This window comes from Clupea harengus, chromosome 22 (genome assembly GCF_900700415.2).
Source record: "Clupea harengus chromosome 22, Ch_v2.0.2, whole genome shotgun sequence".
Taxonomy (NCBI): Eukaryota; Metazoa; Chordata; class Actinopteri; order Clupeiformes; family Clupeidae; genus Clupea; species Clupea harengus.
Genome location: NC_045173.1, coordinates 23368422 through 23425767, shown reverse-complemented (window position 1 = coordinate 23425767; position 57346 = coordinate 23368422). Strand labels below are relative to the sequence as shown.

The 57346-nt window shown below is 41.6% G+C and overlaps 1 protein-coding gene and 1 long non-coding RNA gene across 2 annotated transcripts; both read right to left on the bottom strand.

The window, feature by feature from the left end:
- Positions 1-891: 891 nt before the first annotated feature.
- On the bottom strand, positions 892-32711 carry tmtopsa (teleost multiple tissue opsin a). Its single transcript, XM_012826312.2, has 4 exons — positions 32036-32711; positions 25148-25476; positions 9618-9851; positions 892-1932 (listed from the first exon to the last, which is right to left on the bottom strand). The coding sequence occupies exons 1-4, from the start codon at positions 32403-32405 to the stop codon at positions 1681-1683; spliced, it is 1185 nt and encodes a 394-aa protein (XP_012681766.2). The 5' UTR covers positions 32406-32711; the 3' UTR covers positions 892-1680.
- Positions 32712-54889: 22178 nt separating this feature from the next.
- LOC116218359 lies at positions 54890-55336 on the bottom strand. Its single transcript, XR_004162801.2, has 3 exons — positions 55239-55336; positions 55097-55160; positions 54890-55013 (listed from the first exon to the last, which is right to left on the bottom strand). It is a non-coding gene; the product is annotated as an uncharacterized LOC116218359 (long non-coding RNA).
- Positions 55337-57346: the final 2010 nt, after the last annotated feature.

The following is a 57346-nucleotide window of genomic DNA, read 5'->3' as shown; positions in this document are numbered from 1 at the left end:
TATGCAGGATTTTCTTGGGTTAGTTAGTGGTGTTGACACTTCCAGCTTCCAGCGATTTTTCAAAAACACGAAGACATTACTTTGTAACTCAATGACGGCGAATATCTGAGACTCTTCTCAGCGAAAGGGCTTTCAGACGCCAGCCCAGAGCTGTGGTCAAGGAGAGCCAGGCCATCACTTGATATCTTCAGCCAACTAAACACTTTAGGCAGTCTGAGTGGTTTATTAATGAAGAGGCATTTGACGACGACAACAACAACAACAAACAGCTCATGCTGCTGTGGAAAGCAATGATGATCTTAACATGCATTTATGAGTATCCCATTAGACATGTTGGTTTGATGGAATTAGAGTTCTTAAGGTTAGTAGCTAGAAGGGGTAAAACGACTGTATAGGGTGTCTGTGACAGCCAAATGTGATGTTTGGCCTCTTTTAACCATAGATTTTTAATTCAATTCAATTCAATTCAACTTTATTTCGCCATGTATACAGATACTAGGAATTTTTTTTGGTATTCTCCATGCAGGCTATAGTATCACCAAACTATCTCCTGCACGAGATCTCCACGGCCGCTACACAAGCGCCATCGGAATAAAAACATACTGTAGCTGACAGGGTTAAAAGAGACAACTTTCAGATCTGTGTGCTATGATAGAGAATATAGGCATTCTGGCACGTAATAACTCCCCTTCACTGAAACCTGTTTTGCCATTCTGAATTGGACCATCAGAATACTCAATACTCTGTATAGGAGTAGGACGGGTAAACTAGGAATAATAAACAAATATGATGATCTTGATCCATAATGAAAGTATCAGAGGAAGGTGGGGAATTGTGTATTGCGGACAACTTAAAAAAAATGAAGTAAATAAATGATGAAAGTATCCAGCAATGGAAATGATCATGACGGACATAATGTTTCTTTGAACTATATTATGAAGCGTTATGGATGACCTAAATTAGTTAAAAGTCCAATGTCATTTTCATACAACCACACATGTTTTTTTCCTGTTTTGTTGTGAGCTAGTGTAACTAGTACATTCTAAACTTTAATATGCTCAGCTGTCCAAAAGTAAGTAATAGCAATCAGGAATCCTTACCAACAACAGAAAAGGTTTTTTGAAAACATTTCAAACTGGGATCATTCATAGACAACTTGAAAGAGTTGCATTATTCTGACACAATCTACGATGAGTGGGTTGTTTCATTGGTGTTAAAACCATTTTTTCCTCCAAAACCTATTTTCCAGGTACATAATGAGAAAATATGGAAAGTATTTTCCCACAACTCACTTCTCTTTGTGTTTTCAATTATTCTAAACATACAGTAGAAATGCGATAGCATTTTAAAAATGTCCTATTGTCTTCAGAAAGCCTTGCTACATGAAGTCACAATAGATGTACAAAAATATTTTCCTTTGAAACATAATATTTGATGTCATTTCCGGAACATTTGAACATTTTCAGGAGAGTCACATGAATTTGTGCCAAACCATGTACATGACAACAGGACTATTACCAAACAGCCATCTCAAGTCTGTCACATATGCAAACTGCAAAAATCACAAATAAATACAAAACAGAATAATCCAAAGGTGGCTTTCTCTCTATCCGATGATGTAGTTCGAGTTGTCCCGTGTTCTGTGAATGTCGAGAACGAAAGGAGCCCTTTTCTGCCATGTCATTCAGTGTAGTGAGCAACGAGGGCTACTTTGGCTGGTTTGCCGGTGTCTGAGGAAGGTGGCCCCCCAAGCCGGTTGGGCAGAGGCGTGGTGGTGGCAGGGTCCGTGGATGCCACCACGATGGTGACATTATTGTCATTTGTGCGGCGCAGGACTCTCATGCTCTGCTTGTTGACCCGGGACGTGCTCTTGATGCTGGAACCACGTTCAGGCGCTCCCCCTTTCAGCAAGGCACGGAAACACCGGTAGAACTGGTGGACACGTACAGACAGACACACACACACACACGCATATATGCATATAAGTATTTTGGCATAAATAGATGGATGTACATATTACAATCATATATAAAATGCATATACAGACACATGGAAAACTAAATGCAGACGGGTCTACTCATGCAATCATCCAAACTTCCACACGCAACTGGAAAGACAAACACAGAAATACATGAACTCACACAGAGGAACATACATAAACACACACAGAGGAACATACAAAGACAACATGTGAAGAGGTGTATTAGTCAAAAGGCATCTAAAAAGCAGCAACATTAACCTTAATTGGTATGGTTAGGACTGTACCATTCAGAAATGAAAGCTTTGTTTATTCAATTTCAGTTAGTCTGTTTGTTGTTTTTATTAAATGGTTAGCAGGCTCATATCTGTGTAGATTCATCATCGACAACGTACAGCTCAAGAGGGGACTCAGACTAATTCAATGCAATATATTAAATCATCTTTCCTTAGGCTAAAGAAAAATGATGTTATCTGCACAGACATATAGAACGATATGAGGAGTCAATCATTATTTGTTCAGTTTAATTCTATGGGGAGGTAATCACTTGTTCTTGCCCAAGAGGAGCCATTGTAGAGCTTCCCTTTCAGCACACATTAGTGAGGTCAATAACCAATGACTGGAAATCACTGTCTGAGAAAGGATTCATTTTCTGCACTTTCGCTCAGGGCAGATAAAGCCCGCATAATTAAATTCAGTGGTGACAAAGTTGCTGAGGTGCATATTTAAAACCAATAAATGCCTTGTGGCTGTAGAAATGGCAATGAATTGGCCATTGCATAACTATTATTATTATTATTATTAATAATAATAATAATAATAATAATAATAATTATCCATTCATAATTTGTGCTCATAGGTTAGCTCTTATCTAACATGCTCTGGCAAAAAGGTGCACTCAACATAATTATAATTATTTGTTCAACCCACACATTCACTATCTTTTCAAATGTGTACTAAAGGAAATGATGTAGCTAGCGCACACACATTCCAACATACATGCACACACGGGCATACAGTATATACAACTGCCGATGTGTAAACAGTACAGCCTGGATGGCTTTTCATGCAAATATTTTATGAACAACCTCATTTTATAGCACTTTAGCGTGGTGCATTAGCATGGCGTAGTCAGCAAACCATTATCTCTCCAACACTGCTGGCATTTTTTATTTGGAAATAGCATTTTTATAGCATTTTTAAATAAGCCTACGGTTCAAACCCTGGGGAAAAACCACATACACCCTTTACACAGTGGAATGCACTGAATGACCAGACTAGAAGAAATTACTTCAATAAGTTAACATCCCAGGGGCTGACATTACGTGGCATAAGCTTATTACTCGTCTGACAAACCAGCTTATTTGTCCAAATTATAAAATGTATATAATGGTATAACAGGAACACACACTGAAGCATTATTACTGCCTTTTGTTTATAGGCACAATTCAGTCAAAAAAGCAAAGGGCTATGAACTTTTCAGCCTACACATATTCTGCCCTTCACTTAGGTCTATTGTTTGTGCGCCACGAAGGCAGTTACACGCCTTGGGCAGAGCAAACCCCAAACCTGAGCATTTCTTATGTAAACATCGTTTACGCGTCTTGACTGGACATGCTTTTCCAGATACATGCCTCTGAGGCCTGTTGTAGGTACATTTTTGTGTTTTACACCTTAAGGTGCAAATTGGTTGGAAATATATACTCTTCCTTTGTGTCCCTGAGGTGTTAATGAGGAGTGCAATATGCATTTTGGTGCATACACAAATTCCTTTTTCTAATGAGGAACATGAGAGACATATTATCAGGACTATGGGGACCTCCCTTAGGCAGACATAAGCCACAATGTAATATACCTGGCCTAAACAGTACCAGGAAAGGATGCTGATATACAAAATTGACACCATGTGTGAGTCATCGAGTCATCACTTTTCCTAGTCTTGATAGAAACCTGCCAAAACTAGTTTGGTCATATGACTGTTAGCCAGGTGTCTTTCACTGAAAATATGGGGACTGTATGTGTGACATGAGTTGAGTTTGTAATAAGAAGGGGCTTTGCCCCACAGAGCTTTGGATTTGTTGCTTGACCTTTGTGGTGCTTGTAACTTTCCCCGGTGCCGTGAATAAAGCTGCAGTCTTACACTGTGTTTTTACCACACTGTAGTAATTCACTACAAGGCAAAACGCCATATTGCCTTTTATGTTACGTTATATTTATAATTCTACATGTACAAATAAAGTTACAAAAGGACAATATTTGTGTGTCTATTAAAAGACCATAAAATTATGTTTTATTAGCAAATGTAATAAAAGGGAACATATTGGGCCTACATTATATTACACTGTTAAATAGCAAAGGTTTAGAGCACATGATCTTGTGACCAGGCCTGGTAAATGATTAATTCAATTGTAATGAAACTTAGACATATCAATTAAATATAGAAAAGCGCTCGCCGAGAGCCAAGAGCCAAGAAGGCTTACTTAGGTGTACTGGATGCACAGCGAGTTTTACTTCACCATGCAGCCATCATTTTCACAACATTTGTGCAGAGGTCTGGACACAAAACTTTCAAGCCACAGTAATCATTCACATTCTCTGCCGGTCCTCATCAAAATAATAAGGGTTCTGTATGTCCTTGCATCTGGTTTGTTTCAGAGGATGGCTGGTATGATGCACATATCTTAAGTCATTTTGATAACTTGATAACTACTGAGTGTTTAAAAATATGCTATGCAACGTGATCTTAAGTGTGCAAAATCAAAATGTGATAAAATGTTTGCTTCGTAAAATGTTTATTTTGCACTGATGTTTTATGAAATAGAATCTTTATCTTGGCCATTATACTTATCCCATCAAGGACTCAAAGGCAAGGATACCATGCCATCAAAACAAGAAGACCAAGCACACACCATTTTTTTTGATTATGTCGAGGCAGTGAATATTAGCATGATCAGTGCATGGTGCCAGAAAGACATCACATCCCTTGAGAAAACGTAGTGTACTTAGTATACTCAACTTCATTCATGTATACTTATAGTCTACACTACATTTCCTCAAGAAAAGTAGGCATATTCTAGAATTTCCCATTCTATGGAAGCCAAACATAATCCCCACGCAGTAACAAAAGGACATGACAGGTGAGGTCTACCCAAGCACACCCTGCGGGGTAAAGATATCAGAGTTAAACTCAACAGGAGAAAGGGAAGTTTCTCCACACAATGACATGCCAACTGTGCACTCAGAAAAGAACAGAAAGTGCTGAGGTCAGTGCCGGACGGCAACTGTTTCAATGGCTACTTCCTGGGAAACGAAGCACGCGTTAAACAGAGCCCACAGTCTGACCCTGTGGATATAGCCATTAATATCTGTCAGACATTAGGACATTAGCCCTATATTAGGAGGCTGCTCTGTATAGGGGGTCATTCAGATGTAAATGAGAAGAAAATGGCCATTTTTCAGCATGGCTTCTTCCATATCAGGCAGGGAACAGACGCATGCACCAACAAAAGTCCTTTAAAATGTGATTAACACAGAAAGCGTACTACTTTCTATGACCCAGCCTCATTGTCAGCCAGGAACAAGTGTTGTAAGTTTTTGATAATTGACAGCACCAACATGGAGCGAGGGGTCTGTATCATGGCAATGGTGAATTCATTGTGAAAGACATGATATGAAATGAGATTCTTCTTTGTGATTCATGCCTCGGATAAAAGGAGAACTGAGAAGAAATTGGCATTTATCACTTTTATGCAACATAAACAGGGGCTTGCCTGCTTGTCTGCAGCCCCTCCCCCCCCCCTCCCCCTCCCTGTCCTGTGGCCACTATATAATAATTCCCAACCACAGGGAGTGGTAGATAGTGCCTCTATGAAACCGATCCGAGAAGAGACCTTTCAGAAACAAGAAACCTTTATCTTTTTCTATTTAAAATTGTATGCGATTATAGAAGAAAACATATTCAACCTTCAACGTCCGATGTTCTAAGTACATTTTTTTCATTTCATTTCTTCGGTTTCTGATTCTTTCGTAAGATCTTTATTGCACATCATTATCATTGTACATCACAAAAAGCTCAGTGTGCTCTGCTTGCCATTCCTTGGGAGAGTAAGTCATAACAAGAAGCAATCCAGTGTACTTACCCATAATCCCAATACTTCCTGTGGGATTCAGTATCCTGGTGTTCATGACATCTTCAGTGGACACTGAATGCTATTCGTATCTGTACAGCATTTTTAGTCTTCAACTCGCCTCAACTCACAGTTTCCATAGTTACGGGCTGGGAGGAATTGAAGACTGAAAATGACATACAGGAATATCGGTCTTCAGCATCTGAACTAGTAACAGAATTTCCTGAAATTTCAAAACGCTTGTTTGGGGGGAAGATGAGTGCTTATTTTGGAACAGAATTCCATGAATAACCAATTAATTCATTTTAGTTTATTTACTGAACCTTGTCATGAAAATAAGGGCAAATTAACCATTACATTAGATAGTTTGCTGTAATTTCAGACAATTTAAATACAGCTGCATGCATAGCTAAACATTTATTTTTCACACTGATCTTTCTACTAATCTCAAACACCATTAATTGCCTTTAATTACATCCCTCTTAATTGTTGCATGTAATCCTCAATTACTGGCCACAGAGTTCACCAGAACTCACCTAAGGGTGTGAGTAGCAACACAGAAAGAGTGAGAAGCACTCTGACCACTGTCTAGTGTTTCCTCCAATCTGTGGAGTAGACTCTGGACTTAGCCAAACGACGAGACGACACAGAGGAGTCGATGAGGTCTTCTAACAGCTCTGTACTTATCATCTATCTCAACCATTCCAACAAGGGGCACAATCACTTGCGGTGTTTAACACATCAAAACAAGTAGATAATGAATCAAGGGCAGGATTAAAGACCTTCTCCGCCCCTTCCCCCATCATTAACTAGTGAAACGTTGGGGGAGGCGAAAGGCTCCTGTGGGAATGATACGAAAAGAACTATAATTACTGTGTGCAGATTAACAAATTCACCACATCTTTTATTAGAAAGGATATCTGTGTCTACATTTCTGCAGGGAATAGCCGTAACACAAGCAGGTCTAGATAAAGTTGGGGGAAGAACAAAAACTCAAAAATGTTTTTGACAGCACATAGGTTGGAATACAAATAAAACCAAGGGTCTAATGTGTAGTCGTGGGTAGTACACACAATAAGGGGTCTGCTAGACAGGAAACAACAATTGACAAACCTGAAAATACTGGCACAGAGGTCAGTGAGAGGCAACCCTGAACTGTCTAAAAGTTGTGTGACCACTCACTGACTCTTTGGAAACTTTGTCAGAGCGACCTAATTGCCCAGAGTTCATAAAGGCAAACAAAATCCAACTCACATTTGTAATACAGAAATACACACACACAGAGAAAGAGAGAGAGAGAGAGAGAGAGAGAGAGAGAGAGAGAGAGAGAGAGAAGTGTGCGAGACACAGACTTCTGCTGTCTGAGAGGGAAAAAATGCCTAGGCTCAAGACACATATGTGTGAAATACACTTTCCTCGAGCATGAAGTTCTGGGTGAGGTCTTGGCCCCTTGGTCTTGTCCCTTGGTCCTCATTTGGATCTCTACAGGGGTCTATACTGCTGTCAGATGGTCAGTACGTGACATCTGACAGATCTCACACAAGGAAATAAAACTCTCTGCTGTCAGCCCAGGAGATGCGAAACCATAGAAACAATGATTTAGTGAATAGTCCTTGGGCATAAGACAGTATTGTTTCAAAGAATCCACAGTAGAACCACACAAATAGAAGGCAGTGATTTGGCCTTCCCTGGCCAACATACTTACCTTACAGAATGTTAATTTCTTCTGATGTTGTTATTTTGAGTTGATTTGAATTCTCTTGCTATCACTTTTGGTATCTGCTGCCAAACAGATGTCGTAGTGCATGCCAGACAAGAGACAGGAGGTATGGTCTGGCCCATAATCTCTCCAGAATCACATTGGGGAGATAGATTCCATTTACCTTCATCACACCAACTGTCCCTTATCTGATAAGGCAGTATTTTTGCATCCCAGTCCAGGCCAGGCTTTTGGCTCACACAACAGCATTCAACATTCAGCGCACACATACACACACACATACACACACACACACACACACACACACACACACACGCACACACACACACACACATCCAAACCAATGATGTGGCAATGTGATTATGTAGGCTGTGATAATGTAGGCTGAGTCAGACAACAACCCTATACAACAACTTCATATAAAAAAATAATCAGAATCTCTGTCTATTTACGTATACTGGGATATGTTTTTCTTAAAAGTCCATAAACTTCTGAGAGCAAATTGCCACGGCTCTGCTTTCTTCACCACTGCCTAACATTGTGATTTTTGGAGTTTGCGTCCCTTGTTCCATAGACCAACACGTTGAGACCGCCATCAACAGCTGAGACCAGGCAGGCCATTGAGGAGCTGTACCAGCGGACCCATGAGGGGCTGGAAAAGAGCCAGCGACACCAGCGACGCCAGCTACAAGAGCTTCTGGAACAGTTCACCGACATCTTCACTGCCACAGACTGCACATGCACCAGCCTAGTCTAACACGACATCAACACCGGAGTTGTATACGACGATACCCGGCTCAAGATCCTATCCTTGCCCGGGTCCAGGCCTGAGTGGGGGCAGGCCAGCAACAGCCCTGGACAGCCATCTCAGCTGGAGTGGGTGGCCGTGGAAGTGCTGGGCCCTTTTCCTATCACCGACCAGAAGAACCGCATTGTCTTGGTGGCCGTGGACTTTTTCACAAAGTGAAAGGCCAGAGACGTATGCGAAGTGCACCCCTGCAGCCACCCTCATGTTGGGGACAGAGCTGTGAACCCCGGTGGAGCCAGAGGTGGGCAGTGAGCCTGGGCTGGAGTATTACATTTACATTTTACATTTAGCAGACGCTTTTATCCAAAGCGACTTACATATGTGCGACTTACAATGTATACACATTTTACATTTACACTGATGGCACACTGCACATCAGGAGGAATTAGGGGTTCAGTGTCTTGCTCAAGGACACTTCGACAGGGAATCGAACTAGCAACCTTCTGATTACTAAACGACTTCTCTACCACTGTACCACTGTCGCCTATTAACACAACCTCCAGGCGAGGCTGCGTGAGGTGCACAAGTTGGCCAGGCTTGGCCAGGCAATAAGAGTTTGTGTGTGCAAGCACTCTCTAATGGTGAGCTTATTGAGTTAGGGAGCACGCGAGTCTTTCCCTCCCCCTGTGGGTACCTTCATGTTCCAAAAGAAACGGAAAATCCCCGACAACCCAAACAAGCATGGGATGTTATTTACAGCTGCTGAGAACACTGATGACACATGAAGACTTGATGAGCACAACGAATGAGATTATTCATATAAGGGTGCAGCTGTTTGCCACCAGTAAGTTATGTCCTAGACTCCCCAAACAACAATAATGCAGCTTAATTGTGACCAGTGTGTGTCTGTGTGTCTGTGTGTGTCTGTGTGTGTGTGTGTGTGTGTGTGTGTGTGTGTGTGTGTGTGTGTGTGTGTGTGTGTGTGTCCGTGTAACTTGGCCGTGTCTGAGGTAGTCTCTCGGCATCTCGGCATCTCCTGCTTACCTGCTTGTTCATGAATATGTAGATGACGGGGTTGATGACGGTGCTGGTCTTGGCAAGGACGGAGGGAGTGATGCTGGCCTCAGGCGTGACCAGGCCCGGGGGACCGAAGGTGGCCAGCAGGGCCATGATGCCATAGGGCAGCCAGCAGAACAGGTAGCAGACCACCATGATAATGACCATCACCAGGACACGCTGCTCACGTTTACGACCCAGCGCTCGGTTCACGCCACTCACCTGCAAGAGAGACAGACAGAGAGAGAGAGACAGACAGAGAGAGACAGACAGAGAGAGACAGAGAGAGACAGAGAGAGACAGAGAGAGAGAGAGACAGACAGAGAGAGACAGACAGAGAGAGACAGAGAGAGACAGACAGGAGGAGAAGAGCAGAAAAGGGAACAGGGGTGGAGAGAGAGGGGAAACAAAGAAACAAAGCAAAAGAAAAAAATGAAAAAGACCTCAGATACAGTCAAAAAGAGAGCGATGCTTTATAGCGGTTACTTTTCACCTGCTCTCTTTTCCTTATCATTATTCCATCGCATAATGCACTTACATGATCACATTTTTTTTACAATTTCTCTGAATATTCTGCGCAAAGGAAATATTGTTTTGCTCTGTACGTTTTTGCACAACAACGGAGGAGAAGGAGAGGCAGAGATGGGAGGAGGAGAGACAGAGATGGGAGGAGGAGAGACAGAGAAGACATGTGGGCTGAATGTTAGCGTGTTCTTGCAGCGGGACTCATCCAACGTCAGGCCCCCCCCGACTCTGCATGAACAAAAGCTGTTTACATCCGACTATCTGACTATCTGACGATCCGCACGTCCTCTCAGTGGTCTCCTGTGACCCACGTCACTCAAGGCACCATGGAAACAGACACGTTGTCAGCGAAAAGGGTAACAGACTTGACATTATTTGTGAGATAGATGGCTGATGTACATGCACATGCACAGGCACATGCACACGGACACACACACTTACACTCACACACACACACACATATATATATAAAAGCTCAAATAGAAAATGTAAAACCTCCTTGATTCAGTCTCTGAAATGTTTGCTTCTCGTCTGACAATGATTCGAGGGAGACCCTTCATCTTCTATAGAAAGCTCTTCATTATTTATGAAATTAGCCATGGCTAGGATAGGACTCAAATCAACTCCCAAAAAAGACAAGTGGTAGCAGCATGTATTTAAGACACTTTTCTGTAGCAGTGAGTCCTCTCTGTCCATGTTGGATCAAATTCCGTATTACCTATTTGTAATCATTTAATACATATATAGAAGTAATATAATTTTCGATTGGCTTATTAAAGTGCTTTCCACTCCAATGTTGTGTGATTGCTTAGCACAACAAAGCAAACTCTGCCTGAATGGAAGCCATTTCAGAAAAATAAAGCCAACGGTCACATTTCATAGTTCCAAGTATTGATACAATGAACTTTAGTGTTTAGAGCAACATTCACACAAGGCTGCTGTAGGAAACCTAAAGTCTTGGGTCAAGGCCTTCCATAATAATACAGGGGTTATTTGCCATTGCAGTGGCTGATATTACTCAGCCAAACATCCAGATGTAGAGGTCCCCCACTACACGGGGAATACATCTTTATTTCTACATCTACTAGCGTTGCAGACGATATATACCACTAAGAAGTGGAGGTGAGGCCTGACATATTCACACTGTCAGGTAGAATTGACAGGTAGGTAGAATACAGTGGAAAGCAGGCAGGGACTATCACTTCATTATGGTTCATGAAGATCACCTCACCAAATCTGTCCAGCTGAATCCCCTGAATACAAAAACAGCTGAGGAAGTTGCACAGTACCTCAGAACCAGTACCTACCTGGCCTCTAAGCATACACTCGTACACACTAAATCTTGGCTTCGGAAGTCTCAGGGCCCTAGTTCGAGCGTGAGAACGTCTGGTGGAAACTTAAGATGCACGCCCACTGCTGTGCAAAAAAGAGACGCTTCAGAGAACAGTGTAAAGGTGTGGTCAGAGAGGCATTAAAGTGACACAGTCAGGCCAAAGTTTATTAGTGAAAGGCTTGGTTAAAGCCGACCACAGCGATCCCTTTAAACTGAATGTGTCAGATGAAATTACAATGTAAGCCATCTATTTGTCGAGATCAATATAGCCCATCCCTTAAATGCACCTATTCTGGAGAATGAATTTAGGCCTGACATGTAAAATGTCGAAACCTGCATAATATGTGATACACATTTAATTAATTCATCATAATTCCTCTAATGGAAAATGTGCAACTTCAGAGTTAGATAGTGAAACTAAAAATGTCTAGTTTACATCTTTGCTTAAATTCAATGTTTTAGCAGCCCTTCAGGTTTACAGCATAACCTGCTGCTAGTGTACATTTTTAAGGAAAACCTCAGGATTTTTTTTAATTGGGCCCTATTTTTAGATCTTTTTGGGTCCAACACTTCGAACACGCTCGAAATTGGTCCAGTTTTGAGTTAGAAAAACCCGCAACCGCAAAACAGCTATACAACGGAATCCTACGAGGCAAGCATCTGCTTCAAAGTGAACCGCTTGTTTTCGTCACTCAGAGGTTCATAAATGTTAATATAAGTGACTGACAACATGGAAGGGATCCCTACAGAGATATAACTATAACTGTACAGACACTGTAGAAAGCCTATTCTTGTTGGGCAATAGGTCTAATGTCCTAAACGTAAACCATACATTGGTTCAATTTACTGCTTTACTGCATAGGCTGATTTAGTAGTAAACTAAACTTGTTTTCTTTCTCTCAAGACCTACGAGACTGTTCATTAATTAGGCACAGACTATACAGAAGAAAGGGCAGGATCCCCACTCGCATGAGACTAATAAGAAGAGAGTAAATCAAAATATTCTGTTTATAATATTATGTTATTCAACTATATTATAGCAAACTACCAATATTTGATCAGTGCTTTAGCTGTTGGTGTAGACTAACTATTACATTGGTTAATCAGTAATAAAGAAAATGTGTTCTTCGTTAAGTAAAGTTGAAGTATCTGTTTTTGCCATCAATGTGTGGTGAAGATTACACTGCCAAGGCTTGTTTACTTCGTCACTTCCATCAATGGCAAATCTGCGGGATATTTAAAGCTCCAGCCTATTGTACAGAATCGCCTGCACTGTCGGGAGCTACATTAGACGCAGACCGGAGGTGCGCTGTGAATCACCATGCACGTGTCGATGCAGAGAGACTGGCAGTGGAGACCACAGTCAGGAGAGACTGGCAGTGGAGACCACAGTCAGGAGAGACTGGCAGTGGACACCACAGTCAGGAGATGGGTCCTTCTTGAGAATGCTCACCAGTGATCAGTGTTTCCTGTATGCTCAATAGCAGCCTTTATGTTATTTTATGTTATGTTATGTTATGTTATGTTATGTTATGTATTATATCATCTGTTTCTATGCATTGATGTATATAGCCAATTTATACTTTACTGTGTTTTTTATTTATTTCTAATAAAGGCATTTGTGTAATTCACCGAACCAGTGGGGAAGGGTTTTACAGGAGGCCCAAGACATTGTGCAACCAGTCCAAGACAAGACTTCTGGCCAGGGGATTAGTCACCATGGCAACTAATGGCTCTAGGCAGGCCCCCAAACCTGGTCAATATTCTGGAGTATTCCGGTCTGTCTAACAGGACAGCAAACTCCCACATACACACAATTATGTGTCTGCTATTAGCTCACAGTGAGAACTACGAACCCGGGAATGTTGAAATGACAGACCTCCTCAAAGAAATATATAACCCGGTCGCAGTTACATCAGCATTCTTTCCACTGACTGAAAACGAATCTGCCATTATATTTAGTTTTTTTTTGGTGAATTCTATTGACATGCCAAAACTGTGAGGCAGTTAAAAGGTAATACAATAGATGTTACAATAATATTGTCGCAGTCATTTTCATTAGCCTTGGCTCTGTGTAGCTTTAGACCAGGGTGATCGATGGCTTGAGGGGTCTGGCTCTGTTCTGAATGTGTGCAGCGAAACAACAGCAGCGTGAAACCCAGTTGTTTGCTGAGGGAAGGTAAACAGGCCATCTCCTCTATTTGGGAATGCTCTGATCAAACTTTTTCACTCAAGACGTACACAAGCTAAATCAATGCAGGGGACCATCTGTCAAACAAACACAGTGGCATGACTGTGTTTCTGAGAAGATTGAGCCAACTACTTTTATATGCACTGCTTTCCTGATTCTTGCTAAACACCATGTAAATAGGTGCTGGCCGAGCATCAACGAAAAAAAATAAAACACTTAAAAGAAGAAATTGATTTTGTCAGTATAAATCTCAGTCAGTATAACTCTGTTTCACTCACTCTCCAAAGCCCAAAGACCATTATGCTGCTGGAGCTATGTACAAGCTAAAAGGTCTCTGCAGCTAAACAGTTTTTGGGAGAACTGTCAGTGTATCACTGCAAGAAATGCAGCTCAGTCTATCAGTCTATCAGTCTACGTCTAAGAGTACGTTGATTAGCTTTATTTATCTTTTATATATTTTTAAATATACTATACTATATAATATATATTTCATAATATATAATATATTTTTTATTCATTTATCTTATACCTCACCTTTATTTAAGTACAGCATTAGAATTTGGCACAGTGTTACACCTTTTGACTGAACCAATGTGAACCCAAATTGGTTACAGCAAAAAAAATAGGGTGAAACCTTTACCTGAACATATTTAAACTATCCGTGAACATATTTAAAGGTGGAAGGAAATATAGAGGTACTAAGAACATGGTATATACACCTTTAAACCAGGAGATGAAGTAGATTATGTAAGGAATAATCCACAATGGGGTGTGCATTAATGGGGAATACACACCCATTATGGACAAAATGACACCCAATTTGGACCTGGGAAAGTGTCAGTTGTTGTGATGCTAGGGCAGAACGGCTACATCATAGTTGTTTCCTTCAGCCTAACCCTGCATTACCAAGTTTTTTTTCCAGCAGAGTTTGCTATTTTTTTTTCAATAAATATAATTTAATGGATGCTTTTAGGAAGCTAGATGGATAGCCATGGAGTTTCATCACCGATTTCTATCATTTTTGCGATGTTTGAAAATAGTTTTGGGTCAGGGGGTGAACTCTGGTGAGAGGGAACCAGGTTTGTTTAGGTATGGAGATAAGGACGTATGGAGACATCTGGCCTACTGTGTGATACCCCCTAACCATTAGCATAAAGTTTAACAACCTGTGTTGTTCTGTATACAACTCAAATACCACTCTGCCAAGTTGATCATTTTCCACAGACGGGAAAATATCTTACTATTAGTTGAGTGTGGCACTGCCTTACAGACAATATAGATTCTTAAAGCTGCCTTCTGTCTTAGTAGTAACTCCAGTTTCATCAATTTATTTTAGTGGCTTTTAATGGCATCGCAATGCATACTTCTGCACTGTCAATTGAGAAGTTTAAACATAGTTCACACTCAGTGGCAGCCTATCCACCCATTCAGCCTGCCCTCGCCCGTCCTAGCCAATCACACACACATAAACACATCCCAAACGGCACAACTTCCCTCGCTCACGTACATTAATCCCTTTCCACCTCGGCTTTGTAAGCCCATTAGGAGTTCCTGCCAGCCCTGGTGTTTCGGGGTAAATGTGATCGATTGTATGCTCTGTGCCTACTGCATTAGTCGGCAAGAAACACACAGCGCCCTGGCAGGGCTTGCATGTCACAGGCAGAGCCTCGTCTTGGCCGACAGTTTCAGCATTCCGCCGGGTCCTTTTTTACAAAGACTCTTCCAACCCTGTAAAACATAAGAAAGATCTAGAAAGAAAACATGTTCTGCTATCACTCTGCTGCTCGGGCATGCTCTCAGAAAAGGAATAGAGCAATCCTAAGAAAGATCTAGAAAGAGAATATTTGAAGTTCAGCAGCTTTTTTAATGCACCCTTTTCATGCACCACGAGCTTAAGAAAGCCAGCAGAGGAGGAGGAAGAAGAGAAGGAACAAATTGGGCTCTCCCATGACAAAAACCTTCTCAAAGAGCACTTATGATGTGTAGCAGGCCAGACATAATGCAAGAAGTTAAGGAGAAGATATCACTTCATGTTGTAATTTTGATGTCTCCTTGTCTCCAAATGAAAGTGTGCACAAATTGCCAAATTATGCGGTATCTTTGAAAGCCCTGGAGAGGGGTGCAAAGCTCTTTTTGTCTTGGGGCGGAATTGAGGTGTTTGACAGAGACAGGCTCTCTGGCTATTATCCCAACACTGTGACTTACCAGAACCGCTCATGTGAGATAGAGGAGCCATGTTCCCTATAAGCACATTGAATGCTTGAAATATGTAAGTTTAACTCTGTAATTGCAAAGAATAAATCAAAACTTGGATTAAATTATACACATATAACATGTATAACAAGGATGAAAAATGATGGTACACGAGTGTGGTAAATAAATATTATTGTCCATATTAAATTGTCAACAAGACATTGTATGTGTATATGTAGCAAACACCAGGCAACTCTATTGGTCAAGATTAGTCTAAAGCTATGGTATTCCTCCCAGTCACCAACGCTGTTGTTAACTCGATATCATTCATTTTTGTAAGTTACAACTAAAGAAATAATCACTTTTTAAAAAGCCATAGTCAAATAACTCATTCTGAATACAGAGAACGATGTTAAATGGAGTAATTAGTGCCCCAGCTCTGTGGAATGCTCAGGAGTGCTGTTCTTGTCCCTGGTGCTGCCCCCTTGTTGGGGTTTGTCCCTGATATGGATGTTCATTTCTGATCTGGCCATTAAAATCAAGGAACTCTGGTAGCACCATTCATTATTCAACAGGTCCATCCACGCTCCCTATGCCCACCGATCTCCAAAAATAGTTCTCTCTTCCACCTGGGTTTTGTACTACACAGGATTATTAATGATCCAGTAGAAAAGCAGAAACTCGGTTTTGCTCAGACACGACAGAAGCACATTTTTCATGTGCATAAATATTCTATTTGAAGTAGGACACTGAAAATAATTTATATTGGGTTTGTTGAGTTTATGGATCCGAACAGGTGCTAAGTGTTAATTCAAGCACAGTGGTGTGCTCCAAGAATAGTCAGAAAGGAATACAATGGACATAAGCCATTTCACGCTGTTCACAGCTGGTCCACTGCCCATCTTCGCTGCTACTAGTAAGCACAGAAATGCATGCTATGCCTGTAATTTATTTAACGGTCATGGAATGTTTCAGCATTGAATATGTTGTACACATTGTGATGGTTGCACAGCTTATGATTAATTTATCTCCTACATGTTTGTAAAGGAGCATTAGAGGGAATTGGAATGTCCATTAAACTTTCTACTAATTCTATGTATGCATTATCTGTTTCGTGTATCTGTTGCATGTGTTTGCTCAACATGCACTTTTGCTACAAAGATAAGATCATACCTCTCTCTTTCTTCAGCATAACAAAAGTGGAAACCCAATCTATCAGGAAAATAATAAAAACGTTAACCCTTGTGTGTTATTCTCGTGGTGTTATTTAGCATGTAACCAGTGTTCCTTCCAAAAAAAATGATCTACACCCATCCCCTCCTTTCCAGCCTCAATGAGTTTTAATTGAGAAAAACACAGTCAGAAGACAGGCACCCACTGGTTAGATTCAACAGCCCAGCTCTAAGAAAGAATGCATGTCTATTTATACAAGCACGTGTAGTGAATGCTGTATGTGAAAGTGGGCCAGTGTGAATCATTTGGCCAGTCAAAGAAATGCTCCAGATCAGTTGCACATCTCTGTAGGGCGGAGACTTATACTCCAGCAAAAATATTCATGGCACAAGCACACCGAAAGTGCCTAAGTCCCAGACATCTATTCACCAACGTATATTTATGAGGCCAACAAGACATTACCCCCACCCTCCGCTCTCTGTGATCTATGTGACTAAAGGGAACAAAATGTTCAAGATGATATGTGTTCCATGTAATCAGGTAGGATGCCAGGAGAATCACAGGTTCACAATCTTTCACACTATGGGTTTCTTGTCCTCCTTTGACTGTGTTTTGGGGCTAGAGGAGGCTTAAGTGAATTAGGCAGAAATCAGTCGCTAATTACTCAAATTGTGGAGAGACCCACATGATGATCAGATGCATAATTTACTTTAGATGAAGAGCACAGGCTACATTCAGCTCCTTCTAAAGGCACATTAGCAACAATACATTTTTGCTAACAAAGTTAGAACTGTTAAAAAGTTACATCAAAGTCAGTCAGTCTCCACACTTCTTTGGACGCTCTGGTATAACCACGCCTTTGGGGCATGAACAGATTCATATACACTGGCCGCTGTGCTGTTTTTACATCTTAGCTGTTAAGTGGTGTGAATGGCTTGGTCCCCCCTGGGGTCAAAAGCTAACAGTATTATATGTAACATATTACAATGAAAGACAATCTATTGACCAAAAAGTGCCTTTGCACCCATGATATAAAGGTTGTTGACAGTTAAAAAGTAATTTACATGGAGACTTTCTAAAAATGGTTGTAGATTGTAACTTAGTAAGATAGCAAAACAGTCCCGTCCTGAATTTGCATCATTCAATGACATAGTGCTGAAATACTTCATCTGTATCTGGGACAATCAATGTCATTCCCACTGGAACTTTGAGAATAACAACTTTGAGATGAATTATGGTGTGTGTGTGTGTGTGTGTGTGTGAATCCCACTCTCCCGATGCTGTCATGAATGTAAAGCCCTTCTGCATAGCCCTCCCACTATGACAGTCACCCCACATCCCACCAGGTCTCCTCACCTACTCATTCATCATATTCAGACCTATACCTACAGTATAGTTTGGCTCAGTCCCTGCTAGGAATGTAAGGACCATGGCAAGTTACCTCACCAAGCAATCCTCACTCACATTAACCCAATCATTGAGAATGGTGAGCTTGTTATGATGTCCTCAGGAAAGGTCTGTTTTGACCGCCCTTCTGTAACACTGCATTGTAGAATCTGTTTCTCTCTCTCTCTCTCTCTCTCGCTCTCTCGCTTTCTCTCTCTCGCTCTCTCTTTCTCTCTGTGTGTGTGTGTGTGTGTGTGTGTGTGTGTGTCTGGCTCTCTGACAGTCCTGGACAGTGACCTGTGTGCTGTGAATAATAATGTCTGTGGCTCAAGGCCAGAATTTCTGTAGTAAATCGCCTCCTCTCTCCCTACCACTATGTGAAGGCCCACCTGCAGTGTTCGCGCTTGCCTGCCGTGATGTCCCAGCTGAAGCAGACGCATGGCAAATCTCTTGAAAGGCCAGTGCATTTCCCAGAGGAGAAAGGCCAGCGGGTTGAAAAAAGTGATTAATTTGGACAGGAGAAGTAATTGCAAACAACCCTTTTCCAATACCCGCTTTTCATCTGTAAGGGTAGGCATACTTTAAATAGTGTCTGGGTATAATCATTGAATGTCAAGATCAGAGATCAAGAAGACAAATTGGTTCTCAAGTGTACTGAAGCTTTTCAGTGCAACATTTTTGTACATTTTGAAAGGCAATAACACAGGAAAATAGTTTATTTGTAGCAAAAGCCATATTATTTGTACTTGGATCTGCGTTTTAATGCATTTTTTTTATCATACAAGGTGGTGTAGTCCTGGTGTGACATATGAAGCCACCGAAGGTGTTTGCAATAAGCTCATGAACAGCAGAACACACATACTGACTGTTTGTACTCATGCAATCCTGTATCTCCTGGTCAAAATCAATTTCTCAATCCCCAGCTTACCGTTAGAATATGATTCAACTACACAGTATGATGCAACTATGATTCAAAACCTGTGTCTCTGGACGGTTATTGATAGAGATTCACTCTGAACGCATGCCTTAAAAGTTGTTATTGCTGTTCGTTCTATTGCTCACTGTGGTAAAAAAAAAATTTTGGAGGCTTAACAATTGTGCTCACAATTATTACCTCAGAACAGTTAATAATAGTGGGCAACTGACATGGTGAAAGTTTCCCAAACTCTTCATTTATTCAACAATTTTATCAAGCTGAATTATAATGAGGAACGACTTTGTTCAGTCACGACTGCTAAAAATCCCATCAGATGCCTGAGGCCCACGGACCCTTGACTGACAGATGCAACTGTTTGTGAGGCAGGATAAAGAGATTCGGCCACAGATGGCAGACAGACAGACAGAACCTAATAAGCATTTCCCCTGCGCTATCCTCATATGCAAAATGGGCTTTTTCATCCCAGCACAGCATTATAGTCTTAGCACGACATGGAAAGAAGTCTCCACAGACCCCCCCGTGAGGAGAACATTCCTCTGCGTCCTCTTTTGGCCCTGTTGTCCTTGGAATGTACTGGAATGTGTCTCCGATAGCTCTGAGTAATAATTCACAATTAAATATTCATACATTTTGTAGTGTCTGTCTTTAATAATTGTCTCTGTACATTTATACATTGATGTAACATGAGAAGCAAACTACAGAGTATTTGTGCGCCCTTTTGCACGTCTTGTGCCATGTGTGATCTGACTGTGGGTATTATTGACATGTTGCAATAAAGAGGGTATTGGCATGAAAGGAATTTGGAAGTGGGGCACAATAGACTATCTATCAATGGTATTCCAGTTGAGTCAACATAACATTGCTGTTCTCATTCCATTTGAATGTGAGTGTGAATTTGAGTGGAGAAGAGAGGTATGTGTGTGTGTGTGTGTGTGTGTGTGTGTGTGTGTGTGTGTGTGTGTGTGTGTGTGTGTGTGTGTGTGTTGTGTGTGTGTGTGTTTACAAGTATGTAAACATTTTGTGAGAGGACATCTTGGTGCTGTTTTGATCTGCATGTAGATTCTTCAATGCTGTAATCCTGCTGATGTCAAATATTTAAAGTGCAATATGTCATTTCTGTTGTAAAAGTGTTCGGATGCACACCACTCTGTGATGTGTGTGTGTGTGTGTGTGTGTGTGTGTGTGTGTGTGTGTGTGTGTGTGTGTGTGTGTGTGTGTGTGTGTGTTTACAAGTATGTAAACATTTTGTGAGAGGACATCTTGGTGCTGTTTTGATCTGCATGTAGATTCTTCAATGCTGTAATCCTGCTGATGTCAAATATTTAAAGTGCAATATGTCATTTCTGTTGTAAAAGTGTTCGGATGCACACCACTCTGTGATGTGTGTTTGTGTGTGTGTGTGTGTGTGTGTGTGTGTGTTTACAAGTATGTATACATTTTGTGAGAGGACATCTTGGTGCTGTTTTGATCTGCATGTAGATTCTTCAATGCTGTAATCCTGCTGATGTCAAATATTTAAAGTGCAATATGTCATTTCTGTTGTAAAAGTGTTCGGATGCACACCACTCTGTGATTCTGAAGGTATGATTATGACCAGAAATGAATATAAATATATGGTTGTTTTTTTTTTACAAAATCTACATACTTTACTATTATCATTGCAGCATTAACCAAGCAAATACATTATACTCTAGTATAAATTGAACATGAACCTGTCTCGAAGTGGGGCCTATCACAAAATGTGTTTTAAGTTACACCAGCTCTGTCCAGTTTCACACTCATGTTTCCATTCACTCTACAGGACTCCGGTTCCATATTTAGGTTCCTGATCATCATGTAAAATCCCAAATTGTATGTACAAGACCAGATCTGCTACAAGTCACTAGGCTACTCTAACTAACCAACTGGGTCAAATTTGGAGCAATCATAATGTTTTGAAGACTGACACAGAAACAGGTACAATTCAAGCATACAAAGGTAAACTGTGGAATAGCTGTGGTTAATATGTCACAACAATAAAATTATGCCGATTAATTCATTCAATAATGCGTCCACTTAAAAAACCTGGCTGTATTATCACATATTGCAGCTAATTAGGCTAGTTCTCCTGCCAACTCTGTCAGCTGGCACAGAATAGCCTTTTTTCCTCTTAATGCCACACTAATATTGAGAGTGTTTTCCCCCTCTCTCACTCTCCTCTTTCACCTGAAAACTAGCCATCATGGATCTGTACTCTGTACAAAAAAGTCTGTACAAAAAAGTCTTGCAAGAACTGGCTCTCTAGATCAAGATCTCTAGAAACGTTGTGCAAAATTTGCCTGACTGACCTATCCAATGGATATTACATTATATAAAGACCTATTACAGCCACTTCACAAATCTGGGAGACAATTTATCCCATTTCAGGGGACATACAACCCAAACAATCATATCATTTGGGTACATTCATCTTAGCAACAAAATCCATTTTCCACATTTAAACAATAATGACTTAATAACAACAGCAACAAAGCCGCCAGCCACATTTAACCGCCACTCCCTTGGTCGCAATGCTCAGCTTCCTCTTCCAGTTGCTCCGATCACCCTGGATGCTCGCCTACAGAGCAGCTTGTGTGGGTCTGCCCTAGACTCGATTGGGGCCATTGAACGCATCTCAACTGCCAAAACTTGGAGACACTGCAGCATCACTGGCAACCTCCAGTCATGTCACAGGTCATGATCTGACATGACACTCTGACTGTCTAAGCTTCGCTGGCGGACCTCACTACCACCCTTCGTCTTTTGTTTTTTAGGGGGGTTTTTGTCAGTTAAAGGGAACATATGTCCACAATCGCTGTGATTTGTTGCATGTTTGTTTGTCAACCAGGCAGGAAGAAGAACCTAACCAAATGAGAACTGCTTTAAAAGACTGTTTAAGGTCAGATTTAAAAGAAAAAAGAAAAATATCTATAAAATGAGAGATTACAGGCGTACAATTCCACCTCCGCATTTCCCAATTATATACTCTTACACTTTGATTCTCTGATGCTCTTTGCCATTGTGAATGGTCCCTGGATACCATGCACAACAAGTAACAAACTCATCAATTGTATTCTGCCAAAAGGATTGCTGAAGGTCTCTACAGATTGGGCTGTGTACTCCCAGGAACAGCGACAGAAAGAACAAGATGACACGTGAAGCCCCTCACACACAGTTGAGACGGTTCTTATGATGACTAACACTCCGAAGGTCGAACTGGTTGGGATATTTCAAGACCACAATGTACGAGTCGTCTAATGATCTATGGGAGCTACGGATAAAAAAAGAGAGAGAGAGAGAGAGGGCTTACTCTTAACCAAGGCCTCATCATATCTCATCATAATATCTCCGGCAGATATAACATAATCTTTCTGCCAACCAAAGAGTGAGAAGACAGAGATATGACTTTTATGCATCCATGAAAATAATATCTGACATCCCAAAGTAACTGCTTGCATGGAGGCAAGGCTTGCATCAAAGTGAACTTAACAAGGTTTGGTATTAAAGCAACACACCAGGGACGAACCATCATCCCAACCCCCTTTCCATAACTTCTCTTGTCTGGCTATTTATCACTGATGAAAGATATCGGCGGATGTCAGACTTTAACAAGTTTATGCTTTTTTTTGTCTTTGTCTTTCTCTTTCCCGCTGAGGTTAAGACAAAGTAAGAGCACATCATTAAACTGGGGGATGTGGTGCTGTCAGCGACAATTGTTTTTGAGTCATCACAAGGCTCCGCAGGGAGACAGCTTCACATTTGTCTGCAGATTACATAGGCAAAAAAACACACATCAAGCGGAGAGCTCATTAAGTGACAGCTTATTATTCCCAGCATTCCCTGAAGGCTATAATTTTGCATGCCCCTTATTAAAGGTGAGAAGGGGGAAGCTTTGTGTCAGTGCGGGTGTGACAGACTGCAACCAGAGAGAGGGACATAATCGAGCAAAAAACGCTTGAAGATGAACTCACTCTCCCTCATGGCCACACACACACACACACACACACACACACACACACACACACACACACACACACACACACACACACACACACACACACACATGCTGCTGCTCTGCAACAGAACAGAACACTTCAAGAAAGACAGAGAGAAGGGTAGGGAATGCTAGTCTCATTTAAAGACTTCCTACACTGAACTTCTGGGAATTGAGGTGTAAGTGTGGCACGGTGGCTCAGGTGCTTGCACTGCTGCCTCACAGCAAGAAGGTCATGGGTTCGATTCCCGCATGTTGGCTCTGAGGGGCAGGTCCAGACCTCCCCAGACCTTCAGTGCTCAGGTGGGCTATCTCCTGGGCCTTTCTGTGTGGAGTTTGCATGTTCTCCCCGTGTTCACAAGGGGTTTCCTCCACTAAGAACCCCAACAGAAAAACGGGCAAAAAGAACAGAACACTCCTCTCCGTCCCTGACCGAGACGGACGGTTCACTTGGTCCCCGGGCGCTGAGAAGCTGCCCACTGCTCCTGGAGGAAGGACGATCCAAGATGGGTTAAAAGCAGAGAGTGAATTCACAGCCTGCGTGTGTGTTGTCACCTCCATATATAACACGTGTGTGTTGCAGTGAATCGCTTGTGCAATAAAAACTGACTGAAAGTCAGCCTTGTTTGTGTCACAGACCCCTGGTGGGGGGGGGGGGGTCACAGCACATATGGAGGCAGTGGTGAGGGACCCACGTGGGTTATGGTGAGGGACCCAAGTGGGTTATAGTGAGGGATGGCAGCAACAAGGTTGTACAGTGGATTCAGTTCCCAAGGGACTGCAAGCACTGAAGTACAGCATACAGTATATGCCTTTGATTGTGTTCCTAGGTATAGAGAGTGTGTCATGAGAATATGCTTCCATCTGAATGCACCATGGCAAGCCAAGGTATGATCTGTATGCACACGTGCTCTATGCTATGGCCCAACACAGTTTGAAATCTATCTATTTCGATTCAGATATTGGCCTACAGGTACAGGAGATGGAAATGATTTAACATATCCGTTTTCTTTATGTGGAACTGCACAATACATGTTTTCATGGCCAATAAAGTAATCAGTAGATAAGTACTGTCTAGGCCAATGTGAAATTTACATCTGGTAAAGCCTCCCCCCCCATGGGTTAAGGGGTGAAGAGGGATATATCACCTTGCCTCACTGGAATATAATTTGAATATTAAAAAGGACACAGGTTATGTTGAGATGATGAATTGTATTTCCCTCACACAAGACATCTAAAGGGTTATTATTATTATTACCATTATTATTCTTATTATTATGTTAATATTAGACTTCTAATATGGTGTTACAGTGCTTTGGTAGTTGGCCAATGTGATTTTAATAGACTTAGATGGCAGGTTTCAAACAGATTAGAGAAAAAGTGACAACTCTGTCTCTGTGATGTAACAGCGCTGCGCAGCGTTGCAACAGAGTGTTGGTGTGAATACACAGGCCACTGACTGCTCAATAAGTGATACGTAGTTCAGTGCAGATATCAGCTTAGATGTTCTGCAAAAGCCTTGTTCAGAACTACAGCATTATGCTAGAAAGCATAGAAAGATGTTTAGGAGCATTTTTGAATGCAAGTGGGACTGCACTGAAAAATAAAATGTTTGTTTTCCCTAACAATGCAAAAATGGGCAGATACAATTCCGGCCATGTAAGCTGTCTATCTCACACATCTGAGTAGCCTAGTCTCCACATGTCAGATCAGCTTCAAATATTAAGCACAGCACACAATAGGAGAAGCACTGTGCTAACGTCCTCACCTGTTTTATTGCATACAGCAGTTTCCCATAGCAGAACACTATGACCATGAAGGGGACGAGAAGGCAGAAGACAAACAGACAGATGATGTAGGAGATGTTGTTGGTGGTCTTGGCGGTCCAGTTCACAGAACAGGTGGTACCCGGACCCTCTGGACCATACTGGCTCCAGCCAAACAGAGGGGGGACGGTCCAGACGAGGGAGTAGACCCAGGACACAGCCACTCCGAGGGCCACCTTCCTGTAGTTCGTGGAGTCGGCCTCGGTGGGTCCCAGCATGGTGCTGTAGCGCTCGTATGACAACACGGCCAGGGATATCAGGGACACGATGCCTGTGGGGAGCATTACATTTACATTTAGTCATTTAGCAGACGCTTTTATCCAAAGCGACTTACAAGGATGTATACACATTTTACATTTACACTGAGGGCACACTGCACATCAGGAGCTTCGACAGGGAATCGAACTAGCAACCTTCTGATTACTACTGATTATTACTGATTGCTAAACGACTTCTCTACCCCCGTACCACTGTCGCCCCCCGGAGCACACCGATGTCCATGGGGTTAGTAACAGAAAAAAAAGAATTGCACTGTGTGTACACCACTACATATTAAAGGATTAGCCCATCATTGTATCAGACTAGGATGGAGACACAGGGGTTGTTGCACAAGGAACTACCATAATTATTTATACGTGGCATAAAAGACCAATAGGTTAAGCCTGATTTCTTAAAATGTCTGGAAATATTGGTTGGAAATATCTGCCGTTGTCTTATTTCTCCCAGCATAGCTTTGGACTTGCTTCATATATATTCCTTTCTCTGTCCCACTGAGTATCCAATCTGTGTTTTACAGGACTAACATGTAATCAGGTAATTCATTTGGATTGTATTTCAACATTATAATATATTTTGTAGAGGTACTTTAATAGATTCATGTTTCCTATGATAGTAGTTGTTTTTTCTACACACCACGCGGGTATAATCTGATGTTCAGGCGGCCTAGTCAAGACCAACAGCTTCATGCAAGCGTACACACATTTCCCAGACACAACAATTAACTACAGCTCCCACCAGTAATTTAAAAATAGAGCGACCTGCTCCTTTCAGGCAGCAAACTGACCACATAAATAGTGAAGGCCATGTCCCAGTATTAATCTCACTAGATAAGCCAAATGTTTAGTCATAAGACAACTGAAACATGAACTCCTCAAGCGTGTCATGCATAGAGACCACGTGCTCTCGAGCAGGGCCAAGCTTGTCAGTTAAATCTACCACGGATTTTCTCACTCCTCGTTCCCTGCAGGTATCAACACGGCAGTAGTCCATCACCCAAATAACAGACCAGTATTTGAAGATCACTCTGAGGAAAGGGTTATGAGATAAGTCAATGTGTACAAGAATGGTGACAATTATACAGGAGTTATTCAACTGCATACGACAGTTATACCTGCAGAAAATCCAATATAATGCAGTCTATAGGGCCTTTAAATCCCTGACCATGTTTTATACTGCTTGAGGAATCAGACTGCAGAGAAAATGACCATGTCCAATCAGACTATGTGTCAACATGTTCAGCATGATAGGCTGTTGCTACTGGTTTCGCCAGTATAACTTAATGATGACACTGAAAAAAATGCTTAAAGGCCACAGGATATCCAAACATCACTGCCATCAGGGGTGGCTATACACGTTATATGCCCATCTTTTTCATGTGAGATCTGCACGATGGGCCAAAAACTTGTTTTGTGGAAACAGCAGTGATTTGGGCTTACTACAACCCTGTCCAGTCTGCAAGCTGCAATCCAATTAAGCATCTGTGGTATGGAAAAGGCCGTTTGGAAATGGCAGCGGAGTAGTCAAGAGCCTACCTGCCAATCTGAAATATACTGTCAACATGGGCAAGTCTAAGTGTGGAACATTTTCTTGACACCTTTCAGCAGAGAATCCGTGGAGTGATGGATGGACTTTGAAAGGATGGCATGTGCTCCAGCAGCCCCCAGTCTTTCACGACACATGCATGCATAAACACACAGCCCAAGAGCCATTATACATTATACTGAGGCATATAGTGCACTGCAACATACACTGCCTAGCGGCATTGCGGGTGCTCTAGCCCTTCAGTCGATAGCTCCAGCCACAAACTCTAAGTGCCAGGACTATAAACTGTACTGTACCACTGCTGCCGTACACGCCATCATCCGATATAACTTCTCCCCCAAGCTGAAACTCTCTGCCACCCAAACTACACCTGGCTCCACTGTCCCTCTTTAAAATCAATCATCATCATTATCATCATCATCATCATCATCACGTGAGACGGGAGCTTGTGTCCATGACTAAAGAACAGTCTGTAACATGCACATAAAATGAGCATATGTGGGCACATGGACTGCTAAAAAGACATCCGAGTAGACCTAAGGTAACAGGAGGTTCTGATAGGTGAGTGGTAGGGGAAAGGAACAAGAGGCACCGTTCAAGCACGACTGACCTGATTATTATCCTGATTCATTATTACACTTGAATGTATTGAGTAAAACACTGGTACCCAGCGCTGCTGTGAAGACACAACAGGCTAAACCTTCATCACTGCCTTTAGAATATAGGACAGCTCATCATACAATACTGACTACAACCATTAACATAATTACATATTATGAAACAGACAGATATTATGGCTGCGTGCTGGGGACTGCTCTGGAACCCCTAGAGTCGTTTGGGGAGAGAAGGACGTTGCACAAGCTGCTCAACATAACAGATAACACTACACACCCCCTACACAACATAATGGACAACACTTCACACCCCTACACAACCTACTGGTCAGACAACAGAGTATCTTCAATCGGACGCTCCTTCAACTCTGCTACAATAAGAAACATTACAGGAGGTCATTAATGCCCAGTAGCCATCTACAATGTCTCCCCTCTGTGTAGGTGTGTAGCTGTGTTGGTAATGCACAATGCACATTTTACATTTAATTGGTACATTAATAGCAATATCTGCCCTTAAAGTCAAATGATATACTTATTCTATTTATTTTGTATCTACTAACTATATCTATATACTGTAAATGTAATGCAGAAACACTGTAAATGTTTACTCTATTATATTTGACTTCTTTTTGTCACACTGTTTTTCTACATTGCTAGAGTGGGAGACATGTTGTGGTCAGTTACAATCATGCAGATTAACTGCACTGAGCATATGGCCCATGTGGTCAATGTGAGCTCTGTCCACTCATCCAATGTCTGACTGCTCATCTGTTTACGTCTTTGAAGTGAACTTGATCAACAGGGCTGTCCTTCACAAAAATTGATTTCCAATAGCACTGAAACAGACTCAACCAGTATAGCAATTTAAAGTGGTGCAAATCCTTCACTGACACATACACACTAACACACACACAGAGAGAGAGAGAGAGAGAGAGAGAAAAACACACACACACAGAGAAACACACACACAAACCGCCAAGATATGTGGTCATCCCTTGAGGTGTTGGTTGATGAGTGTGCCTATATGAGTATCAGCTCAGAACTCACACTAATATACTTACCAACTCAAAAGTAAACATGATAAAAATGACTAAAGGCAGACCGCTGGGAAATAAGCAGGTAATGTAAAGTGCTGCCATGTCTATTAGTTTATGGCTGTATCTCTTGCTTGTCTACAAAAGGAATGAGACAACTTTGTTGGCGGCAGCCCTGCATACTTTTTATAAATACTTAATGAGAAAAACTTTTGTGGAAACACAGGACACTATGCTGTTAGTCCAAGAGCATATTAGCTGAAAAATATAATATTTAGTGTGTTTAATAGAGATATGTTATGAGTTTCACTGGCAGAGCTTCAGGCTAAATTTGGCAAGTGAAATAAAAACTCAAAGCTGAGGTGACCAGAACCGATCTGGATCCAGCTCACGTTTACCTACATCTACCAAAACATTCAGACACAAGTCAATATTAGTAACACAAACATCACTTCTGATTTAAACATGATTACAGCCCAATATGTGGCTAAAAATCAAATAAAACACTTTTAGCTGACAGCTATATCTAGCAGCAGATATCTAGTTTTCCAAATGTATTAAATAGTAAATCCCAGTTGCCCCTTTAAGCTGCAGTCTGGGAATAGTCACTCCTTATTGGTTAAGAGCCTCTGGGCAGCGTGCATCAACGATTCATCTTGGCTACTGTATCTCCAAACCACACTCATCCACGGACCGCAGCCATACGACCTCTGTATCTGAATTATGTGAAATTGTACCCGCTGCAAAGACAGACTGCTAAAATCTCTGGCAGGACATTACTCCTCCTTATCTATGACAGGACAGAGGTCCTGTGGCTCTGCTGCTGATCACTCGGATCATTCGCAGTCATGATATGAACCTTCTTTTTAAAATGACCTGAGAATAGAATGGAACAAAGCAAAGGTGAGTAGAATAGAATATAAGCCTTTGCAAATGACCAAGATAGCTTTGGGATTCACAATAATGAAGCCAACTGATTCAAGTTGCCCTGTTTATAATGAAAAGCGTAGAACATCCTCCTTTGCAGTTGCATGTGACTCCATGAAACTCCCTCAGCATTGGGAGCTACTAGGAGTCCTGAAGCCAAGCAGGAAGTTATACTTAAAATCAGTTTGGACTACTTCTTCCACCAGGAATGAAACTACTTAATCGTCAGAACAGTTATGAACCCCATGACTGAGCAGCAGACCTGAGACGGTCATTAAAACCCTTATGAAATGTGTTTGTCATGGTGCTCTGATTCCGATTATTGGACCTATAATTAAGAATAATTTATGAAAAGGCCAAGAAAAGTTTATGGCAACCACAGTCATGTACCACCAGTTTCTGCCAGTAAACTTGGAAAGTAAACAAAGGAAAACAATGAGGAATGTGTGTCCCTCTCATTGCCATTCCCATAGGCAATGAATATGGAGCCTCCTGCTCGCCACTTGCCCAGGGCAACACCCAAATATTTATATGCAAAAATATCAGGGAGAAAAATTAGCAAGAACAATGCTTGTTCCTGCATTGGAGCTGCTGTTCATCACGAGGTTACACACTGCAACATGGTGACAAGAGTGCCGCGGTATGGCGAACAACCTCATCTTTTGAATGTCACAGGTGAAAAAAGACTGGATTTTTTTTTTTTAAATGAGGCAAGAGCAGAATAAACTTTGCAAGATTTAAAATGCCAGAGGACTCAAATATGGACTCAAATACATGTTCTGCATGTGATCAGCTGAGTGCAATATATCTGACAAGACTTACTGCTATGTTAGAAACTAAAGTAGTACACATCAGAGGACGGTTTTACTATAGTGTGTGTGTGTGTGTGTGTGTGTGTGTGTGTGTGTGTGTGTGTGTGTGTAGAGTGTGTGTGTGTGTGTGTGTGTGTGTGTGTGTGTGTGTGTGTGTGTGTGTGTGTGTGTGTGTAGAGTGTGTGTGTGTGTGTGTGTGTGTGTGTGTGTGTGTGTGTGTGTGTGTGTGTGTGTGTGTGTGTGTGTAGAGTGTTGGCTGGGGGATTTGGGGACACAAGCCTTTTTGATTTCGGATTCTGATTCTCATACATGGCGACAATAAAGGCTGCTGGGTGAAGTGATATTGGATGCTGAGCAGTCAAAGGAAAGACATGCCTCTCTGGCTAGATGCGGCTCAAAGATTAAGACACGGCCATTGTCTGTGATGGTACACAAACACGGATGGTGCTGGTGCCACTCTGGGTTGATACTTTTATTATTTTTGCATAATCACATATGAGTGCTAACCACCAGCCTGGTCTGATCTACTAATACAGTATTTACTACTGATGTATTTACTACTGATGTATTTACTGATGTATTCATTCATTGCCCGCCACCCACTCATGTTTTTGTCATGCATTTTTCAGAATCAGTTCTCTGTGGGAATCAGTAGGCTACTGTCATTTCATGCCCACTGATCTAGAGCACATCACTTCCCACCACCAGTATGCCTCACATACGAGACGACCAAACACTTCCAAGCAAAGTGAAAAGACTGAGAGAAACCCCAAATCGCTCCTTTCTCCAAGAGGTACCAACGCCTCTTTCAAATCGAGGAAATGCAAATGAGGTGGCGGTTCAAGAACACTAAAATGAAATGTAAAAAATGCTAATTCCTAAACAATCATATGTAATTGGTGGCACTGGTGATCGGTACAGGTCTACTGGTAAAAGTCATATCCTACAATTATGGCTATTATTCAGAAATCATTACACGTTGGCTGAACACTTGAATGGGCGTTCTGGCTGTTTAAGGTAATGCCGTTATTATTACTGAAGACGCTCTTTCAGGAGTTGAGATCTCCCCTTGGAACTAACTTTATCCCGCATGGTTCTTAAAGACTGATGTTTCATGCTAATATGGTCCTGGAGAACTTGACACTGACTACTCTTAAATCTGTGATTTGGCTAGGCTACCTCTTAGTCCTAACTGCGAAATATTCAGTATGCCGAATCACTTAATTCGCACTCACCTTAATTAAATCACTGTTATATCAAACAATAAGCTATAGTCCTTACACCACATGTTGATTTCCTTACATTACCGACACCAAATTATCCCGAGAAACGTTTGATGTCACAGCAAAGAAAAAGTGCCCCCTGCCCTTGAATTTACAGGTGAGCAGCAAAGACTGCGGACAGGTCATAGTATCATAATTGTACGGATTTTAGGTTGAAATGTGTATGTAAGACCATAACTTTTTTGGACCAATCGAGCTGATTGACTTACTATTTTCTTTTTTTTGCCATTCTAGCGTGAATCAAAACTCTTCAACCTTTCCACTTGTATCTCAGCGAACGTCAACATAGCCTACCATATCTGAACCTGCAATCTAAACAAACATTTTCAATCAACTTACCGAACAGAGTATTGGCGAAGCCGTACCACACGCAACCGTGTTCTCCGATAAGCCATCGTCCTTGTGTGCTAGCGGCAAAGCTGAACGGAGTTCCCAGCACACACACCAGCAGATCACTGATGGATATATTAATCAGCAGCAGATTGATAGGGGAACGCAGCAGTTTGTAGCGGCAGAACAGAACAAGCACTAACAGGTTGTTGAGGAATCCAAAAGTTCCTATGACGCCCAGACACACCGCGACTACCAGGTGTCCAGTCGGGCTGAGGGTGCGATTTGAAGTAGCCTCCAGAAATCCGTCCCCGGTACTGGAGCACAGCACGCTCGTCGAACGCGCGCAACTGCTGTGGCTGAGGTTGGACACGATCATTGCAATTCTGTTTGGGCGCGCAATTGCGCAGCGCACACAAATCGCGAGTTATGGGTTTTGAATGTTGTGAAAAGCTAAACATTTAATATTAGATGTATAATTTTCGAGATGTCACAATTCATTAACAATAATGTAAGTGAAGTTTGTTGCGCTACCTGTCCCAATCTTTCTTCTATATTTTTGCTTTGCTTTTGGAGAAGTGAAAAGAGAAAAGGTGTGCTGCTATGACTGGAAAAACAAAAGTTAGTTTTTCTTAGTTCATCTGCTAAACTCGGACTAAACTTTGGAGCGGCTTTGCTCCACCGTGTGGTGATTAAAATCCCCACAAGTGAACACACCAGACCCCCTCTCTCTCTCTCTCGCTCTCTCTCTCTCTCTCTCGCTCTCTCTGTTATTATTGTACCTCCTTCTCAGCTGACGTCTGTTGCGAGGAGCAGACGGCACGTCCTCATTGAGTGCCCATGAAATACAGGCTAAGGGGACACGACTGCCGTTGGTAATCGTTTATGCTTCTCTACACCTACTTCCAGTGCACTCATGTCAGTGATCAGAACTCTAATTAAAATGTCAGACGATCCATCCATATTACTCTACCTAGATTGTGTTTCTTAGTATGTCTGTTGTGATGTGTTTACGGTATGGGGGATGTGCTGTCCATGGTCCTGATTTTAACATTACATGCCATTGCGTTTTATTCTTCGCGGGAGTATCGTAAAAAGTAATTCCGTTTTATTGTTTTGCCATTAAGAGGGACTTGAGTAGGGAAGTTAATGAAACAGTCACAGTTTTCACTTTTCATCTACAGTTAAATAATGGAGCCGGGAAGGTGGAGTATCCCTTGATTAAAGCACGTATCACAGATACTATGTATACATTTTTCTCAAAATGCTGACGATAATATACGATTTTACACGAACGCTGTACCATGACACCTCTTCCAATACTTCGAGATAATACATTTGACTATTTTACAAAAAAATTGTACTCGTTATTAACAGCTGCATGAACTATTAACCATTAACTTCCACCAACAATCTAAATCAGGCTTATTGCACGCTTAACTATAACAAATAGCTTAGTTGCGCTTGGTCAACATCTTACACCGTATCCTTGTCGTTTACTATAGTAGACCATGTAGTTCCTATCATGTCTTGGAAGATCTGTCATATGTAATGGTTGTAATTTAGAAGAACCTTTGATCGAATTGTGTCTGACCTGGCGTACTCTTTTTTAGTATCCTCAGAGAATTGGACAGAAATTCCCTTGTCAAACGATACATGAAAATACAGATGACCACCCCACAACATTAGTGTACTATATGCCTTTGTATCTGAGTTAAATGCCAAATACGGTGAGTCACAAGGTTCTCAGAAATATATCTACCCATGGTTCTTCATGGTTTGGAGGTCTCCACAAAATACCTCTTGAAATACCATGTTTGAATTTGAGGTCAATTATTATATTTTTCAGACCTACTGTATGTTTAGAGTACTGTGACTGCCAAAAAGGCATGCTTTTTTTTGTCTATTTGTGGTTACATTTTACTTGTAATTGCATATGAAGTCCAAATCCACACAGATATGGTCGTGTAGGAATGTTAGGAATAGCACACCACTCAATTGAACCCCATCATGTGTAGAAAACAGGCTTAAGCTCCTCATTTCTATTCTGATGATTTATGGAGGATGGAGATGTCAGTAACTGTATCACTGTTCCTGGAGTAAATCAACCAGAACAATGGTGGTTAAAATAAAAACATTTCCCAAGACATTGTGTATACAGGTGCTATGACATATTTCAACTCGTATGACAAGCCTCAGTTATTCGGCAAACATGGCTATGATAGGCATGAAATAATGCAAGTTAGATTCATATATTTTTAATTAACTGAAGATGAACCCATGTCTAAAGGTGAATCATTTTTGATTATGTTGCAGCTCTCATATATTCAGTTCAGTTCAAGGAAGTGGGAGAGAAGCCAGATAGATTTCAGGGAACAGGCTTAACACAGGCCTCTCACTCAGCCACCCAGAAGTGTGAGGGTCATATCGCTACACACACACGTATAGGATCTCTGGTTTCAACCTTGGCATAATCACTGCAATGCAGTTTATTGTAGTCTGTTGCTTGAATCAGTCTGTGTAGAATTGATTTAGGCCTCTCTCTCTGTCATAGCATGGTGGCCACACAAGTTATGAATGCCTCGTCTGACCTGGCAGGATGCCAAACTGCATTAGAAGGGCAGGTGGGAGTCACTCATCTAGGGTTGGACTAACTCACACTGTAATCCTTTTTAAGTTTAATTACATGTGAAATGAGTGCCATACATGAAAAACTGCACACAGAAATTCACAGTATGGATTATAACGTCATGTGTCTGTGGGTTACCCTGAGGCATATGAAAAAGTATTTGAGTGAGTGTCACTTTGATCATTTTGCTTTTATCTGATTTTTGCAGATTTTTGGCAAGATCTACACTCCCTCCAATTTTCAGAGATCTCTTGCAGAATCTATGCTCTCTCCAGGGTATTGTGCAAGTCTATACACCTTTGAAACAAATAAGGAAAAGTTCTTGGATTAGATTCAGCTGCCTGTCATTCCCAAACAAGCACCCTATAATACTTTAGGCTCCCACAGCTTTTTCCACCAGGTTCTCCAGACAGCACAAATCTCGGCTAAACACACCCTCCATCTTCCTCCTCATCCTCCTCAATAGGCATGTTTGCAAGGCCCCAAATCCTGCATGGATGGCAGAGGGGACAAAGCTCTTTCACGTTCTGTCAGCTTCTATTCCTGGAAGCTCTTTGCTGATTGTGACGGCTGCCCTGAGTGACTAAGACCTTATAGAGGAACACATATATGGGTTGTAATGGACGGAGAAAAGGCACGTCTCTGCATTCAGTACCACTCTGTCCTCTGCAAAAGCATTTCAAATGGCAGGGATGGACAGGATAAAGGTTATATGAACCACTTAGGAATCTGAAATTTCAGGGCTTACACTCAGATTTCATGAGGTGTATATGCCTGTATGTCAGTCTAGATCCAGATAATATGCCACTGGGAATGGTTCATTCTGGGATGGGAACATTTTGTCTTGTACATCGGCAGATATATGTCAACACTGGCCAACTCTAAGCATGACATTGGACGGAGTGCCTGGTAAACGTGGTAGTTTCCTCGTTGAAACTGTCAAATCCATCAAGCAGGAACAGCAACAATTTGTTGCATTTTCACATCAGGAATATTGGTATTCACAAGAAAGTCTTTGAAAGACACAGAGGCCTGTCAAATGGTGGCCTGTAACAGACACGTGCTCCCTCTGCCAGTCAAACTGATCATCAGTATGAGGTATGGTGTTACAGCAGAGCTGACTTACTATAACCCGAATGCTCTTTCTTACTGACATGGTATGCAGGCATTTTATTATATCACCAGCTCCCACAGAGGCAAGACGACCACACATACACACAGAGATGCAGGCTTACACACACACACACACACACACACACACATACACACACACACACACACAAAGACGCACACACACACACACACACACACACACACACACACACACACACACACACACACACACACACACACACACACACACACACACACACACAAAGACGCACACACACACATACACATATATATATATATACACACACATCCCACCATCACCACTAACACCAACACACAAACACTGACTGGAGACAGCTCTTCCAATGGAGTAATAGTACAGAGGAACCATGAGAGAGGCACCTCCCGCTGTGGGGCTGTGAAGCCTCCCTGACCTTGTCCCCTCTCTCCCCAGGCTGGAGAAGATCTGTCATTCTCTGACAATGACCTTGAGCTATGGGCGACACTGGAGAAATGTAAAACTCTGCAGGGCCAAAGCAGACACACACACACCGCCCTGCTGGGATGGATTCCACATCCCTCCTCCTAGTAGATGGGGAGAAGAATACCGGACATATTTGTGTGAACCCGTCTGTTACACAGGGGTCATTTATGAAATGATTGATCTGCCAGATATATATATATATATATATGTATCACACAGGAAACACAGGATATCGATTCCACCATTCTGTGTGGAATTCAACAGGGAAGATTTAGGTGCAACATTATTTTTGAACACATTAAGTATCTGTTCACAGTCTGAACTTGACTGACAATTCATTCAATTCAATATTTATTGTTTGCTTTGTTCTGAGGTTGCAACAGCAAATTGCCATTCCAGGTTTTCTGTGTGACACTCGAAAACAATTCAGCCTTGATCAATAGGACTGTCCAATATATGATTAATTTGTATTACTTTGTTTGCATACAAATCCACGAGGCACAAATGAAGTGTACATCAAGTGAATCAGTAGAATTTGAAAGGGTCTGACGAGTAATTTGTCTGACAAAGGCATCATTTATTTAACTGGATGTAACATTGATAATTTAGCTTCACCACTCCTGGATGTAAATCTTTTAAATGGAGCAGAGCTGCAGTCATTACTCATTGTCAATGGCCCTTCATCTGAACAGGCCAGAACAACAAATCAGCACAGTCTCAATGGCCTTTGGCCATTACAAGTCAAACCTGGTCAAAGCTGACATGGCAGAAAAATACAGACTGCCAATGTAAAGCGTTATTTCATCACTGCATTATTTATTCCATGATCACTAACACTGGCTGAGAAAAATAACATGAAATTGAAATGTTTGTAGACAGAAAGACACCCCCCCACACACACACACACACACACAGACACAGACACATTCACAAGTAATCACAATAAGTCCACACGACAGTTCAATTCAATTCAATTATATTATATTTACCATTTACCTGGACCCCCTTAGAGTAAGCACAATGGCAACAGATGCAAGGAAAAACTGGAAGAAACTTTATGCAGAACCTCAGCGCATAAAGGGGGTGGGGGGTGCATCTGCTGGCTGGGCAGAGATAGATAAAAGGGGGGGGGGGGGGGGGGGGGGGCTTGTGGCAGAAGGGGAGGGAGGAGAAGGGGAGAGAAAACCATCAGAAACATGGCAAATTAAATGAAATCATTTTATTGTTTTGGCAAGTAACCATATAAGAAGTGGTTCGCCAGTCAGTATCAGAAAATAAATCCCTTCAGACCTGTCCAGTCCATCCTTTAGGGATTTTTTTCCTTTACTGACCAGAAAACTATAAGATAGATCATTCCATGAAGTTGGTGCATTAACAAAAGACTTTCTCAGCTCAGAGTTGTGAGATTCTTTTGTAATTTAGTCTATTATACTTAATTCTAAAGGGTGATGTAGTGGGTTGTTGCAATCAATGAAGCTGGAGCGGTTCGGATCTGAGCCAAGATATTTATTGTAGCAGACAAGAAATATCACTAAGTACTTTACTGAGTCTAAGTATTCTAAGTCTAAGTGGAACAGAGCTCTGAGAGTCGCCGCGGGTCGGGGTCTTCAGGAGATGGATGTCCGTCTCTCTCTCCGCGAGCTGAAGTCTGAACGTGGAGCGTTGGGCACCACGTAATTTAACTATGGGTATTACGTAAACGAACACGAATGTATAACAATTCTTCTGACACGTACACTCGTACACATGCATGGCCATGACAGTCCATCAATGTCCTTCAGCCAGGTCTAGGATGGTTCACAACATATACATTCCACAGCGGCGCTGTCTCCGGGTGGGTCGGCATATGGCCTCCCTCCATTCTAACACAACCAAGAATGTGGGCCTCCACACATCAACAGGACGAGAGGGCCATGTACAAGTTTTTAGGAACATAAGAAATATCACTGGAATCTAACAGAGTGCACATGAGGGACCTTACGCATCAGCCAATCATTTGAGCGGGTCTGATAGGGTCCATAATTCTAGTCTAGCACCATTGAGATATAAGGTTGCAGCTTTCCATCAATGGCCTTATAGATTATCAGAAAGCAATGTTTATTTCACCTCTCTGATAGAGGTGACCCACCCACTTCATCATAAAGGACATAATGGTGAGTATCATAATTGGATCACCAATAACAAATCTGAGGGGCAGAACAGAATGATAGACCATGTCCAGGGGTTTAGGGAAGGAAGGAGCAGCATTTCTAGAAATAACATCTCCATAGTCCAACACCACTCCAAAACTGCTTCAACAATCCTTTTTCTACTATTTATAGGGAAGCTGGATACACCTTTTTAACGCATTTCTGACTCTTTGACTGTTTTAGTTCATTCTATCTGCTACTCCAAGATTAATTTCACTCTGTCTGACATGGTAGTGGTCACCTGGCGCCCAACTTTAACCCTCTCTACCACAAGTGTTTTAAAGTAAGTTAAGTATTTGGGATTGCGGACTCTATAACATGCTGTGTGCATTTTGTCAGTGACCGTCGAAGATGTGCGCATCCGTCGGAAGTAGCCTAGATAATGATAATAATAATAATTGTTTAGTGCTTTTCATGGACCCCAAAGACCCTTCAGAGAGCAAACATGTAAACAGATGATAGACGATATGGTGGGGAGGTGTTGTAGTAGAGAACCATGTGACACATATCACCCTCATTTCATAGCACCCTCGCTAAAACGCCAAGCTACCCCATAACACCTGCAGAAAAAAATGTCTGGCGCCGCCACTAAGTAAACGGCATGAATCTAGTTTTATTTGCATTAAGTACACGTTTAAGATCAATAAGAGCTTTCTGAAGAGCATTAAAGGAAAGTTGCAGGTGCTCATTAGCAAGTCAAAACAGTCAGCAATACAATACCTAATAGTGTCATCAGCATAAAGATGACACTCAATGAAGAGACAATATCATTCATATAAATGGTGATGAGGATAGGACCTAAAATGTATCCTTGTGAAACACCTTTTGTTAATGGCAAGAACTCAAACCACACATTTCCCAATCATGGTATGTTTCCATCAACCAAGTGGGCCGGTAAATGTTTCCTATTGACATGAGGGGTGGGAGGGAGGTTGTGTTTAGTCTAGTGCAGTCCGTTTCAATATTTCAGTAATTAATCCTTATGCTGTTTTAACCTTGAATATTATCTTTTCATTGTGTTGACGCAAAAGGACATTCAACAGTAAGATTCTTCTTTAATTCAATCTCAATCACGTGTTAATGTTTTTGTATCTGTATTGTGTTGTATCGTACACATATGCTAATGTCCTGATGGTTGAATTTATATCCAAACACAAAACTGATTTATATTTACATATGCTCGATATCTGGTCTAATAATTTAATATAAACCAAGGAAAACTGATACAAAAATGTACACAAGATATATATTGTATATTTAACCTGATTTAATATGTAATAATATAAGTTATTTTTCTATAGATCAGTGGCATACACACCTTTTTGTTTCATGTTTCCATAATTACTCCATTTAGAAGGATCATTCTTGTTTCACATATTTGAATAGCAGTAAGTGTGACAGTAAAGAGGTGACTGGAATGGTGCAGAATGTTCAGAGTCCAGATCGCCATGTTGTGAATGACAGAAATTCCATTCTAAGACAATATTTGCTTGGGTTATGGTAGAATTAGTTGATTGTGTGTGTGTGTGTGTGTGTGTGTGTGTGTGTGTGTGTGTGTGTGTGTGTGTGTGTATGTTTGTGTGTGAGAGAGAGATAGAGAGGTTTGACTAAAAGCTATGAATACTGTAAAAACAAAATAAAATGCTATAGCTAGGTGAAAGGCTATAATGCCTTACTTTGAACATTTCATGTTGGAATTAACTCTGCCTGATTAATTTCACAGTGCGAAGCAGCCTGCGACAGTTTCAGCTCAGCCGCTGCCACTGCCAGCTCTAATTTGCTTTGGGTCAGTGCTGTGCTAAGGAATGCCATTTAAGGTTTTAGTGCACAGCTGTACATTAACCGGCTATAGTTCACCAGTGTCAGCTTCCCCACACATATGAGTGACAGAGGCCACACTCCCCCATCCTCACCCACACTTCTAATCATATCCTTGGGGATACCACAGCGTAAAGGTCCCTTTTAAACAAGCCATTAGGGAGCAATAGACCAAAGTAGAATGTTCTGGAAAATAGGCGTTCAAGTGACGTGCAGTTTATGGTGCTGAATGGACCCAAAACTGCACACGCAAATATTCTCCCACTAGTTGCATTCTTGCATTTTGCTTAGATCAGATTGAATAAAACATACTTTTGTTCGTACATTCTGCATACGTTTGCAAACATTTGCATTACACAACTATTAATTATACATAATTACACAATTAAATGACTGAGAGCTTGGGTTGTGTGGGAAAGAAAAATCCTCTCCATTCTTTGAATAAAATGCTTTTTCTTTATGTAAGGGATAACAAACCCCAAAGTTTCCCGTTATACAAAAATAATGGATGAGGCGGAGGCGGAGGCGGAGGCGGAGGCGGAGAACACCACGACCTGAAGCAAGTCCATTCATATTGTACAACTGGACACCTCAAAGGCTGTTGTCCTGCTTATACCCCAGTTGCCATACATGTAGGCATACATGTATATCCCACAAAGGAAATATTTGAATCTGTTTGCAAAGAAGGATAACCTGTTCTGTAATGAATTTGTGAGGGATCAGCTCTGACTCCTGTCCCCCGTCTCCTGCGCTGAGAGGGTGGCTGAGAGGTCACGACTGAGTTTAGCATGCAACCTTTGCCATCACCTAAAAAGACTACATCCAGACTGACTTCTGCATTCAAGCTCAGAGTGGAAAGCCAGCGTCAAGGCCATTCATTACGCTGAAATCACAGAGCAGACGTGAGATCCTGTTTTCACAGTGGAGTTTAATCACACGGACACCGTTCACTTCAGGCCTGGCTTCACAAGGCAGATGTTCCTAAAAGTGCAGAGTGATGCTGACAGCCTGTGAACTAATAAAGTCGAGCAGCGCGGTTGCAGCGCCCCGTCAATAAGAGTGCCCTACATACAAATCAGTTCTGCTGACAGCTCAGATAACTTCCCATCTCTTAAATTCTCTCCAGAAGACTCCCTCCTCCCCCAACCACCATCATGTCAGAGAGCACAATACAGTTAGCGACCGTACCATCTTCACCACGGCAGATGGGAGAGGTTGTAATGATCGTTGGTATTCTCTTTAAGGCAGAGCTGTTTTCATACTGAAGACCACAGGGGAGGAATGGTGGACGGGGGTAGGGAGGTGGGTATTGTTTGGTGGCTCCACTTACTGAGCGGGCACCTTTGATGTTGTTTCGGGGGCTGTGGCTCGTCAGCCCCGGGCCATCAAACCGGATTGGCAGGCACAACATCTATCAATATTAAACAGCTGTCTGCCTCCTCACAGGCCCTACAAAGGCAGAGCCATGCAGTTGACTTCCACTGCTAGGGCAGAGGCCATCACAGAACAGTACCCCTTTGTGAATGTTGTCTGTAGGTGCATACATGTATGTGTGTGTGTGTGTGAAAGAGAGAGAGAGAGAGAGTGTGAATACATTACATTGTGTGTCCAGTTATTAGGTTGTAGTCTTAGTATTCTCTGTCTGTGTGTCTGTGTGTATGTGTGTGGGTGTGTGTGTTTGTTTGTGTGTGTGTGTGTGTGTGTGTGTATGTGTGTATGTGTGTGTGTGTGTATGTGTATTTGTGTGTGTGTGTGTGTATGTGTGTGTGTATATGTGGATGTATGTGTGTGTGTATCTGTGTATGTGTGTGTGTGTGTGTGTGTGTGTGTGTGTGTGTGTGTGTGTGTGCGTGCGTGTGTGTGTGTGCGTGTGTGCGTTTGCGTGTATGTGTGCGTGTATGTGTATGTGTGTGTGTGTGTGTGTGAGTGTGTGTGAGAAGCCGTGTAGGCCATGATTCTAAGATATAGCCTATTCTCTCACAGTTAGCTGTTCATTTTAAGGAAGATAGTTTCTTTTTGTCTTTTTGTTCTTTTTGTCCTATTTCTTTTTGTCCTGTTGAATACCATCAGAATTTATAGCACAATATCCAGAAGAAAGCAGAAGAATGAAGAATACAAATTAACATTATCGGCTGCTGGCAAGCAGCATAGTTTTTATAAGCTGACGTTAACTGTGCAATAAACTTTCTATTCTAAATCTAAATTGCGTTTAGAAGGCGTTTTCAAATTTAAATGCATCTTCAGATATAACCTATGCCCTTGAGGCTACTAATCAAGTTTTCCACTTAAAAACTTCTGTTGAACCTATTTAAACCTAAAATTGTATCTTTGTATCTATGTATAAGTGTATCTGTTTTCTGCATGTTGCTGGATGCTGTCCCTACCTTTGACTTGGGAATGGGGATGGGGCAGACAATGTGAGAGATGACCGCAGATGCCAGGTGGTGCATGGATGCCAGACTGAAGCACATGAGTGATTTTGTGGATTTAAAGTGAATTAATACATTTCAAGCGAAAGTTGCCCATGGTTATTAATGTAGGTTATTAAATAATGTAAAATAAAAAATAGTCTAATATATAGGTTATGTTTACCATTTATCCTGGCTGTAGATGAAGCGGCTGAAGCACTCGGAGGATGTCCTTACAGCGTGTGTGTTCACAGCCTGGGAGTGAGCAGAGTGCCGCCTCAGCATACTAAGCACACCTGGGAACTCTCCTCGTCTGTGAGTCTACCCTGCCCACAGCACGTTCAACTCTCCTGCGAGCCTTAGACCTAAGGAGTCCTAATTCCAATCACTATTTAACCAAAGCTTTTTTACATATTGAAGTTCTTAAGGAAAAAAAAAAAAAAAGGGGCCTCATTCTGGAAAGATCTTCCACAGGTCAAAGAGGGCTTGAATGTGATTGAAGATGGTGGTGGCTTTGGAGTACTGTGATTTATGAGATGCATGTTTAACATAAGAGGAAAGGGAGAAAAGACAACACGATGGCAGAAAAGAAACATAGGACCTCATTGTAAATGAGTCTCCCTGCCCCCCCCCCACTTTATCTTACCATCAATCTTGGTGCTATATCTCCCTGGACAGATCTGGACAGGTCGCACTCTGCTGTAAATATACCAACGGCATAACAGTCACCAGGCAACACTCCAAAGGTCACTAGGGGGTCACTAGGGGACAGACCAGCCATTTATCAAAATCCTGCTCCGCATGTAAATTTTGAGGAGAGTACAAGAGAACGCTGGCAAAGTATTCTCACGAGGCAACCTGCAACAGACATAGATGTGACACCTGCTCAGCCATTTCAGACAAGAAATAATTTGCAGTGTCGTCTCCGAGCTTTTTATTCACTACTGCCTTCTGAATGAGAAATGTGTCAGGGGAAAAGTAATAGGGTTTTTGGTATGGAAAACCTTTTTTCCTTGGCAAGTATCTATGGAGGGTTTCGTGTGCACTGATCAATGGGCAAAATCATGTTTTCAGTAAATGCAATTTTGTCAGGTATTGATTGTGTTGGGAAATTGATGGAACACTTTAATGCAACACATGCCAGGCTACCTTAGGAGATCTCAGTGTGTTTACATGATGGTATAATTCGAATCTTGCTTTAGTCGGACTATGCTATCTTTTGGGGCAACTGCTATTATCCCAATATACATGGCAGTGAATACATCGAATCATTGCCGAAAGCATGTCATATCCGATACGATAGGTGGCGCTGTTTTCATTACAACTAGTGGTGATACAGCCGTTTCCGCTTGACCTCTCCACCACTACCAACCATAGACATATATATGTCTATGCTACCAACAGCACCAACAGTTGATTGAGCATGAATCGCGTCTGTTCATCTGTCCAGAAATGAGTGTTGCCTCTTGGGTTGTCCATCGTGTTGTTTGTTTGTTTCTGCCGGCCGACGTGTTTATAAGTTACATTATTCAAAGGTGAAAGATAAAAGGCGAGAGAATCGCCAGGTGTTCCTTCTCTGACAGGTCTATTTTCATCCCGGTCCCCCATCTAATGTTAATATAATGGTCTTGCTCCTATAATGTATAAACACGCAGGTTACAGGGTGGGTGTGTCAGAGAGAGAGAGAGAGAGAGAGAGCGAGAGCGAGAACGGTGATGCACACGGATATATCAGATTTAGCGACCGGAGCAAAGTTATGTTGCTGTAACGTTGAACTCTGTGCAACTATTACAATACAATACAATACTTAAAAGGCTAATTGATACAATATCTCCTCGTTTGAGTGTGGTTGTTCGAGTGCAATGGGAGTGTATGATCGTTATTGTCTATAAAGCAGTGTTTCTCAAACTTTTTCAGACCAAGGACCACTTAGCCAATAAAAGAAAATTTGCGGACCATTTAACTAAATATCCCCGGAACGACATGCCTCCTACCCAAGACCTGGCGCCAGACAATTGTTAGCGCACACATGATTTTCGCGGGTGGGCTCTCCTTTTTTACGTACCAGTAGGCTAGTTATAGATATGACAATGCGCAAGGCAAAGCATCTGGAACCCTGCTTCATGCGTGACTTGGTTATGTTACAAACTATAGTTCGCTCACAGCCTCATACTCCCATCACACACTCAGACAGGCCGATGTATCACAAAACACAACGATGCGCATACTGACCGCAGTATTTCACTACCAACAGTAGGCTAGCCCACTGGCATTGATACAGCCATCCTAGTAGTCAACTTTTCATAATTAAGAGCTGTCATTATCCAACGTCACACAACACAGAATATAGTTATCATTTTGCTGTCTCAGCGGGAGAAAAACACGCTGTTTTGAATGCAACTCCGCGGCGAGATAATGCCCAATGAGGCTGAACCATCTCGCCGTTGCATTTTCTCCTTGTCTGTGTGAGAGGCTTTTTCATTTAATTTTCTTTTCATAGTTCCTGTCTTAAGCCACCAAACCATGACCTTGTTAATAGATTAAGCAACTCTTTATTAGATTAGGCTACTACTGGCTGTGTTCTCTTCGTTCTGAGTTGTATGTTAGAAATGTCGCAATAATTTACTTTTGGCCGTCGCGGACCATTACGGACCACACTTCATCATATTTGATAGAATGAAGAACAAATTAGTTGTGAATACTATCACCGAGTTTGAAAGGTATTGGTCAGGTAATAGCCGATTGACAGCCGATTTGCTTTCTGATATGACAGTACTGCTGTGTGTTTTAAGCAAATAAAATGTGGACTGTTTACAAGCGGGTACCTGCTTTCGTTGATTATACAGTAAATACGTTGTGAAATGAAACAAAAACACATCACAGTTAAAGTTGTATTAGTATTGATTGATTCACATTGATATGAATGGATGACATCAGGGTTTTTCCTGGGTCAAAATGGGTCTTCGGTGCTCCAAAAAAAAATGTGCGCGCTGCGCGCGCAGTCTGTGTTACCATGTCACCTGGTAGCTTACATTTTACCATTTCATAAATAATGAGGATATGCTTCAGGAAATCATTTTGCTTCCACTTTAGATTCAAATAGATTGACAATAGTCCAAGCCCCATGGTGCTATTATGTATGGTTCAAAGATTATTAAGGTTTACCTCTTTACATATATATGCAAACTACTGAAATGTATATCAATAGAATCTAGAACTAACCAGTGGTCAGAAATGGAACACACAAATTATGAAAATCAAGTTTATCTATTATTACTATTCATTTTTATTATACAAACCTACATACCATTATTTTTGTTTTTATTATTAAAACTGTCCACAAATGTGTTTAATAGTGTGTTTAACTTCTATTGGCCCACCGATGGAGGCTGCGTTGGAAATCAAACTTTTGTCAGCATTTTGAGTGGACATTTCATTTGCATTTGTACAGGTGTATTCGTGCACGTCGGGCTGGCCCTCGCAGCGGAACAACAGTTTACAACCGCACCGGTTTATCAATGATAATATTAATTGGAGATGCAACACAAATATATCCGCTCTCCTCCGAACGAGCTGAGCTTTCATTGATAAACCAATGCGGTTGTCTGCCTCTCCCGAGGACCCGCGGTCTACTGGTACTCGTTCAAACGGGTAAACAAATCAAATAATAGCCTACACCTGTGTAGGTCCTCAACATAGCAGATATTGTAATACATTGAAAGCCATGAATACTGAAAATGGAATGTTATGCTCAAAATCACCGCCGACTGATGAAGTCAGGATCCATACGCAAGTTGAGTGATTGGCAGTTGGCCGCTCTGTCCATTCGCGCACCTCACAGTTGCGTATTGTTCAGACAAGAAGACACGCTTATCAACTCGATTACTATTGATCAAAACAGAACGAGGTTTCGGCTGTAGCCTATACTTGAAACATACTATTGAGACCATATTCGAACATGCATTGCACGCGTGATGAAGGCGCATCCCACCACCTGAGCGAAATAATTCATATCTATAAATAACAGGTCACCTTTATTTTTTTAACCAGATTTGTAAACAGGTCGCGATCAATATTTTGCAGTACAATAGGCTACCTTGGTTAAAACTCAAATTACGGTAGATGCATGCTAGCATTGCGCTAAATAATTAGACAGCTAACATTAATTAGGTGTTAACATAAAGTCAGTTATTGTATATGGCATTAATATTATTCTAAAACACCTTCACTAGTGGTTTTAACCAGATTTGTAAGCAGGTTGTAAACAACATTTTTGAAGTGCCTTGGTTTAAAACAGCTAAAAGCTAGCTACATTAAGTTGCTTGCTCAAATCTCAAATTCAAACCAAGTATTCTCTAAACTGGCAAGCTTGGAGCAGCCTCTTTTCAATGATTGGCTCAGGGGGTGGGAGGTGGGACAAGCTGCTGCCTTGAAGTCGACGGTGAGGGCTCAAAACACCATTAAGCTGAATTGCGCCATGAATGACAGCTTTTTTTATTTATTTTTTATCGCTGACTTTTTTTGGTGCCTTAGGCGCTCGGGATTTGTTGTAGGCGCTCGGGAAAACGGCTTAGGCGCCCGCCCAAATTTTCTCTATGCAGGAAAAACCCTGGACATGACTAACAAGTGGTGGGAAATTAATATGAAAGTATTTGTTCGGTCAATTAGCGCGTTCTGTCCTAACAGTCGCAGTCAACGTTTTTGTCAACACAGTGGCACCACATAAGTATCATCATTTGAACGTCCTTATACGTTTTTAAGGAGGGGTTGTAAAGGTGCTCATATCTTCGGACCTCTTCTGTTATGTTTGTTCATAATCAACAAGAATAAGCTTGTGAGACAGTCTGCAGGATATTCATAAATAAACATGTCATTAGTGTATACAGTTAAGACAACTTATCGTCTCTTTCGACTTCCGGGTCACGACATGGGAGGGAGGGAGGGAGGAGGGCGGCGGAGTCTCAAGCATGCGCAAAGACGCAAAGTCCAGTTCCTAATCCAATTCACCGCTACATGCCGCGATAGTCGAATTATCAACCGGATCGGATCGAGTTATCCAGGGGTGTTTATCGGATCGTAGTCGGACCGCACATAGTCGAACATGAAACGGATAATTCGATTTCAGTCCGACTAAGCCAGTTATTCGAATGCATGTAACCACGGTCGTAATCGGTAGAGTGACCAAAGTAAAACAGCAACCACACAGTACTAGTGATACGCTTTTAGCATGCACTGACAGGACTCCACCACCAGGGGACTAGCGCCCCTCAAAATAAGAACACCAGTCGACCCCAGCAATATGGCTATATATTAACAAACGCAGAGAACAGGCAAGTTGATGCTCACCCCTCTCACAGGATACCTGCATTGTAAACAAAGTGCAACTAAACTACACATACAAACAAAAACACAAACAAACAGCACATGTATTGGGCACAGCTATGCCTTTACACTAAAGTAGCCCTACATGGACAAAAACAAAAAGAAAATAAGCAACAGAAGAACAAATTAAGCAAGACAAACACAAGCCATCCAAGGCAAATTCAGCCCTCCACTAGGCCGAGTCACATTTGCGGAACACAAATCATAATTCAAAAGCACTCAACGTAAAACGATGTCAGTAGAAAATTCTAACTGGATACCCACAGTACTCCGGAGACACTGGTCATTGCAAAACATAAAATACTCAGTACAGATACAAGTTTGAGGACCAGGGCAGCTTCACCATACTTACGGAGCATACCCGAGACCAAAGCAAACAGGGAGAGTTGTCGACATTTATAGTGACCATTTATCCTGAGTGTCCCTTTGTTTGTCACGTTGGTGGCGTTGACTGGGGGTTCTTTGACGCTTGTGTTGTGAAAATAAATTAAATCCAAAGCGGTCCAAGTACAGTTCCAAGTGGTTGGTTTATTAACAAAATGGATGGTACAAACAGGGAGAGTTCTCGACATTGGTGAAGGGGGAGAAGAGCGCAACCCCAGGCTACAAGACAGGAGGAAGTAAGTGCACAGTGGAATGTTTAAATATCCAACGTGACTAATTAGATGCAAAAACCTACCGAGGCACTGCACGGGAGGTAGCGGTACACAAGTGCAGATATCACAACAATCTTACAGGCCTTTATACCCACACCCAGGCAGTTCCAACTAATTAGTGACATAATTGATTAGGTGGAGCCCACTGAATGTTGCAACGAGAGAAACAGGAAGGGGCGAATCCAACTCATTACACCAGGAATACTTGAGCGTAAAGGGGAGGCTGCTTTGAAACATAATTTTCAACCAAGTGTTTGGACTCTCTAGGTCTAGACTGGAATTTGACCTATTCTACTCCATGGTCACGAGGCAGGAATCAACACATCCCACATAATAAAACCTTTCAAGAACCTGCATCAATGTCCATGCCAAGGCCATGCTTTGTTCAATATTTCAGTACTTCAGGTTTTTATTTGTATTATATATATATATAAATAAAAAAACACATATACACACACACACAAAAGAAAATGAGACTCAAACCAAATGTGCTGCATTTCAAATGCTGCCATTCAAACAAAGAACAGTGCGTCTGAGAGCCAAATGCTCGACAGCCTATAAGCATGATGATAATCAGCCACAGAATCACACTTTATGGATGGTATAAACGTCAATGTAATCAAACAAGCAGTTTACATTGCCAAGAAGACTGCTTTCAGGAAAGAGGAGCACCAGGCATCTTCAGCTCGGCCTCAGAGGTGAATCGATCAGGTAAACATGTCGTTGCTGGCAGGCTCTCTCTTGGCCTGGGAGGGAGGGAGCGAGGGAGCCTGCAGCATCGAGCCGGCTGATGACAGGATGAGGGAGTGCAGCAGTCATACTCTCTGAGGGGAGATAATTCAGCCTGGTACTGACCACAGCACCCAAGCAGCAGTGCAGCAGCCAGAGGAACGAAGCGTGTCTCTGAGCCAGAAGAGTAGGAACACTGGGTCACATGGGGAGGACCTGGGGGGCCTCTGTGGAATCCAAAGTAGAGACTTACCTCTCAGGCAATACTCATTTGTGGTCAGACATATGAGTTCAACAGGCCAAGGCCAGGGAGAGGATTTTCAAGATTTTGAGGTTCCCATGGTGATGTCCAAACAGCAGGATATTTAGGGTATGAACAACGATTTCGTGTAAAATACTGGCCAATGTGGTTGTATTTTACCTTGATGAACAAGTGGGGAGTGAATGGGGAAATGACGATTGACGATTAAGCAATATGGCACAAGTGAGAGTGGGCTTGGTAAAGGATATCCGGATATTACCTGCGGCTGAATCACAGTTCCGATCCTTCAAACACATCTTATAACTGTAGAGGATGGTTTTAATGTTGATATTCATCTGATGTTTGATATTTTTATCTTCATAAGATTACCTGTCATCTCATCTAAACTCTTGCCTTTGACAAGAGACTAAGGAGATTGTTTCCTCATCTGTCCTGGAACATGTCCAGCCTTCGGTGGACATAAGGGCTGGCTCACGTCTGGCCGATCTTCATGAAGCTAATGCTTCTTGTTGTTGGCCGAGCGATGGCATCAGCAGTAGGGGAAGACTACACATGTCAGAATATCTGGGTCGGGTCAACTTGCATATTGAAGAGACTATTTCCCCACAATATTGCTGTGAAGACAACCTACTCTCCTCTGGCAGGGTGCTTCACAATTTAATATGTGTTTCCTTCCCATTGGATTAAGTGAAAATGTAATTAACTGTCACAGAGAGGCATATACACAGACTGAGGTAAGAATTGCCTGGAATAATTCATTTAGGCTGGATAGAAAATAGCCCCATCCTCTAGTCTAGTACCTCAGATCTCTTGTCTCCTGAGAAAATTGTATTGTCACCTAGAGTTCCCCCTACACCTGCAAGTGCAATACTGGAAACAACTTAATTATGTTCGGTAAACTCCTACCTTTGCAGAAAAATGAATTGTTGTACATCAACATTACTAACCCTTATGGAATAGCTGCCAGTTTCTAGAAGTAAGGTGTTAGCTGTCTCCTCAAAAGGTAGTGCAGGTTTATTCATATACCCCATTTCATACACAGAGGGAATTCAATGTGCTTTATATAAATAAAATCAAAAGGAACATCCAAATGAAACATAAAGACAAAGCAATAGGATATTGCGCAAAGTACATAACGTAGTAATTAAAAGAACAAAGATATAAATAATTAAAAGTACACTTACATACTTAAAAGATATGTAATATCATTAAATGAAGAGTAAAGTGCAGTTAGAGTAGAGTGGAAGTTTTAGAGATCAATCATAGGCACATGAAAAAAGAAATGTTTTTCAACCTGGTTTTCAAAAATTGCTGCATTCGGGACACATCTAAGACCTTCTGTGACTAATTGGAAGCCAATGTGAAGATTTTAGAACTGGAGTAATGTGGTCTGTTCTCTTGGTCCTGGATAAAAAACATTAGCAGCTGCATTTTGAATGAGCTGCAGCTGTTAAACGGTCTTTTGGGGAAGACCAGTTAAGAGGCCATTACAGTACCCTACTGGGGAAAAAAGCAGGAATGAGTTCTTTTGGTCTTTTTGGGACACTAAACCCTTAATTTTGGCTGTATTTTAAGATCATAGAAGGCTGTTTTGGTGTTTGCTTTGTTGCTGTTAAAAGTGCGATCTGGGTCTATTAAAGCAGCAATAAGGAGTTCTGTTCCAAAACTAGCAAGCTAACTACCTAAAAGGCATGCAAAAACCTTGCAAACACCACCAACAGCCCAGTTGACACTGATAGAGGCTTGCCAACACACTAACTGGTGTCTTTTGGCAGTATAGCTGGCAATGTCATTCTATGAAAGCTTTTCTTCCATTTTGGCAGGGTGTTCCAGCCTGGAACACAGAACTACATAGGGCACATCCTGGATGGCTAGTGGGAAAGACACATTTGTTTATCTGTCCTTTACACGACCATATGGTATCAAAATTAATTTGAGGATTGTTTCAAAACTAGTTGCCTATAAAACCATACCTCAAAAAGTGTCAAATTGTTGCATAGTGTTACTTTAAAATGCCAAGATTTCGGACTTGGTTTTTTGTGTTTAGAGCCTGAGAGTCGAGATGTTTACTGATGCTAATTCTTTCTTTTTGCCAAAAACAATAATCTCTGTTTTGTCCTTATTGAAGATCAGTTTGGCTCATCCAATTATTTATTTGCTCTAAACATTGACACAGTGCGTCTATTGGTTATGTAGTCATCTGCATAACTATGGTAATCAGTTTTGTTGTTCTGTCGAATTTGGCCCAAAGGCAGCATGTAGAGACTGAACACATGGCACAGTTTCATTGTTTGACTGTGTGATGTTGATGGTCCATCTGATACTGATACAAGCAAATTCATTACATTACTCTGTGGAAAGGAGTTCTGGGGCTATCTGTTTTGAGGGTTTTTGTCAGCTTGTCAACTATGACCAAAAGGGTGTGGGTATTGTTGATGTTAAACTTAATCACCTTAGAGAAATGTAGCTGTAGCATAACTCAGTTAAAAACCACAACGGCCTTGTTTATAGATGTATAGTGGATTTTAGTTTAGCATAGGTGGAAGTTTAGTTTTTCTCCATTTGCGTTCAGCTTTTCCTACTTTCTCACCTTGTACTGGTATAGAATAACCAAAACATACAACAATATACTGCTTATCAATGAACTGCAGTCAATGGTTCATTAAGTTCATGTGTCTATGCATGGAGCCTTGTCAGCACACAGAACAAGTGAGGATCCAAATGGGTGGTCAGTATATCCTGGTATACAATTCAACTCAATTCCCAATTTATTTATATAGCGGCAATAACAATTGAAATTGTCTTAAGGCGCTTTACAAAGCCTAGAGCCTGAACCCCCCAGAGTAAGCACTAAGGTGACTGGGGCAAGGAAAGTACTTTAAAAAGCCCAGAGCCTGAACCCCCCAGAGTAAGCACTAAGGTGACTGGGGCAAGGAGAAACTCCCTTTGAACAGGAAAAGACCCCTCTGCTTGGGGATAGCTGGGTAGAGAGCTAGAGATGGAAAAGGGAGGTGGGTGGCAGAAGGGAAGGGAGGATTGAAGAACAAGAGAGAATCAAGCAGATGAATTCATACACATATGAGAGAATGACATATTTGCACAGTGTGGCATAATGTACACGACTCCATGAAATGTAAAAGAAGGACTACACATGAAATATAGGCGGCAGTGGTACGGCAGTGGTACAGGAGGTAAAGAAGTCGTTTAGTAATCAGAAGGTTGCTAGTTCGATTCCCTGTCGAAGTGTCCTTGAGCAAGGCACTGAACCCTTAATTGCTCCTGATGTGCAGTGTGCCGTAAATGTAAAATGTGTATACATTGTAAGTCGCACATATGTAAGTCGCTTTGGATAAAAGCGTCTGCTAAATGACTAAATGTAAATGAAATATACTACAATTAATAGTTGAAAAAAAGATGGAGAACATCCAAAGTATTGGTTGTAGACTAGCTTGGTGAATATACAGCGTCCTCGAAAGCTTACTATTATAAGGATAAACACAGCAATGAAGCACAAAACTGTCAATGTTGGCATTTGTTTATATTATGGGTAATAGGATGGCATACAGTATGTATTAGTATAATTTGTGCATATAGTTTTGCGGGAAAGGGCAGCTGTAAGCAAGACTGTACCAGCATCCTACAGTTATGATAGTCTAGAGTAGGAGGGGAAGAAAATAGACAAAGTAAGTGGACAGTAAAGATCCCTTATATGTGTATACGTAATTATATAGGTTATATATATATATATATATATATATATCATCACCATAACCTATTTTATATATACAGTATATATATATATATATATATATATATATATATATATATTCCCCTATATATATACAGGGGAATATATATATATATATATATATATGTATATATATATATATATATATATGTATATATATACTGTATATATAAAATAGGTTATGGTGATGATATATATATATATATATATATAGGGGAATATATATATATATATATACTGTATATATAAAATAGGTTATGGTGATGAGGAACAATGTTATCCTCAATAGGGCTCTAATCACCACGCAAAACCTCCCCAATGACAAAGTGGAGTGAAGCAGGTCAGCGAGAGCAGGATAGCAGGTGTGTTTGGGCTTTTTCCTCACACAGATCCCGCAGCCTCCTCCCCATGGTGGAGCCAGAGGGTCAGAGGGTGTGCGGCATTTGTAAATAATGACTAAATCCATGTACACAGAAAGCTCAACAGTGTGTGGTGAGGGCAGTAGAGGGGAAGATGGTTATACCCCAAATTATAGTCCGACTACGCCACCCCAGGGAAAACTTACACCAGTAAGCCCCAGGGAATACTTCAAAGTAATTGTCAGTATACTGTTTATTATACTATTAATTTCAGTTTATACACCAAGGCAAAAACAGGTTCGAAATGCACGAGGCGACAGACGGGATTCCAGTTCAAGAATGTTTTTTTAATAACTGAGGGAAGGGAGAGTGAGAGTGAAGAGGTTGATTATGAAATAACCTGCAACGGGACTGACAAGTTAGCAAGATACAAAAATATATTTATTGCATATCATTCATGTCAGTAAGGCTAAAACAGGGAAACTATTAGACTAGAGTCTAGGCAGTGCTAAGTAGGACTTACCTGAGGGAGGCAGACTAGCAGACGGCGTGCTCTTGGATCCACACCGCTCACACGTGCACACACACACTCAAAGAAGTGGTTATAAGGTGAACTATGACACGGCAAGCAACCCACATCACACCCAGCACAACACGGCACACCCGCATGCAGTGACAGGGGCCCACCACCAGGTGCCTAGCCTCCCTCTGGAAGCACCTAGGACCTGCTTAATAAATAAAATGAAAACAATTATTGCACCAGGAGATACCAACAGTCCATCATAAGCATGAATCACTCAGACAATAATAGCAATCACTCAGAGACTAACTACAGACCAGAACCAATAACAAACATGCACCAGGACAGCTACAGCGCCACCAGCCTTAACCAGTCACATGCAGACAGAAAACACACTAGACAGAGGAATTACATCATTGGAGTTGACAAGATGATACAATGCCCAGACAAAAAGAACATGACAAAGAAAACGAAAACCCAGTTCAGAGATATGTCAGACCAACATCCAAAACAACAGTTTGGCAGAGTAACGAGCATGCTGGATCATATACGCATTGTCAGGCTAAACAAAACAGCAGCACCTTTGTGATCAGGCCCTTCAGCACGGTCACGGAGTCTCACTGGCTAAGCAGATGAGGCTTAACAGTTATAACTGGAACGACGAGGTCAGCGGCGAAGTACGGTTCCTCACTATAAAACATATGCGCTAATTAGAGCCAGTGTGAAAAGAGGCTACTCATTGTCCAGCGTTAATGAAAATAGGAAAGGCATACCTGAACATGCAGGGACAAGGACATACCGAAGGCGAGCGTCAGAGGGAAGGCTAGGAATACAGGGCTACAAAACAAACACGAAAAGGTAAGCCCAAAAGTAATAGGTAAAAGTTGTACCACTCGCCAGCAAACAAACACCTACCCGGCAAATCAGGAAAGCACCTCAACAGGAGAAGGGGTGTGGTTACAGACACCGTAATGCACGCACACAACGTCTGGTCCTTATATCTCCATCTAAGTGGAGGCTATCAGTGACTAGGCTGACGATAGTTGGGCTGATTGAATGTAAAAGCAGGGAGTGTAGGTGTAACAACACCACCCTACCACAAGTGGTGTTCATAGGAGGCACTGAAGAGGAATGTTTTTAGCCTAGACTTAAAGATGGAACGAATGTTTGAAGAAGATTATTCCACAGGAGGGGGGCTCGATAGCAGAAGGCTCTGCCTCCTGTTCTGCTTTTTCATATTCTTGGAATTGCAAGACCTGCACCCAGGGAACAAAAATGTCTAGGTGGGCAGTCAGGAAGAACTAAGGGAAGGGAGGGAAGTACAGGTGAGATATGTTCATAATTTTTAGTAAGTGTACGAGCAGCAGTGTTCTGTATTAGTTCGATGCTCTTTAGTGAGTTGTTGATACATCCTGACAGGAAAGCATTGAAGAAGTCTAGTTCGTGAATCGATAAATGCGAGGATGAAAAAATCTTGTTCTTGAGATCTATTTTTCTGTGTGAGGCGAATGAGAGGTCTTGGCTGATAATTACATCGAGATCTTTGACACTTCTGTTGGGTGCTAGTGAGATGCCATTGAGTGTAGGTGGATGACTGGAAAGTGTCAATCTCAAATGTTTTGGGCCTTCAGTCATAACCTCTTTAGCTTTATCTGTGTTAAAGAGTTGGAAATCGTTAGTCATCCATGCTTTCACATCTTTCAGGCAAGCTTCTAGCTTAGGTAGTATAATTTAGCATGTACAAAGAGAGGAGCTGAGGTCCAAACACTGAGCCTTAGGGAACTATAATTAACTCTACATAATAACATACAGTACTTTTGCATGACTGGATGACTCATCGTGCACATGCATAAACTGAAGACGCTCAGAAAGGTAAGACCTAAATCAGGATAGGGCACGGCAATTTGATGGTATGCAATGAGTAAATCATTCACATTTCTATGTAAAAAAGGAAGTACGTTGCTTTGCTATTACTTTTTGAAAGGACAGGGAGGTTGGATACAGGCCTGTAATTAGCCAGGTTATTGGGATCAAGATAAGGTTCTTTCGGAGATGGTTTGATCACTGCTATTTTGAATGAATGTGGTACATATCCTGAAATTAGTGGATTCTTACTTACTTAAATAGTGTCTCATTTAGTAAGGGCAGTGCATGTTCAAGTCTAGTCTAGTAAGCACGTTGATGATTTAGATGAGGAGATCAGGGGGATGACTTCAAAGAGGTCAATAGGTGTGAGGGATTCTCGGAGTACACAAGATTGTGGGGGTGGGGATATTATTCCTAAAGGTCCTATTTCTGAGTTTGCCTATCTTTGCCTTTTTTTGTAATTGCTGTCAACAGGGTAATGAATGCCAAAGGCCATTATCCAGTTAAATGAACACCAAAGCCAAATGAGCACATGTGAAGATATTGATTGTTATGTTGTGTGATTGATGGTGTGGATTAGCTTACATTTATTTTTCACATTTTCTAAGCACACAGACAGGATGATGCAAAATATTACTAAAATATTCAAGAATATTCAACTTCAGTTAATGAGGGCAAACAAACATCCTTTCAAAGTCATGGCATTACGATCTAACATCAATTTAAATGGCCAGGTCTTAATCAGCTCAGTGGTTATAGGTGAACACTGGACTGAGCAGGGTTTCTGTCTAAAGGGTTACTTCAATTAGCACATTAGCATTTAGCACTGAAATATGTACAAGTGATTTCAGAATGTTCCCCATATTTGTTTGATTCATTGTACCATAGATCTGTTTAGATTTACGCGCGCTGTTGGTTAACACCACACAAATCACAACTTGTGACACCAAACCCTTAAGTGACCTGTTGGCTTAACACAAGCACAGTACCTTGTGACAGATAAATTACCTTTGTGTCATGTCAGCCACTGAGCCATACTGCTCCATATAAATTATAGCCTCCAGCAAAAGTGCCATTTCAGGCGCAAAGGGTCAGGACAGAGCACTGAAAAACAACACAGTTGATTCTCAAAGATATATCAAAACGTCACTAAACGT

What these genes read in the sequence shown, in the direction of transcription:
- tmtopsa (XM_012826312.2), bottom strand. Translation starts at nt 32,405, where the DNA reads ATGATCGTGTCCAACCTCAGCCACAGCAGTTGCGCGCGTTCGACGAGC. An exon ending in TGCTGTATGCAATAAAACAG is followed by an intron (nt 9,852 to 25,147) that starts GTGAGGACGTTA and finishes TCTCTCTTGCAG; the next exon opens with GTGAGTGGCGTGAACCGAGC. An exon ending in ACATATTCATGAACAAGCAG is followed by an intron (nt 1,933 to 9,617) that starts GTAAGCAGGAGA and finishes CGTGTCCACCAG; the next exon opens with TTCTACCGGTGTTTCCGTGC.